General features: G+C 54.8%; 19 protein-coding genes across 19 annotated transcripts; 11 read left to right on the forward strand and 8 right to left on the reverse strand.

Annotated features, from left to right (window-relative positions):
- Positions 1-591: 591 nt before the first annotated feature.
- E0L32_011259 (uncharacterized protein) lies at positions 592-2,356 on the reverse strand (the record flags this gene model as incomplete). The annotated part of the gene is made up of 4 exons (XM_031133968.1): positions 592-1,013; positions 1,098-1,900; positions 1,958-2,067; positions 2,138-2,356. 4 exons carry the CDS (start codon positions 2,354-2,356, stop codon positions 592-594), a joined length of 1,554 nt encoding a protein of 517 aa, XP_031000726.1.
- A 286-nt stretch (positions 2,357-2,642) lies between these two features.
- On the forward strand, positions 2,643-3,329 carry E0L32_011260 (uncharacterized protein; the record flags this gene model as incomplete). Its single annotated transcript, XM_031133969.1, has 1 exon — positions 2,643-3,329. One exon carries the CDS (start codon positions 2,643-2,645, stop codon positions 3,327-3,329), a length of 687 nt encoding a protein of 228 aa, XP_031000727.1.
- Positions 3,330-5,765: 2,436 nt separating this feature from the next.
- On the forward strand, positions 5,766-10,590 carry E0L32_011261 (uncharacterized protein; the record flags this gene model as incomplete). Its single annotated transcript, XM_031133970.1, has 2 exons — positions 5,766-8,219; positions 8,272-10,590. The coding sequence occupies 2 exons, from the start codon at positions 5,766-5,768 to the stop codon at positions 10,588-10,590; spliced, it is 4,773 nt and encodes a 1,590-aa protein (XP_031000728.1).
- A 960-nt stretch (positions 10,591-11,550) lies between these two features.
- On the forward strand, positions 11,551-12,877 carry E0L32_011262 (uncharacterized protein; the record flags this gene model as incomplete). Its single annotated transcript, XM_031133971.1, has 5 exons — positions 11,551-11,736; positions 11,891-12,005; positions 12,087-12,673; positions 12,747-12,755; positions 12,812-12,877. The coding sequence occupies 5 exons, from the start codon at positions 11,551-11,553 to the stop codon at positions 12,875-12,877; spliced, it is 963 nt and encodes a 320-aa protein (XP_031000729.1).
- A 1,263-nt stretch (positions 12,878-14,140) lies between these two features.
- Positions 14,141-15,588, forward strand: E0L32_011263 (uncharacterized protein; the record flags this gene model as incomplete). The annotated part of the gene is made up of 2 exons (XM_031133973.1): positions 14,141-14,399; positions 14,471-15,588. The coding sequence occupies 2 exons, from the start codon at positions 14,141-14,143 to the stop codon at positions 15,586-15,588; spliced, it is 1,377 nt and encodes a 458-aa protein (XP_031000730.1).
- A 375-nt stretch (positions 15,589-15,963) lies between these two features.
- E0L32_011264 (uncharacterized protein) lies at positions 15,964-16,771 on the forward strand (the record flags this gene model as incomplete). Its single annotated transcript, XM_031133974.1, has 2 exons — positions 15,964-16,277; positions 16,510-16,771. 2 exons carry the CDS (start codon positions 15,964-15,966, stop codon positions 16,769-16,771), a joined length of 576 nt encoding a protein of 191 aa, XP_031000731.1.
- A 4,975-nt stretch (positions 16,772-21,746) lies between these two features.
- Positions 21,747-23,373, forward strand: E0L32_011265 (uncharacterized protein; the record flags this gene model as incomplete). Its single annotated transcript, XM_031133975.1, has 2 exons — positions 21,747-21,886; positions 21,972-23,373. 2 exons carry the CDS (start codon positions 21,747-21,749, stop codon positions 23,371-23,373), a joined length of 1,542 nt encoding a protein of 513 aa, XP_031000732.1.
- Positions 23,374-24,254: 881 nt separating this feature from the next.
- Positions 24,255-26,740, reverse strand: E0L32_011266 (uncharacterized protein; the record flags this gene model as incomplete). Its single annotated transcript, XM_031133976.1, has 4 exons — positions 24,255-25,772; positions 25,849-26,069; positions 26,125-26,285; positions 26,559-26,740. The coding sequence occupies 4 exons, from the start codon at positions 26,738-26,740 to the stop codon at positions 24,255-24,257; spliced, it is 2,082 nt and encodes a 693-aa protein (XP_031000733.1).
- Positions 26,741-27,242: 502 nt separating this feature from the next.
- On the reverse strand, positions 27,243-27,785 carry E0L32_011267 (uncharacterized protein; the record flags this gene model as incomplete). Its single annotated transcript, XM_031133977.1, has 3 exons — positions 27,243-27,308; positions 27,370-27,649; positions 27,718-27,785. The coding sequence occupies 3 exons, from the start codon at positions 27,783-27,785 to the stop codon at positions 27,243-27,245; spliced, it is 414 nt and encodes a 137-aa protein (XP_031000734.1).
- A 1,660-nt stretch (positions 27,786-29,445) lies between these two features.
- E0L32_011268 (uncharacterized protein) lies at positions 29,446-30,568 on the forward strand (the record flags this gene model as incomplete). Its single annotated transcript, XM_031133978.1, has 3 exons — positions 29,446-29,654; positions 29,721-30,385; positions 30,459-30,568. 3 exons carry the CDS (start codon positions 29,446-29,448, stop codon positions 30,566-30,568), a joined length of 984 nt encoding a protein of 327 aa, XP_031000735.1.
- Positions 30,569-32,722: 2,154 nt separating this feature from the next.
- On the reverse strand, positions 32,723-33,269 carry E0L32_011269 (uncharacterized protein; the record flags this gene model as incomplete). The annotated part of the gene is made up of 2 exons (XM_031133979.1): positions 32,723-32,784; positions 32,843-33,269. 2 exons carry the CDS (start codon positions 33,267-33,269, stop codon positions 32,723-32,725), a joined length of 489 nt encoding a protein of 162 aa, XP_031000736.1.
- A 2,999-nt stretch (positions 33,270-36,268) lies between these two features.
- Positions 36,269-38,091, reverse strand: E0L32_011270 (uncharacterized protein; the record flags this gene model as incomplete). The annotated part of the gene is made up of 3 exons (XM_031133980.1): positions 36,269-36,754; positions 36,817-36,897; positions 36,949-38,091. 3 exons carry the CDS (start codon positions 38,089-38,091, stop codon positions 36,269-36,271), a joined length of 1,710 nt encoding a protein of 569 aa, XP_031000737.1.
- A 755-nt stretch (positions 38,092-38,846) lies between these two features.
- Positions 38,847-40,808, reverse strand: E0L32_011271 (uncharacterized protein; the record flags this gene model as incomplete). The annotated part of the gene is made up of 8 exons (XM_031133981.1): positions 38,847-39,138; positions 39,191-39,433; positions 39,492-39,643; positions 39,706-39,927; positions 39,996-40,130; positions 40,192-40,298; positions 40,353-40,496; positions 40,565-40,808. 8 exons carry the CDS (start codon positions 40,806-40,808, stop codon positions 38,847-38,849), a joined length of 1,539 nt encoding a protein of 512 aa, XP_031000738.1.
- A 484-nt stretch (positions 40,809-41,292) lies between these two features.
- Positions 41,293-42,798, forward strand: E0L32_011272 (uncharacterized protein; the record flags this gene model as incomplete). Its single annotated transcript, XM_031133984.1, has 1 exon — positions 41,293-42,798. One exon carries the CDS (start codon positions 41,293-41,295, stop codon positions 42,796-42,798), a length of 1,506 nt encoding a protein of 501 aa, XP_031000739.1.
- Positions 42,799-43,602: 804 nt separating this feature from the next.
- Positions 43,603-44,281, forward strand: E0L32_011273 (uncharacterized protein; the record flags this gene model as incomplete). Its single annotated transcript, XM_031133985.1, has 2 exons — positions 43,603-43,918; positions 44,004-44,281. The coding sequence occupies 2 exons, from the start codon at positions 43,603-43,605 to the stop codon at positions 44,279-44,281; spliced, it is 594 nt and encodes a 197-aa protein (XP_031000740.1).
- A 1,844-nt stretch (positions 44,282-46,125) lies between these two features.
- E0L32_011274 (uncharacterized protein) lies at positions 46,126-48,715 on the forward strand (the record flags this gene model as incomplete). The annotated part of the gene is made up of 2 exons (XM_031133986.1): positions 46,126-46,689; positions 46,745-48,715. The coding sequence occupies 2 exons, from the start codon at positions 46,126-46,128 to the stop codon at positions 48,713-48,715; spliced, it is 2,535 nt and encodes an 844-aa protein (XP_031000741.1).
- A 2,882-nt stretch (positions 48,716-51,597) lies between these two features.
- E0L32_011275 (uncharacterized protein) lies at positions 51,598-53,101 on the forward strand (the record flags this gene model as incomplete). The annotated part of the gene is made up of 4 exons (XM_031133987.1): positions 51,598-51,664; positions 51,803-51,850; positions 52,139-52,847; positions 52,945-53,101. 4 exons carry the CDS (start codon positions 51,598-51,600, stop codon positions 53,099-53,101), a joined length of 981 nt encoding a protein of 326 aa, XP_031000742.1.
- A 479-nt stretch (positions 53,102-53,580) lies between these two features.
- E0L32_011276 (uncharacterized protein) lies at positions 53,581-57,656 on the reverse strand (the record flags this gene model as incomplete). Its single annotated transcript, XM_031133988.1, has 4 exons — positions 53,581-53,979; positions 54,074-54,880; positions 55,260-55,416; positions 55,738-57,656. 4 exons carry the CDS (start codon positions 57,654-57,656, stop codon positions 53,581-53,583), a joined length of 3,282 nt encoding a protein of 1,093 aa, XP_031000743.1.
- Positions 57,657-58,184: 528 nt separating this feature from the next.
- Positions 58,185-65,200, reverse strand: E0L32_011277 (uncharacterized protein; the record flags this gene model as incomplete). The annotated part of the gene is made up of 3 exons (XM_031133989.1): positions 58,185-64,587; positions 64,660-64,925; positions 65,012-65,200. The coding sequence occupies 3 exons, from the start codon at positions 65,198-65,200 to the stop codon at positions 58,185-58,187; spliced, it is 6,858 nt and encodes a 2,285-aa protein (XP_031000744.1).
- Positions 65,201-67,049: the final 1,849 nt, after the last annotated feature.

The following is a 67,049-nucleotide window of genomic DNA, read 5'->3' on the forward strand; positions in this document are numbered from 1 at the left end:
TATCTACTATAGATTAGAATAGATAATATATAGCTATAAAGTAGCTATATAATAACTAGCTATATATAGGATAGATTATTAATAGCCTAAGGCTGAAGGCCTCTGGTGCTGATGCTAGGGGGCAACCTTAAATAGGAGGAGTCGTATACTATAGAGATAGAGAGAATAAGAATAAGAATGAGATTATAACAACTAGTCTAACGACACCCAGATACGTACGTACCCACCAAATACGGCCGAACCGACAGCTACTCTTATATCTTAATATCAAGTGCTGTGGGGTCAAAAAGCATGGATCATCAACCAATATTTGGCGATGAGGACGGGGCACATGTGACCAAGATAAACCAACTGAGTGATGACACACTTTGATTTGACTCGTTCCGCCCTAGCCAGACAGCTTGGTGAGGCCCGTTACTTGAGGGTCAAGATACGGATATAAGTGACAACGTCCGCGTCTGAACAGCCTGACTTCGTGAAGGAAGGTGTATTCCAGCTAAAACGGCCAAATCAGGATTTTTCAGATTGCTATCCACTATCCAAGGCTTAGCTATGGGTCTCTGCGGAGCGACCCAACCTTGTCGCGCGCGACTACTGGGTTCTGATTTTGAAGAGTACTTCGGCCTCGCTATCTGGAAGGATTGCCAGTCCATAATGCTTCTGCCAGCTTCTTTTCGCGTCTGGCTTATGTTTGATATCGTAGCGCATTAGCAGGTGTGCCAAGATTACCTTGATCTCCGCGCTGGCAAAGAAACGTCCAGGGCAGGCCCACAGGCCGTGTCCGAAGTTGATATTATCCAGCCCGGTCGAGGCGTGTTGAAACTTGAGTTCGTTCCCCGGAAGTTCTCGGAGTCTAGAAAACCGAAATGGGTCAAATTTCCCAGGCTCCCGGTAGATGTTCGGGTCGTTGTTAATTGCATGGCTGTTGATGGTCATACGGGTCCCTGTGGGGATGAGATGCCCTGTAGAGGTCCTCAGTCCCTTTGGGTCTGTGACGATTCGTGGAATGTTCACTGCAGGGCAGCCGTCATCAGTATTTCAAGGCCGCAAGAAGAGCCAACCAGAGTGTCAACGTATAGCTGACAACACGCACTTACCTAATGACGGAGGACTGAGCCTCTGGGATTCCTTGGCGAAGCTATCAAGCTTGCGGAGTTTGACAAGGGAGTTTTTGTCAATCACCCCGTCTGAACCACCTAGGACATCGATTACCTCCTGTCTCATGGCTTCAATGTCCTCAGGACTTGTGGCAGCCAAGTCGAAAACGATATAACTCAGGGCATTGCTGAGGTTGTAGATTGATGCGAAAGTGGCCAGAAGCTGGTCTCGTCCTAGCTCTTTGATGGATGGAGGATGGGAGTATTGGGACATGAACCAATCCAGCATGTCGCCTCCTGGCTCCTTACCGCCTTTGACTTTGCCGGCCGCGTTGTCTTGGTGCCATTGACTGTGTGTATCCCTCTCAATGAGAAGCGGGGTGAGCTTTTGCTCATTAATAGTCCGCTGCCTCTTTAGTTTCCTAACGGGAGGTAGAATAGGAGCAACAAGATAGCGGAGAGGTTGGGGTAGAATATGTAAGATCATCCAGGCCCAGGACACTGTCTGCGTGTAGTTGACAGTAGCTTCAACCCATTCTTCGTCGCGACTCAATGGCAAACCCACAAAAGCTCTCCCAGACATCAGAGATGCTATACGTGACATGGCATACCGCGGTTTGATAGAGGTCCAGTCTTCGCAAGGTCCGATATTCTGGGTTACAGCGTAATCCACCTCGGCGGCAAAAGATGCCAGTACTGTTGGTGTATTTCGAGTAAGTACGTTACGCATAGCACTGTCGAACTCGTCTGCTTTGGTGCCCATGTATGTATACTCGCCCAGGAAAACATCGTAGTGATGCTTCCTGAGTTGCATATTAGGTTCAGATCTGTAACCTGGAGATTGTCCGATGTGTACTCACTTGATGGAAACCTGTGTCTCTGGGAGGCTTCGAATCGTCTCCGTTTCTGACGCGGGGAGTACAGCCATATCCATTCCAGGGAGCGAGAGCATGAAAGGTTCATTAGGGCACTGGAAATGGTCAACACATGGGTGCATGCGGCTTTCCGAAACCCCAGCTGGGTGTTAGGCTTTTGCGTACCTGCCGATGAGCTTCCTCCAGAACTTCGACCACATTGTTAGCCTTGACCTTGAACACTCGTAGACTCCTATTTTTCGGAGGTCTATAGATTGCTCGAACCACCCAGACAAATAGTACAGATAACAGTATACCGATAAGTGGCTTCATTAACGAGTCGCCGAAATGAAGAATCGGAGGAAGGTCTGCCATCAGGCGCGACACTTGAGATTTGAGCGCCATCTTCATAGTATTGGCCGCGATGCATCCAGCTTGCTTTCCCTTGTTCAGATGTGAAAAAAAGTTGGATTACAGTGTCCTCATCACGTTTGGGGTGGGAGACCTACAATCATCTACAGTCCAAGTTTTAGGTCTCGGGGCACAGTGGCCGCCTGGTCCGGAGTCCGAGGATTCATAGAGCCCGAAAACGATTAAAACAGACTCGGCAGGCATTCCTCAAATTTTTGAGAACATCACACTGCTCTAGCTATTCATGTCGACGCTGCTAGCTCAAACAGTAGATACTGCAATGGATGGCATCTCAATCTGGTACTTTGCCTACGGGTCCAACATGTCCGCGGCCGTGATGAGCAAACGCGGATTGAAGCCGCAGGGTGCCGAGAACGTCATAGTGCACTCTCACATTCTTGTTTTCGACGTTTTCGGGGTGCCGTACACTGATCCCGCCATGGCTGGGATCCGCCGGAAGCCTGCCGAGTGCAGCGAGCCCTCAGTGCATGGGGTCGCTTACTTGCTCTCGGCTGCCGACTACAGTCGTCTCAAAATTTCCGAGGGAGCCGGAACTGGCTACCAGGAAGTCACCCTGGAGGCCGAAATCATGCACCATTCGGAAGGTCCAGGGTACCAACATACGACGGCCGGCTCTCTACGGCCGACCTTCGCCGGAACGACTTCCCGGTCTCAGCCCAGCCTGATGGTGACGACTCTACTGGCCAGGAACCCCTTTGAACCAGTACGAATGCCCAGCGTACGCTATATGGTGAGAACAGCCAGTCTCCTCCAGATTTCATTGGCAAGTTCTAGTGTTTTGACAGGTGTTAGAATCTACTCATTGATGGGGCTACGGAGCGAGGGTTGCCGCAGTCCTACGTGGACTATCTGCAGTCGTTGCCTAGCTACACTCCGCCTCCATTACATTGGCTGCATCACTTTTTTGCCATTCGAATGTTTCTGTGCTTTTGGCATCCGATCCTAAGTTTTACTATGAAGCGGGTTAAAGCCAAGGCCGATGCCAGTCCCGAATGGGCCGCGGTGGCCGTCAACTTGCTGTTCAGAACGATGTGGCTCCACCATGATGCCATTCATCGGAAGCTATGGCTGTGTGATGGAGGAACAACATCTGGCTACTGATACCTACCTTCAGTCTATGCCCATCATCACGATCCATGGAATTTTTGGGCTCTAGAAACTTTTATCTTCCAGTTGCGCGCTCCATTCTATTAGTCTAGTAATTTACGTCCAAAGTTTCGTAACAAGACGTGATCTCCATTTTTCAAGCCTTTCCAGAGAGGATGACCGAATCGACGGCACCTCCGATGGGTGGTGAGATCAATATCAGTAAAATTCTACGTGAAGTCCCATTAACAGGTCTGTATTGCTGCAAATGGTGTCCCCTGCGCCAATGAGTTCTCATGACGGTCTTGCTGACGCTTTGTTGACAGACGGTCACAATGACTTTGCGTGGATGATTCGTGGCTGGCTGCGTAATCGCCTTGACCACTCGAACACGGTGGACCTGGTCGATCTTCCTATCGGCCAAACTGATTTACAACGCCTGGAGAAGAGTCGAGTAGGCTGCCAATGGTGGAGTGCATTTGTCCCTTGGTGAGTCCCTTCTCTTGGCAGCTGCAACCACTGTTGGGATTGCAAGCGCTATCTGTGCCAGGTCGTTGGCTGATGGTGTCTTGTGGGGGAAAAGCCCTTCTAAAACAGATGATTTCTCGACCGCGCCTCTTCTAGACACTCTAAGAACGACCTTGCAACAGATCGACCTCCTCCATAATATGTTCAATCTTTACCCGGACACATTCGGTTTTGTGACCGAGTCCAAAGATATAATGACCACTTTTCGGAGTGGTCGAATCGCTAGCTTGATTGGTGTGGAAGGGCTTCATCAGATTGCCAATAGTGCTAGTGTCCTCCGCATGTTTCATCGACTGGGCGTACGATATGTGACACTGGCTCACGACTCAAACAATCTCTACGTAGATTCAGCTGTAGGTTAAACATCCATCACACTGCCTTACTCGACATTGACATGATTTGCGATCGGCTTCTGAAACTGGCAACATTTAGACATCACGAACTCCATTTCATCATGGTGTATCATCAGAGGGTCATGAGATCATCGCTGAGATGAATCGCATAGGAATGTCAGTAACTGTATAGCCCTACTCTATGAATTAAGTCTTACCTACTAAATGCACGGTACAGGATCCTTGACCTTTCTCATACGAGCCATGAAGCTCAGCGTCAGGTTCTAGCCCTATCTACTGCTCCTGTGATATTCTCTCACTCGTCCTGGTAAGTCAACCTTAAGGCTCACCGTTCGCGCAAAACTAAGCATTTCCCATTCTTGATGGCCCAATAGCTTTGCACTGTGCGCACATCCAAGAAATGTTACAGACGAAATTTTGAATCTTTTGAAAGCCAATGGCGGCTTGATCATGATTTGTTTTCTTCCCCCCCTTCTCAACTCTGATGGGGAAAAGGACGCAACCTTGGACCAGGTTGTAGATCACATTGTCTATGCAGGAAAGAAGATCGGATTTTCACATGTTGGGATCGGTTCTGATTTCGACGGGATGCTGAATGGGCCAAGTGGACTGGATGACATTGCAGCCTATCCCAATCTTGTGTCCCGCCTAGCCCAAAAAGGTCTCAGTGAGGATGAGCTACGGCAAGTCTTAGGACTAAATCTGATACGGGTGATGAGGGAAGTGGAAGAGACCGCGCAACGGTACAGAGCTAGGGGCGCTATGATCCTGTCTGACGATGTTTCTCCTGTATGGACTGAGGAGCAGATGTCGATTTTGATGGAAGCAGAGTCAATGAGGAAGGGTGTTCACTGAAAGACGAGAGAGATGCAGAAGAAGAGATAGGTATTCATCTAGCACAAGAGATTAATCTCCTTGGGAAAGGCCTTCACTGTCCATTCGGCCCACTTACTCTAGCGAAGGGGGCAGAGGTAAAGGTAGAGCTAGAGGTGGCGAGTGCTTGAACGGCGACTCGGCTGGCCTCACGCTGCCGAACGTCCAACGGACCGTTGCAGTCCCTGTCGCCATCAGGCCCTGATAATCTGTCCTTTCGTGGCGGGCCCTGGGCACTCGCAGTACAACCTGCTGGGACTTACTTCGGCATTATCCACGTTGCCATGTGACGCATTAGACGCAGGTCCACACTCGACTCGGGTGCCGTTAAGAGCTATGGCCTATCGTGAATCATCCTATGAAATACGGGTGAGATTCCGCCAGACACAGATCACTAAGAAAAGGCCAGTTCTTTGAAGTAGGTGAGAGATCCAAAGGTGATTGCATTGGGGCTTGTTATTTGGACCTATCCTACAACCAATCACCCGCATGAGCCGTTGCGCTCACGCTTCTTCGCACCCGAACCGAGAACGTCTTTCAACATGAGGCCCAGCACCTTGGCAGACTATGTGTTGGACTCTCAAGTCCTTGAGGAAGTGACTATAGCCCTGGGAAGGTGTGTTGAAGAGGTTAACTTTGACAAAAGCTTTGTCTCGAACGGAGGGGACTCCCTCAGAGCCACCATCTTGAAATCGGCACTCGCGTCACAAGGATACCACATCACGAGAGAGTCTATACTCAAATGTCGTTGCTTGGGCGATTTGCTCAACAATTTACAATTCAAATCGCTAGTATCATCTGGTGTCTCTCCTACCACCGACCGGCCTTCACGCGGGCAGAGAACAGACAGTCCAGCGACATCCCTGACCTCAATGAGCTCGCCTCAATCGGAGACAACCTTTTCAGATTGCCCATCCGGAAGATCTCTACCAGACGCTTTGCATCTACCGGTCGAAAAGGATCTGGCACTCTCGCCACTTGTGCAGACTTGCTCTATAGCTCAGAGTGAGGCAGATGTTCTCACAGAGATGCAGCTTTCACTCATACACGAATCACTCACTCATTGCGGGTCCAACTTAATCACGTACACTGAGCGTCATCCATCTGAGAGCATTCCTGTACTTCTAACGGCGTGGCGTAAGGCAATCGAGCTCGAGGATATCTTTCGTGGCTCTTGGTTCAGCGAATTAGTCTCTATGCGGACAGCCTCATCGACAGTACCAGCACAATGGAGTGGCTTTTCCCTCGATGCAACTGTATGCGAGTCTGGAAGCAAAGACAGTTCCACATCAACCATCACTTGGGTCGTACATCATGCTTTCATTGACGCATACTCCTTCAATCGTTTGCTATCGAAAGTCCAAGCCTTGGCAGTCGGGCAAACCCCAACCCCTGGACCCTCTTTCTGGGATTGGGCACGGGATCTGCGCAGGTATCAATCAATAAACAAGGCCACCGGAGACGCGTTCTGGAGAAAGTCCATTGCCAAACATAAGGAAGCTCGATCGGAGCTTCTGCTTCCTCGCCCAAGCCGTGCTGTTTCTGCACACGAGACGGAAGATGCTTCAGTGGATACGCTGCATGTCAAAACGGAAGCCACATTATTGGAGGCAACAGCATTAAGCGCCAACATCACCCCTGCAGCTCTCTATTATGCGGCATGGGTCTTGTTGCTCGCTGTCTTCACGGATTCAGATAGTATATGCTTCGGAGCAGTCATGAGCGGCCGTGGCATTGACGTTCCCGGGTCCTTAGAAGCCATTGGGCCACTGATCAATGTCATTCCGTTTTATTTCACCCTGAGGAGGACCGACAACGTCAGATACTTGCTGGAACAAGTTTTCCACAGTCTGGTTGAGCTGGAAGCATTCAGCTGGACCACTACCGACAACGGCTTTGTTCGGCAATATGACTCGGCGCTGTCCGTACAAATACAAGAGCCTGGGGAGATGTCATGCCATCGATTCAAGCCCCTCGAGACGAGTATCGCACAGCACTCTCTCATACCTATCAGCGTCACAGTGAATCAACAAAATGTGGCAACCATCGACTTTCACTCGGATCGATTCAGTCGACGGGACTCTGCTTTGATTGTGGAATGTTACGAACAGGCGTTGTCGTCGCTGACAAATCTGGAAACAACTGTCGGCAATATTATGCAGGCTCTCCTCTCATGCCCTTCTCATAGCCAGCTTATGAGATGGGGTAACTGTATCTCCGGTCTGACAACCAGAGCTTCCGTTACACAGGATCTGGTGACCCTGTTTGAGTCAACTGCAGACGCTTATCCCGATGCAACTGCTGTTGAACAGGGCGATGTAAGCCTGTCCTATGAGGCGCTTTATACAATGTCCGGTCAAGTAGCTCAGGAACTGCTTCAAATCACATCTCCTGGAGACGTTGTCTGCGTGCATGCCGATCGGTCAACTAAATGGATCGGTGCGATCTTTGGAGTCCTCCGAGCTGGCTGCACCTACTGCCCGCTCGACCCAGCACTGCCGATGAAACTCCGAGAGTCAATGGTGTCTGCCGTTCATGCAAAGGTGTTCATCGCAGGCACCAACGACCAGTTACAGACGGATGTTCCCAGAACTAGCAAGGTCGCCGTGTCCGTCGAGACCATGTCGCTGGTTGAGATAGAACCGCTTGAGCGCCGAGCTTCCCCTCGACCCTGGACGGCAGCCTACATTTGCTTTACGTCTGGTTCTACTGGAACTCCCAAGCCTGTGGTGTGCTCACATGCTGGTCTAGTCGCATTCCAAAGCGACTTCGAGGTTCGATTGAATGCTAAACCGGGTGTGCGTATTTCGCAGATCATGTCCGTCGCATTTGATGGGAGTATGCACGAGATTTTCTCCGCCATAACTCATGGGGCCACCCTCGTACTCGCGGCAGGGGCCGACTCGCTCGAACCGCTCAGCAAAGCTGACTCGGCTATCCTGACACCATCGCTAGCCCGCGCGTTAGATCCAACCGAGTTTCCCAATCTCCGATGGGTAGGCGTTTCTATTATCCTTAAATCGGCCTTGCTAATCAGTTCCCGCTCAGGTCTATCTAGTTGGAGAGCCCGTACCGCAAAGTGTGTCTGACAGGTGGTCCGTGTCAACGACTCTCTACAACATGTATGGCCCATCGGAATCGACCTGCGGTGCGACAATCAAACGGCTGCTTCCTGGCCATCCCGTAACCATTGGCAAGCCGAATCCTACGACGCGCGTGTACATCTTGAATTCGCGACGGCAACTGGCACAGCCAGGAATGATTGGCCGCATCGTTCTCGCTGGCGTCCAAGTATCCCAAGGTTATTTCGGCATGGCAAAGGAGACGGCAGAGAGATTTTGGGATGACAGTATTGCCGGTAATGGAGAGAAAATGTATGACTCTGGCGATCTCGGCTACTGGAATGAAGATGGTGAGGTCGTGTGTATTGGCCGAACCGACCGACAGATAAAACTGCGAGGGTACCGCTTGGACCTCGACGACCTGGAGATAAGAATTGCCAGAAACATCGGAGAGGTGCGGGCTGTGGCAGTCACTTTGCCCCGCGGCACCAAGGACGAACTTGTGGCCGTGATGCAGCCAGCTACGCTGGACCTCGTCGACTTGCGCGAAAGGCTGCAAGCAACACTTCCACCTTATGCAGTCCCTCGCCATATTGTTCTGGTGGAACATATTCCAACTACTGGCGCAGGCAAGACCGACTACAATGCCATCGCGTCTATTCATACATCAAAAGGCATTCTGCCCACGGAAACGCTGGTCACCGAGACGGAGAAGACGATTGCAGCAGCCTTTCTCGAGGTTCTCGGCAAACCAGCAGCATCGTTATCGATTACCCGCCACACAAGATTCACCGAAGTTGGAGGCCATTCCATTGAACAGATCAAACTAGCGAGGCATCTTACTCGGCAGTTCGCTATCGCTGTCTCGCTGACCATGGTCATTTCAAACCCTACCATCAAGGATTTGGCCCAGAAAATCGATCAAAACAAATTTGACAGCAAGATCATCCAGTCTGTCGATGTGACTCCTAGACATTCCAAAGACGTCGCGCCTATCGAACAGGACTGGCTCAGCAAGTATCGAATCGGAAGTGGCATCGCGTGCTTCAATGTTTCGTTTCTCGGCCGTATGAGGCCTGACGATGTCGACACATGGCGTCTCGAGCATGCGTTCAACACAGTACTGGGTCGACACGAGATACTCCGCAGTCTTTACCGTCATGTTGGCTCACCTCTCGCATCCAAATACCATCGAATAACCACTGAATATTCCCCAAAGGTTGAGCGGCTGACAAAGTTTGACGTCTGGTCAGAGCTAAATCGACCCTTCCACTTGGATCGGGAACACCCCATTCGCGTGTTGTTAACTGCTGGAGAGATCCTCGTCGTGATCAGCCACGTTGCCGCAGATTATACCACACTGTCAACCATCCTCCGCGAGGCATCTTCTGTATACCATGGCCTTGAAGCACCCCCAACTATAACGATATATCCTGACTCGAGCTTGTGGGGATCAAACCTCTCTGAAGACCATACTGGCTTCTGGTGTCAACTGGTCGACTTGCCACCTCAATTACCACGACTGCTGAGGAATTCGCCCCAGCGAAACAACTACCAAGGCCGGTCCATGGTTTTCAGGTTCGACACTGATAGCAGCCGGTCGATTCTACGCTGTCCTTCGTCTGCGAACACCAGCCTACAACAATTAGCCCTCGCTAGTGTGGCCCTCGCACTTCACACTTCAGACTCCGATACGCTCGAAACAATTCTGGATGTGGTACTTGGCGTTCCTTACATGAATCGTGAGCGCACAGAGCATGCTGAAGCGGTCGGTCTCTTCTTGCAGCCTCTTCCAGTACGCATAAAGCATAATTGGCCCTCGAAAAGCGTGTCGGACTTTCTCAGTACGGTGCAGCAAGCAACCCAATCTGCGCTCTCTCACGGGATTCTATGGCATCAACTATTGGAAGTGGTTTCTTTCACACCAGAGTATCCTGATCATCCGATTTTTGATGTCATGGTGGCATTTCACGAGCCTCGATTAGCCCAACAGCTTCGCATAGACATACCAAGTCTCGAGCCTTGTCTTGTCTGGTCCGAAGGTGCCAAATTCAAGCTCATGTGCGAATTCACGGTAGCTGCGGATAGGACTGTTATCTTGAGGATGGAGTATGATCATACCTGCCTCTCGCATGGAGATATTAGTAATCTCTTGCAGCGTATTGTATCTTGCATGGCCACTCTCGTGACGGAGCAGACCCTCCAGACCTCGGACATCACTGCTTTTGGTACCACTACGCCATCGTACGGCCACGTACTCGACCCAGATAGAGTTTTGGGTAAACCTTTGGTGGAGCTAGCATGATTTAGATTGCCCCCTGGCTATTTTACTCTTGGAGTATGAATTCACTTGACGATTCGCAGCCTACACTACGTGGAGGAGACACCTCCTCCGAGCGACTGGCGCCAGTAAGATGTCAACGGTCTTCTTGGCAATATTTCCATGCTGACAAGACTAGAAATACTCCGTAATGTCCGGGACGATATGTCAGGAGACTTTCGGGTGATATAAAGGCCCGCTGGGTCTGAAAGATGCATTATAGCAACTCTGAATCATCTAATTCTTGTGGCATCTTAGCGATCCTCGTGTGCATTTGTATCTAGGGTCTGAGAGCCACAAGTGGCGCACGGCACCAATGGTGATCACTGGTCACTACTGTGGCATGATAAATTTTTCATTGCTTTGATATTGTTCTCCACGAGACGCACAGTCTACAGCCCTACCTACTTGCTCTGCATCTGAGATTGTTACGAGCTTTGAACTTCAATAACTGTGGCGAAAGGACAGGGCAGGTGGATGTATGACCCTGGATACTGCAATTACGTTGGTTAGCCGGTATCAGTGGCGGTTCTCCATTCGTGGTTTGCAGTGACGGAGCGTGTTGCCAGCTTGAGAAACGCGATTCAATGATTACAATGTCGGGGTCGGCTGGCAACAATGTCATCGGGCCGCGTGAGCATTAACGCCTCGGATTTCCGCTATCGTCGGGCTTACAGGGCCCCGAGCAACGAGGCCCCCCATCTCACGGCAGGATAATAACCAGATGGTTGCTGAGAAATGGAGCATGCATACAACGCCATCTTGATTGGCTGTTCCTACATTTGTTCTACTACTCGCGGCATGAAAGCTCAGGCGACGTGTGTATTCCGAATTTACCAACAAGGGGCAATACCTTGATTCTCGTCCTCGGCTGAATATAGTGATAGCTAGGCTCTCAACAGTCTGCTCGACCTTTGCATTGCTCTGCACCCACTACTTCTCACGATGGAAGGCCTAGACCAGCTTTCGGAGCGTATGAAGGACACTGTTGCCTCCATAGTTCCCGGCATTACTAGTGCTCTCGAGAACCGTACAAACAAGATAGACCTTGCAACAGCGGAGAACTGGCTGGTCAGAAGGGAACTACAAGATATCTACAAAACGGCAATTCACGAGGGAATCACGTCAAAGGTGCTTATCATGCTTCTTCCAAACCGTGATCTACCTTGAGTAAGACTGAAACAGCGCGATTTAGACACTTTCCTATTCACAAGCTCTGGGCGGTGACATAGAGCTGCGAGAGTCACTCTGCCAACTTTTCAATAACTATTTTCACCCATACCAGTTGGTTCAAGCTGAGCAGATAGTAGCAACACCTGGTGCAACACATTGTCTGGATGCTTTGCTCACAACAATCTGTGACGAAGGGGACAGTGTACTTGTACCTGCTCCTTATTGGAGTCAGTGGCAAACCCCCCTCCCCACCCGCCGCCCCCTCCTCAGTGAAGGGTTGCTCTAAGATTGACTTTGCTGCTAAATAGATGGATTTGGCCTCCACTTCCGGCTCCGACCTCGTGTCAACGTGGTACCAGTCGAAGTTGACTGGGAACGTATTTCACTCAACAAGAGTTCTCGCCCTTTGGACCAGAGCCTACTTCCTGCTCTCAATAGGGCCATGTCTACTGCACCAGACAAAAGCAGAATCCGAGCATTGGTCATGACAAATCCTCACAATCCATTCGGGCAATGCTACCCAATACATGTTCTCGAGGAAGTAGCGAATTTCTGCAAGGAGAGGAACATTCACTACATATCCGACGAGCTGTACGCTCTTAGTCAATTTGCCGACAACAGATTCGTTTCCGCGCTCGCTTTTAGCATAATGAAGCAGCCCCTGTCCACCACAACATCGATAGATAATCATATTGCCCCACCGACGTCACTTTCAAGAAAGAGGCTGCTTCCCGAAGACGAAATAGGCAACACGGGTGTCAAGAGGGTGAAGATCCAGGATTGGTCTCACCGCTCCACCACTGGAGAAGAAACACCAGACACAACCGTGAACACTGCAATGGTTCACGTTCTATGGAGCACTAGTAAGGATCTGTGCTCAAGCGGCATTCGCATGGTAGGTTCAGAAGAGCAACCAAGTTAAGTTCGTTAGACTAGCGAGTGGTTCAGTTCTAACAGATCGTTCGCAGGCTGCGCTGGTGAGTCAGTCATCACGGTCTAGATTGATTCTAAAGTCGGTTGCACTACTGTCTAGCATGCATCTTTCTTCGCTGAGCTCCTTGGCAACGAAGCATCTCTTATGCTCGGAGCAGTTCCCTGATGTAGTTGCGACTTTGTCGATGCGGCTCTCCGGAGCCCACAGCATTGCAGCAGCACGATTCCGACGCTGGAACACTCCCTTTATCACCCCAGATGCGGGTCCATTTGTGTTCGTTCGCTTGGGGGAGAAAGAACACGAGAGCAGTATCATCAAGAGGCTTGAGGAGGCTGATGTCATGGTAGCTCTGGGACGCAGCTTCGGTAGCCCTGGATGGTGTGAAGGTGATGGTGGGTTTTGGGTTAGAATCACTGTAGCTGTACTCCCCGAGACATTGTGGGATGGATTGCAGAAAATAGAGGTAGCCTTGGGATACTAGCGTGGTGCAAGCTTCCTATGTTCGAATTATAAGCACTTAGAGACCAACATGTGAAAAGACTGGAGGTGTCATTCAATCATTTAACTTAGGCCGTTCGATTCAGCCGTTTGTGAAGAGGAATCAATGAGAGCCTTATTTACATCATGTTGAAACCTGTGTGCACTGCAAGTACCTGTACATGAGGCTACAAATCATTATATTATGTGCTTCCGAAAAGCAGTCGCCTGAAAGTGCCCGGCCTCTATTTTACTTACGGAAATGATGTTGGCAGTCTCAAATCGGATTGTTTTGTAGCGGGCAAGCAAGTCTTCCTTGGCCTTGGCACGAAAGGCACTGGGACATTGGTGTGTCCCGCGTAAGGAAATTATACATGTGAGAAGCTCGCACATTGCGGAAAACCTCGTCGGAGAAGACCACGGCATTGTAGAGCTGTCGTGCGAGACTAGTCGCAGTTGCGAGGCCTACGGCACCTCCACCAACAATGATAACATTGAGCAACATCAAGGTTGACATTATCTTTACTAGATAGACAGTCTAGTTGTTTTCTCGGACCAGTCTCGTATTCTCGGAACATGGGGGAATGCTGAGTGCTGACGAGGAAATAACCGAGAGAGGGGACTGCTTGGACTCAAGAGGCCTGCATATCGATGAGGAAGACCTTTGCGGGGAGGAGTTACTAGTGACCGGCTCATGCAAAACTTTGTCGACGTATCGCAGATCATATGGGAAGGACCCGAGTGAGTGGGCCGGAACACACCCGTATCGCTGCAGAAGGCCACCGAACAGAGGTACCGTATACAACCTTCGGGCTCCTTGAAGCTCCGCTGAAGTACTGAAAGATAAACGTACAAAACTCTGAGAAGATCCTGAATGCTCATGGACGCAGCAAACGGGAGGATGATCCAAGACAAAGAATTATAAGAGACCTCGGATCTCAGTCCTCGGCTATGTCTGACACACCACCTCCAGCAGGCCCCAGGCGCCCCATCGCCCACATTCTCGATGCGCTTCAATGTTCACTGGATGCATTCAACCGTCTTCTGTCAGAGCCACTGACAAAAGCAGAGCTGTTTAAATGCCTTCACGATGGCTCAGGGCTTCCGGACAAGGAAATCTCGGCAAGCGCCGACAGAATTGTGGACCTCCTTGGCTCGATTGAACATCTACTCGAACCTGGTGCTCTGAAACTCGCAGATCATTTTCTAGGTCAGTCTGACGTACCAGGACCCGAGAGCGGCCTGGATTTTTTTTCTCTGCTAAATAAAACTCCTCCTCAGGATATTCGACCACAAAATGCCTTGTTGCGGCGGTTGAACTCGGCATTGCTGATCACCTAAGCCACGGCCGTTTGAAGTTGACTGAGCTAGCCTCGGTGGCTCAGGCCAAGCCGAATAGACTTGGTCAAATTCTCAGGCCGCTGTATACCAACAATATATTCGCATATGACGAGTTGACTGGAGAATATGCGAACAATCATGTCTCGGAGCTCCTGAGAAGCGACCACTGGACACAATGGCATAACTGGGTGGACTTGTACGGTAACGAATTTTACGAGATCGCCACCGGGATCCCGAAAGCTGTGAAGGAGGATGGGCAGGCTCGCTGTGCTGCACAGGTTGTCTTTGACACCGATGACAACATGTTCACATACTTTGACCGGCGTGGCTGGGTGCCACGACTCCATCGGACCCTCGGTGGCGGTGCCAATGCGATGGCCCCGGGGATACTGGAGGATTATCCCTGGCACGAGGTGGCGAACACCACTATCATGGACATTGGAGGCGGTGGCGGAGCCTTGATTGCTTCGCTTCTACGTGGTTTTCCGACCATGAAAGGTGCTATCTTTGACCTCCCCACAGTCATTGACCACATCGGTCCGTTCTTCGGGACTGGGGGCCAGTTCAACGACATCGGAGCCCGTGTAACGGACCTGATCGCCGGCGACTTCCTCAAAGAAGTGCCGCCTTTCGATGCCTACACGATGAAATGGGTTTTACACGACTGGGACGACAGCCTATCACTCCAAATCCTGCGAAACATAAGGACAGCCATCAGGGTGGGGGTGGGAAGCCGGCTTGTCATTCTCGAGTCTGTTCTGTCGGACCGAAGAAGCTCTAGGCTTTCGGTCTACGGCGACATCAACATGATGATGACAGCGAATGGACAGGAACGCACAGAGTGGCAGTGGCGCACTCTCGCTGAAGCAAGCGGGTGGGTCATGCACGGTATCTTTCCGATTCGTAACGCATGGGTTCAAGCTATTGACCTCCGACCATGTGAACCTTTCCAATCCAAGGAGCACAATACCATCGATGGCCCACGACAGGATTTGAAAGCTTGCGATAATGGCGAAAGAGCTCAAGAGCCTACCGAAGGAGATCATGCAAAGGAATAGGACCCGGATCAATCATTTTAAGTCGTCGGGGGTCCACTGCGCTCCGTACAAGTCAGAAGGTTCCGAAGTGATGGTTTCGGGCCGATGCGGCTTTAGTCAGCCCACTGACGAACCATATGCAAGCAGATCTATTTGGCGATTAAAGCGAATGTTGTGTTCCTAGATGTGTTCTTTATGTACCCATTGACGTGTCCAGTCTCTCTTTGATCTGCCAGTGACGAGTGAAAAAGCAACCAATATGGCCGGGACGATAGGACCAATCCATCACGGGGATGTGGACTTGGACGGTGAAAACATGGTGTTGTACATCATCAAAGGTTTGTCTTGGCCACCAGCAGCATTGACCATGTCCACCAAGTTCCAGAATCTTACGAAATGGCAGCCGATCAAACCTCGTACATCAACTACATTAAACCCTTGATCCTGGCCCTCGAGTTAGATGCGCCCCATGTACTGTCTATCATCGACACCAAGGATGACTGGTACTTCAAAATTCATCCGCAGAGAATGGTTCCAGCCCTTAAAGACAGTGATCCGGAGACTGGGGACACCGTCATTGTTTTTGAATCTACGGCATGTCTCCAGTATCTTGGTGAGCGCTTCGACAAGGACGGTAAGTGGGTAGGAAGGAATGCATCAGAAAAGGGCAGGATCTTGGCCTGGACATCGTACCAGACAGCAGCCTTGGGGTAAGTTCTTGGACAGCTCTCGTCAAGATGGAAGTCTCCGAAAACAACTGTTTTAGATCACCCGAGAAATGTCTAATTCTTCTCGAAGACCTACTGCGAAATACTGGTTATACTTCCTCCGCGGCTATCCGAACAGGCAGAACCCTGTGCAACTTCCAGAGACCATCGAACAGCGAGTGCAGCATCCCTTTGAAAGATGCTTTGAGTAGTATCAGCTGACGCTCTTCGCTAGACTAAAGAAGGACACTCTACGGCAGTGGGACATTTTGGAGAAACGGCTAGCGGAGTCAGGACAAGCGTATATTGCACTGAAAGACCGTCCAACTATCGCTGATATTTCCTACCTGCCCTTCTCGATGCCATACATGTTCAATCTGTTCGGAGTCAGCATTCACGACTGGCCACATATCGACAAATGGTCTGAGAAGATGCTGGGCCGCCAGGCTGTTAGGACTGTTCTGGAGCAGGCGCCTAGATTCGGCCACGATGTGTGAACGGTTGACAGAGTTCACCAGCACTCAGTTTAGATGGACATACTGGATGCCATCCCACAATAGAGCCTCCATGAACCATGTTGATAAATTACAAATCAGGCATCCACTACGCATGCGAATGACGGAAAAGATAAACGAGGGTTGTATGAGGCATTTAGTTCCCTTTTTGATTATGGTGATAAGGGCATGCGAGAAAATGGGAAGCAGCTAATAAATGTGGCTATTGTCTTGGCCATTGCTGGTAGATTGTTCCATAAGAAGGTCACGTTTTCTGTGATTGCTTATGTGCACTTCACGGTCAATGACTTCTCGTTGGTTGACGGCGTCATCTTGATATAATGCAAGTGACGACTTGGTCTTATGAGAAGATGTACTCGCTCGGCATGGGATGAGTTTAGGTCCGAACTGTTGATTCCATCCCTGGCTGACGAGCATTCTATGCGGTAAGCTCCGCCGAGTGGCGGCTATGTGACGCGGAGCAGACCAGTTAGGCCTAGTTTCCAGAGGTGTTGAGGCCTCGAGCAAGTTTGTGTTTTCGGCCTCCGTGGTTTGGAGGCGGACCGGTCGGAGATGAAACAAAACGAACCGCAACAGTGGACATGTATCTAGGTGTCATTGAAGGCTACCAAGTTCCATTCTTGTCATCTTCCTCCCACTGTGTGAGCTTGCCCTCCAGTTTCCAAGCCCTCACTTTGCTCACAGAGTCACTGCACATATTCTTGGCGAGCGACCTATAATTTGTCACGATGGCCTCCGCCTCCTTGCTCCCTGGTGCTGGCGATTTGTTCCCCATCTTGAGTTCATAGAACAGAGTAAGGTAGGGGTCGTCTTCTTCCTTTGCCTCTTCCGTCTTGCTCCCGTAGGCCACGATGAGAGTGCTCTTTGCCCCAGTATCACGGGTCGTTGCGGCAACCTATTTCACCACCCCTGGTTAATAACGGATTACGTCCCTGTGTGTGAAACATGGCTCATAGACATACATATAACCCCTCCTGTACGAGAACATCCTGCAGGATCGTTGTCCCGTCCTTAGTGTGAACGGCGCCGTCGCCGATGACCATCTCCCTCACAAACTCATAGCGACCCCCTGATACGACCTTGCAGCTGTTGACAAAAGAACCAAAATCACCCGGGTGACGGGCACCTCTTTTGATACCTTGCCATAGCTCCGCGTGCGTGAGAAACTCCTCTGGCTTCGCCCCCTCGTTGGCGCGCACAGTATAGGCAATGTTGTAGGTGAATTCTTGCGATGCCATGATGTGAGATACTACCTCCAACCTTTCATCCAAGGAGTGGTGGAGATGACGAGGAAATATAAGTCAGATCAATCACCCCATGCAGATACGGCCCCCGAGCCGCTCCGTTGAGCCTACCTTCATCAGAGCCCAACTACTCCATTGTAGGCAAACGCGTCACACGGCCCTGTTCAGGCATCGGGCACCCCGCAACACTCATCCATTGGAGTCGGGACAAGGAATGTACCAAGGTTCCCCGCACTGTCGCGGCCCGCTCACGGCCTACCTTTAACGGCGGCCCGGTGTGTTTATTTGGAGTTTCTGCCACGAGATTGGCAACAGGACCTGCTGTGTGGCGGAATAACAGCTCTACTTCGTGGACATGGATGCACACAAGTCGGTATGCGGCAATACCCTCAATAGGACACCTGTGTTCGGCATAGCAAGATTCATCTCAACAGTTCTTATTCTACCCCTGTGCAATGTTTATCTTGCCTTTTTTCCCGTTGACGTTACATTAGCCGCTATTTACACATCATGTACAGGATTCAGTCCTTGTTCCGCCAGATAGTCATTCACAGCTGCCAAGGTGTTTTCCCATAACCCACATAATTGCACTTCATCCTCTGTAACTGGGTGTGCTGGGCAAAACTCTCCGGGTGAGAGTAGATACCTCCCCTTGTACCGAGCCTCGTTGCTTCTCACAACAGGTGCCGTAGCCGCGAACAGTGACATTACAGCGCCTTTGTCAACGGGAACTGCGGACAGCCAGATCAGGGGCTTGACCAGGGGAGTGAAGATGGCCATCGCGCCGTCGGTAGCAACCCCCCCAGGGTGGATGGACGTCGAGATGATGGGTATACCCTTCGCGTCGCATCGGCGTTGGAGTTCTTTGGCAAAGAGCACATTGGCAGATTTTGCCATAACGTAGCGTGGTAGATCTACACGAAACGCAAGAAGTCCGAATATCCACGACTGCCACGTGCTGAAGGTCTTGTGGTCTCGAAGAAAAGTGCGGGAGTCGAATCCAAAGTCGAGATCGTGTGGAGGCATAAGAGCTGAAACAATAGATGACAGCTACGCACCAGATGAGGCTTTAGTAATCACCATTCAAGCTTCTGAAGAAAAGGGCGCTGATGAAAACTGTATTTACAGTAACAACTCGGACATCGGCGTCCTTTTGTTGAGTTGCTCTCTCCAAGAGGGGGAAGAGCCCGAGGGTTAAAAGAAAATGACCGACATGACTGAAAAGTCAGAACAATAGGCCAGCGTGACAAGCTCCTAGAATGTTTCACATACCAGACAGCCATGGTCATTTCCCATCCCGCATCATTGGTCTCAAATTTAGCTAGGCCAACACCGGCGTTATTAACTAGGAAAGTCCGTGAGTATCTCGATACACAAGTGCATGCGTGATCGAGTGACGGCTTACTCAATATATCAAGCTTGTCTTCTCTCTGATGCATCTCAGTAACGCATGCCACAACAGCCTTTGGGTCTCCCAGATCCAACGGTAGCCATTCCAGCTGGCGAGGCTGGATATCGGGGTTCTCGTTGAGCAGTCGTGCGATAGCAGTCATTACTTTAGACTCGTTTCGTGCTGCAAGATATACCTTAGCACCGCGTAGGGCAAGGAATTTGACTGTCGAAAGACCAATCCCAGCGCTACGAGGCTCGCATTAGTCACGGTATCCAGAGTGGTTGCGAAAGGGAAGGTCAAGGTTAAGCCTACTTTGCGCCAGTGACAATGGCAACTTTGCCCCTGAGATCTGGCATCTCCGTCTTGGGGTCCCAGGTTGGGGCCATGCTTCTTCTGTTCACCCAGATATCCTACAATATTCCTGACCAAGGGAAAAATGCATGTGAACCGTCTGACACGCTTGTTGAAGGATGGGTGCCAAGATGAACAGACCCGGAAGACGAAGACGAAAAAAGTAAAAGATAACAAGATAACGAGATTTACTTTTCAAATACATAGAGCGACAGTGAAGGATATGTGTGTTTACTCCTGGTTTGGTTGCCAGTTCTGCGCGAAATTAGGCTTAGACGGACCGAGCAGGTCTTGACGCATCCACGTACTCCATACAGAGAGACAACGGCCCGCTGCATAAGCCACTAACGTGACCCTTCGGGAGGTTCCGCCGATCTTGCACCATCACACTCCGCATTGCGCAACAACATCATGATCAAGCCCGAGCTGAAGGCCTGAGATGAATTTGGGTAGGTGCCCCCCATAAGCATACTAGAAGGACTCTTTAGCATGTCCGATGACAAATATTCGCTGTTGGGCGGCTGGGTTCTCGATCGAGTGTGCCAAGAGGCAGCAACCCAAGCAGCTGGGTATCGGGGTCAAGTCTTCGACTCTGTGCTGATGAGGCACCACGCCTCTTGATACAACCATTTCTGGATCTGTCATGACGCCCCGCACGCACGGTTTCGGATATCCAATGCATCTTGGCACGAGCAACTGTGAAGTGCTGCACCGTCTCTCGAGATTTGATGCAGTTCTCTCGTTGGGAGAGATAAGCGAGGTCACCAGCCTCGTTACACGGCAAAAGGACAGGATGAAGGGTATGAAAACTTGATACAATGCTGTCCTGTGGATGAGTGTATTGTTCATAAGTCCAGAATATACCCACTGTGTGTCAATGAACTGACCTCTGCCCAGCCCCTGAGAGTGTAGGGGACAGACATGCAGCTTTTCAAAGAGAGGGAGGAGATGAGCTCCATCTTGTCGCCCTTAGCCGCGATCCAAGAGCCATCTCTTGTCTTTGAACATCCATACCAGCACGTCGACACCAGATTTTGTGAGAAAGTGTGGTTTGTATCCCCCTTTCCCCGTCTTAATTTCAGCCATAACCATCACCCTGACTAATGGCCACTGCACCGGAGCAGCCCGACTATGAAGCATCGAAAACATGCAACCTGAACGGCTTTGAGCCATCGAAGTATTAGTAAGATTTCTCAAACATGGCAGTAATGACTATGAACTGAGAGGTGGCGATTGGTGAACAATTTACTCCAGCTAAAGAGGTCCAGGGAGTAATTTACACAGTCAGGCATATGAAAGGGAAGCTAAGATAAGCCAGTACCCAATTTCATCTCCCACGTGGCCACTTGCTGTATTTTGTCTTTTGTTTTGCGTAATCGTCTTTCCGCAGGGTGAAGAGATCAATTGAACTGCGTCCACCGGAAGTTCGGAACTACATTGGCTCTGACAGAACGAACCCGCAGGGTTGATCTGCCAGCCGTGAAAGCAGGGCCTTGGGAAGGTAACTAAGAGGCTTCACGGTGAGGCTCCAGAAGCATGTAATATGGAAACCCGCACTTTCGAATTAAGTACTCGCTAAGTTTGAAAGGTTGACTTACACTGCGAGCCTTGTTCCAGCCGACTTCAAAGTTGCTGGCTTTGATTCGACTCTCGTTCCGAAATTTCCGTTCTAGGCACTGCACTACGACAGTAGCGGCTGTAACTCCTGTCAAGCAAATAAGGCGCCGGAGAGGGGCACCACGAATTCGATTCGATTGATCCACCCTTCAGATAAAGTGCGATAGAGGGGCACCGACCAGAATTAGTCACTCCCGTCTGCTCTGCGAGTCACCCTTCGCATCGACGACGCACGCGCACACCTCGACACTGGAGCATTTCTCTTGTCCACTACCCAGCTTGGCCGCCTCGAACTCAAGTCTATACCTCCTCCTGATCGAAGCGACACCATCGCCTCCATTCGCGCACAGCAATGGCGGCCGATCCGAGCACGGTAGAGGGTGCCCCGCCAGCGACCCTGGTCCAGGACCAAGACATCAATCCCTGGTCCGTTGAGGGTGCCCAGGGTGCCGACGGCGAGGTCGCTGCCATTAACTACGAGGCTCTCTCCCAGTATGTTCTCTCCTCCTCTGCCTTCCTTCCTTCCGCTCCTTGAAGACGTTCCCTCCTTGCTGACTACCACCCTCCTCTCATGCAGGAAATGGAACACCCAGCTCATCGACCAGGCCCTCCTGGAGCGCTTCGAGCGCGTCACCGGCCGCAAGCCCCACCGCTGGATGCGACGGGGGCTCTTCTTCTCCCACCGCGACTTTGAAAAGATCCTCGACCGGTACGAGCGCGGCGAGCCCTTCTTCCTCTACACCGGCCGCGGCCCCAGCACCGGCAGCCTGCACCTCGGCCACACCATCCCCATGCAGTTCGCCCAGTGGCTGCAGGAGGTCTTTGACGTGCCCCTCGTCTTCATGTTGACCGACGACGAGAAGGCCGTCTTCAAGGACAACCTCACCTTCGAGGAGGTCATGGGCTACGCGATGGACAACGCCAAGGACATCATCGCCCTCGGCTTCGACGTCAAGAAGACCTTCATCTACAGCGACCTCAAGTACCTGTCGCACCACTTCCTCATGAACGCCTGGGAGTTCTCCAAGCTCGTCACCTTCAACCAGGTCCGCGGCGCCTTCGGCTTCAACGAGAGCACAAACATCGGCCGCATCTTCTTCCCCTCGGTCCAGTGCGTCGCCGCCTTCGCCACCTCGTACCCCCAGATCTGGTCCGACACGCCCTCGGAGGTCCGGACCAAGGAGATCGCCTCCATCCCCTGCCTGATCCCCATGGGCATCGACCAGGACCCCTACTTCCGCCTCGTGCGCGACATCGCGCCCCGCATGGGCAACCCGTCGCCCAAGCCCGCCCTGATCCACTCCAAGTTCCTGACCGCGCTCCAGGGCGCCGGCGGCAAGATGTCGTCCTCGAACCCCACCTCGGCCATCTTTATGACCGACACCGCCAAGCAGATCAAGGTACGCACGCAACACATGTTTTTTTTTTCCTTTCCTTCGCACCTCCTCAATACCTTGCTAACCCCCTTTCTCCTCCCTCCCGTGGCACCACAGACCAAAATCAACAAATACGCCTTCTCGGGCGGGCAGGTCTCGGTCGAGGAGCACCGCCGCCTCGGCGGCAACCCGGACGTCGACGTCTCGTACATCTACCTGACCTACTTCGAGGACGACGACGCCAAGCTCGCCAAGGTCTACGACGACTACAAGCGCGGCGACCTGCTCACGGGCGAGCTCAAGAAGCTCGCCATCGACCTGCTGCAGGACTACGTCCGCGACTTCCAGGAGCGCCGCGCCACCGTCACCGACGAGGTGCTCGAGTCCTTCATGACGCCGCGCCGCCTGCGCTGGGGCGGCAACCCCAACCCGAAACCCCTCACGCCCGAGGAGAAGAAGGCGCTCGAGGAGCAGGCCAGGAAGGAGGAGGCCGAGAGCAAAGGGAAGGGCAAGGGCAAGGGCAAGAAGGGCGGAGACGGCAAGAAGAAGGAGGAGGGCGAGCAGGCGCCAGCTGCTGCTGAGCAGGAAATTCCCATCAGGTAGAGCATAGATCCAAAAGGGGTGTCTGGTCGAGAGTGTCAAGATTTAGATCGTAGCGTTGCCAGCATGTGCGTTTGTTGCGTAGACAAAAGAAAAAGAAAAAGACTTGTTGTCATGGTTTCGCTCGATACGTGAGTGGCGGGCAATCGAGAGCATCAGCGAGCAGTCACAAAAGCACGGTCAAGCACGGCAATGGCAGCATGTATTCATCCACAACGTCATTCTCATGTGCGTATTTACCTCGACGCGTCTCGGACATTCGCCCAGGCTATCTCATTTCCTCCTCATGAACTACCTCCCCCTCCTCCTCCATCAGTCTCGCCCTCCATTCTAACATCATCAACAAACGACAAAAGAAAAGCCACATTTCATGCAAGAAAAAACCCGTTACATCTCGTGACACGCGCGGCCCGGGCCCATCCCAAGCCCGCAACACGCACAGGGGAATAAAAAAGGTTTCAGAGTAAGAGTGAAGAGATATGATCCTCCGACAGAGAGAGAGACAATAAACAAGAATGATGATAAGGGTGTTGGAGAGAGAAGAGTAGTAATGTCCAGGTAACGAGGTGTTTGTGCATCGAGCCCTTTTCGGTCTTTCCCCCCGAGCCTCCGATCTCCCAGAGAAGTTGTAGGATTACCCAAGAAAGTAGTTGTAGTAGTAGTGTTGCCCAAAAGGAGATGATCGCGTACGAGAGGGGATGGAAAGCGCAAGAACTCCAGGCAATGTAATGGTACTGGTGGTAATAGCAGCGGGTGGTATTCGTGTTGACAAAAGGAAATAATCAAATGATTTGTTGTAGTCTTGAAACATGTCGTCTAGCCAGGACGGCTTGTCGTCAGGTCCATCCGTCTCGTTCGGTCACGGACCCTTTTTATCCGTCTCATCAACGCTCGGTGCTGCGCAGCCCACCGGTCGATCTCCTCCCAGTCACGCCAGGCCCGCCACTCTGCCTCCGGCTGCTGGGCATCGGGATCCCGCTAGGACCTGGTATGCCCGAGCCGCTGCCCTCGGTGTCAAACTTGGAATACGTGCCCCTCCGGCTCGGCGTCCTGAACTCTCCCTCAAACGACTCGTCCTCAGGCAGCCCGCTGATGCTGGCCGAATGACCGTGCATGCTCCCGCCCAGGGAACTGCGAGGTCTGCCCATAGGTGTGCGAGCGCCGCCGAGCGAGGTCCGCGACATGGGCCGAGGTGGGGGCATGTCTCTGCTGTCCGTTCTGCTAGCCGGTCTAGCGTACGACGAGATACTAGCTCGCGAGCTGGGCCGAGAGGCAGACGCATCCGAGTCGACAGGGTGTCGGTTGGGCAGCGGCCCAAAGGATAGACGGCTGACACCGGAGGTGGAGAGACGAGGCACGTGGCTCTTGCCCGACTGGCTCTGGTTAAAGGCATGGCTGGTTGGTGTGGTGTCGTCGTTGGCGATGCTCGATGCCGTGGAGCCAACAGTCCGTTTCCTAGAGCGGATTGTAACAGTAGACGGCACATTGCCTCCACCAAGGACGGAAGACCTGGGCGAGGCGCGCGGCGGGGTGTTGACTGGTCCCGGGAGCTTGGAGCGCGCCGAGTGCACTCTGGCCTCGAGGCGCTGCATTTGTGCAGTGAGCGAGCGAATATGTGAGAGAGAGTTGGAAGCGGGTATCTTGTGGGAGGTCGAGCGGACAGTCTTGGCTGCCGAGGTGCGCGATGCCGGAGTACGGAGAGTCGTGCTGGAGGTGGTGAGGTTGCGGGTGCTGGGTGTCGGTCTCGTGCTCGTAGAAGTGTTGAAACCCCGAGGCTTGGGCGTGATGCTGTGATCCGCCGATGGTAGTCGCGATTTCTTCTGGACTGGAGCCGGTGTCTTTGCTGTCGAGATCTTGGGCAGGGTCGCCGACACGTCCGACATGGGCGGTGAGGGAGGATCCTGCAGCTCCGAGAGCGTCTCTGCCGTAGACAGCGACTTGGTATCCGGAGGGGTTGTAATGAGCGGCGAGCTCGCCGTCGAGTTCGGAGAGTGGTCGAAGGTTGGCGATTCGGGGATAGAGATGTCGGTCGAGATGGTCGACAAGTGGCGAGCCTCTTGTTTCTTGATCTTGTCCTGCATAATCTCTGCCTCGATCTTGAGCTCGGAGAGTTCTTCACGTAGGCGCTGTGCCTCGACACGCAGGGTCTCTCTTTCGCGCTCGCCGATCTTGATCTCTTCCTCCATCATAACAGCCCGCTCGATGGCAACATTATACTTGGATTCCAGGTCCTCCAGCGACGAGGTGGTGTTGCGCGCTTGTCGCTCAAAGTCATCGTTGGCCACTTCTATGTCGCGCAGCTTCAGCTGAAGTGTCCTATTTGCGTCGCGAAGCGTCGTGATCTCCTTCTCGAGCGTGTTTTGGGCGGCGTTCGCCTCGGCTTTAGACTCTTTGTATTTGCGCTGCAGACACATGGCGGTCAGCTCGATCTCGCCGGCAAACACTACACGGGGCAGTAACTAGGTTGCATGTGCTCACCTTCCACTCCTCGACCTCGTAGTCAAGCCCTTCCGCCTTTTCGCGCAGCCCTCTTTCTCGCTTGTCCGCCGCATCCAAGTCCTTCTCGAGCTCCGCTTCCAGTTCCTTGCTCGACTCTCTGAACTCTGACAGCTCGTGCTCTAGTTGCTCATACTGTGACTTGTACCAGGCGAGGGCGTCCTCGGCGCTGGCGTCTCCCGACGGGGGAGACGAAGGTGGCTCTGCCATGGTCTAGCTGCTGATCCCGGTGGTTTGCACAACGGGTCGCAAACCAACCAGAATGCGCTTTGCGGGAGGAAGGGCCAAGGGCAGGAGGAGAAAAGGGCGGTCGGGAGTCGTGCGCAAATGACGCAGGCCGGATCCAGAGAGGGCAGACTCCGTCCACAGAGGAGTCGACAGTGGCTCTGGTGAAGATGTCGCGCGACTTGCGGCTTCGCCTGCGGTCGGTCAGGTCAACACAGATGCCCAAGTAGGTCCTTTAGAGCATTGCGCATGCGCGAGGCATCGGCATACTTTTGAGATATCCGCCCAAGGAGTAAGGGAGGAGTGGTGCCGACCAACACAGTCAAGTGCTGCTCCTCCGCGTGCGAAAGGGGATGACGAGTCGGCCGGAACGTTTGTGGTTTCGGGGCAGTCGATGACCCCGTTTGTCGTCGTTGTTCGTGGTCGTGGCCGCCTGAGTTGTCGAAATTACTTACTTACCTGCCTACCTAGCGATGTCGAAGAGGCCCAGAGTGTCGAAGGGGGCGCTATCGCAGGCTCGTGTGTTGCGGCGGTGGGCGATGGCGATGGCGGAGAGGAGGGGAGGCGGATGGAGAAAACGGCGGCCCTCCTTGTCTCGACACATACACACACGCACTATCGGCGCTTGTTTTCGTTGATGATAGGACATTATGCTATTATGGGGGGGAGCGACGCTGGCCCCTTGTTTTGGCATGGCGCTAAGCCTGTTTGGGGTCGTCCTGGCTACCACGGGCAACCGTGCGAGGTTCATCGCTCCTTCCAACTTCCCACCTGCCCCACCACGAAACAAACATCAGACGAATCCCGCCCAGAACCCTAACCCTGCCCAACGAAGATTGCATCATCATCATCGATTAGACACAGACGTGCCGGGCCTCGTTGCGGCATCTTCCGAGAAGCTATTCGTTTTACTCTCCATTTCTCAATATTCCGGTACAAACCCCTTGCGCTAACAGTGTTCACTTTGCATCTCATTCAAAGGTCCAGGAACATCACAAGTACGAAGAACAGTGAAAAACATGCAGATTCCCTCGGATACCTATCTTTGTCCATCGTACAATCCTCCTCCCGCAAGAACTATCAGACTGAAATATGCAAACTGGTCAAATACCGCCCTGCAAACACTGCTTGGTCGTCCCTGGCCCGTAGCCTCAAGCACTGAACTCCTCAGCGCGCTTCTTCTTCTTGTCCCGGACCGAGAAGTACTCAGGGTTCCACTGTGAATGGCTTGTCAGCATCAAAGTCCGACTGTTCGACGTCAGATTGGTAAGAACTCACGCCGTCAGGAATCGCGATGCACCCATCCTCCGAAAAGACTCGGATCTCGTTGTTCTTTTCGCATAGCCCGGTGCTGGGCTTGGTGTACAGCACCATCTCTTTCCCCAACTTCTCGAATCCCTTCATAAAGACCGAGACAGAGTCGCCCTTGTGTTTAGCCCAGAACGGCTGGCAGTTGTTGCTCATGTCTTTCTCGCCAAGGGTCAGAAGTTCCCAAGTCTTGTCGCTGCTGTTGATCTTCCCGCTCTTTGGGCAAGGTCCTCGGAAAGAGTAGATCTCCCTACATGATCAATCAGTCATGGTCACATGAAATAATTAAGGAACTTCGTTTTGTTGTGTACAACATACCAAGAATCAACGGCAAGCGTGGACCCAAAGAGGGACAGGGAAGCGAGAGCCACAGCGGTGAACTTCATTTTGGCAGTGTTTAGAATGGTGGGTGTGCGAGATTTGAATGTAGAATCAAAGTCTGTGATAAGATTGATGTGTTGAGGGTTGTGAGCGGTCTTGAGTTGGTTGTTGTTGTTGTGATGATGTGATTGATGGTCTTCTGTTCGTCTCATATCGGGGCAACCATGGTGCTCTTTATATTTCTCTCTTTCCTCCGTCAGCCCCCATCCCGCAACCCATCTCGCTCATCGTGAGCGCTCCAGTCATACACACAAAGTCTCTGTTGCCGAGAATAGAAACTAATATTCCAAGGGGAGATGGAGATCCGATCTTCAATAAGAGCTGCGCAGTACGTCACGATCAAAGCAGTGATCCTGGTGAGTATGGCTCGCCTTCCTGAGCTCACTCGGTGCAACGGTTGCATGTCTTTTGCGGCGTGTAGGGACTGGTTGTATTGACGTCAAGCGCGCGATTCAGAAGCCGACGTACGTTGTACGTTGTGCAATGAGCCACTGCGGCGGCAATGCAAGAGAAGCGCTGTGCCAGTGATGATGCAATCGGTATTTGATGCATCGCGGTTGCTACCCCAAACCTCATCCCACTCACCGTCATAATATGAGAGACTGTGACCGTGCCGTACAATGGGCTGGTGATCTGCCCAACGCATCAAATGTTTCTATTCTCGTCGAGCGAGTGGAGTTGGCCTCGGTGCGGCTCGGTCCTTTCTGAGTTGAGCCTGGTTCGCCTCAGAGACCCGCATAATTATGCTTCTTTTCTCTGCCTCTCACCAGTCCAACGATCGGCATTGGTCATTAAACTCACAGACGTGGGCCCAGGCTGATGTAATTTGCCCACTTCAGCCATCGTTGTGTCTATTTTGCTCGTCCGAAATCGTCACAGCGGAACAGTCTGCTGGGATGAGCTATTGAAACGTGCAGTCGATGTTCAACGTAGCCGGCGCTTGTGTTTGCGTTATTCCCGCGCGGCGCGTCTACGTCCTAACGCAACCCTACTCCAGCCCCTCAGGGGGAAATGGATAACTGTGCCGCAAACGGTGACGATATATGTCAACCATCGAGATTCAGCCGCTACTAAGGCGTTGTGACAATCACTCGCTACTACAAAAAGCTTACTTCAACAAACCTTGTCTTGTATGGATCTACGCGGCGTAGTCGCCGTAAGGAGCCGCATTACTTCCGCCAGCACGCGACATCTTTGCTTGATATGTTGATCGTCTATCTAGGCTTATTAAACCGAAACTATGATTCCGTCAGTGCACGAGACTTTTGACCTCAGAGCTCTATTTTCAGTTATGACTTCAGAGTAACATCATAGGATATGAACGTTTCCAACTCAAAGCTGAGGTCAAAGCAGTCCATCGACCCTTGCAATCATTGTCCAAGAATAGCTATGTCTTGGATACTGATGCAGATCAGAACGACCAAAGATGCTAATGGATCTTCTGGGTGATGTCAAACATCAAAGTTTCTCAAGCCTCGCCATTCTACGACAGACATTGACTGTTTCGAGTATAAGTAGAGGGCGGGAGTCGAGTCTGGGGGCGACTTGGAAACAAACCACACCACACCATCAACAACTTTATCTTCACACTCCAAACTCTTTTCCAAAACATTCACCAACTACATCAAACTGAAATAGCACAGCTTCTCAGCTTCATCCGCAAAAATGCCTTCCTTCACATCTACCGCGGCCATGGCTGCATTGGTCCTGCAAACAGTGTCCGCAGCAACTGATACCTTCAACTTCTGCACCGAGAGCAAGTGCTCAAAGTGTCCTGTTCAACTCGGTAGCAGAGGCACGGGTTTCCCCAAGTGCGTCGTGTATCAGTCAAAGAACATCTTCCCTGGCCAAGGGTTCAGTGGCTCCAAGGGCGGGTAAGTCAACCTTCCGCATGCCCAGCCTGCTTCCTCCCTCAAGGCACGTTGCCTGACCCTTCTCAGCGGCCACAAGGTCTACCTCGACGTGGCGCAGCCCGACAAGGACTGCCAGATCATCGTCCGCTCGCCAGCAGACACCACCAAGCTAGCCTGCGGCACGTTCAAGGCCAGCTTCTCGCACGCTGCGTGCGCCATGATGGACCTGGACAAGACCTTCATGGTCCAGTACTGCTGCGGCAAGAAGTGCGTGGATGCCGGAATCGGCGACGACGACGGCGACAACTCCAAGCTTCGCTACGTCCGCGCCCTCGATGCCCGCGGCGCCGGCGGCCTCTACCTCCACGACGCGAACGGCACCGTCATCGAGCCCGACGAGGTCGCAGACATCCCCACGGCGGTGCCGCGCGCCATCGAGGAGCGCAAGAAGAAGGGCAAGTGCGACGGTGACTGGAAGCAGACCGATCACTACACCAGGCCCGCCAACAACGTCCAGATCGTGCTTGATGAGGCGACGGGACCCGGCCAAGTTAAGATTGAGACGACGAGGTCGCAGTCGTGGACGCAAAGCTCCGGCATGAACCTAGGTGTTGCCGACATCCTGTCGCTCGGCGCAAGCATCACGCAGGAGGAGACAGAGGAGAAGAGCGACAACACGGGCTACACCTTTAACCTCGAAGAGGGTCAGAGCGGATCGATCGGCTTTACCTCGACTCTCAAGTGCACCGTCGGTGAGTTGCCATCCTGTCTTTCTCGTTTCACAATCCAGGCCTTTCCGCGTGCTGATGTACACTATTTCTACAGGCTCCGGTACTTGCAGTGGGAAGACGGTCAAGGGCGAGATTTGCTGGCCGATCTACAACAAGAAGACCAAGCATCTCAAGGGTACCACATCGGTGATCACCCACGATTGAAGCATACGGGCCCCTACATCACCAGCATCACTCCCTTCCGAGGATGGAAGTTGAGTAGTTTTCTTGTCGGATTCTCCTATCATTCACTGTATCACTAAGGTCTCTCTCTTTTGCTTTTATCTGCTATTCACCTGTTGTTTCCTTAGTCTTGTCCTGCATAGTGTTCTGGAATTAGCTTCACATTGTCCAAAAAAAAAAACGTACATGACACTGACAATGAGCGTCTTGTTCCACGTGATAAAGATGAAATATGATGACTGGTCACCGTTGAAGGAAATCACGAAGAAAGTGCCAGGGTGCATAGATGGAGGTATGCATCATTCATGCTCCGTGTTCCTGACCTGGCTATGCACCTGATCTCCGTACCCCTGTAACTACACAGGCACTCCTTAGTCCTGGAAGATGTTGAGAGCTAACCCTCCAGCGGCTGGCCCACAAGAACGGAGCTCATTTTTGCTGTCGAGGTGAAATCCAATGCATCTTCCAGTTCTAAAACTGTCAGAACCCTTTCCCTTTCCCTTTGTCGAGTTGAATTCTACGATGTTGCCAGTTCTCAAAACCTCCTTGAGATTAAGAAGCCCTCTTAACAAAGAACACCTATTCACAAAGAGACAGGTGTGAGTACGTGTCTATTCCAAGACGCGTGCGCCACCCCTGTTGTCGGGTAAGTGGAGTGTGGAATCGGGGCCAATCCAGTCCCCGTCCGCCTTGTCATGTATTTCGCTGTATCGAAATGACTGGATGAAATAGACCGGAGACGCTTCCGAAGAAAGTGGCAAATGGCTGCCAACAGAGAACAATGGATTGTGTGTCGTTTCGTGCCATTTCGGCACGATCACTAATCAAAATATCGCGAATGGCGTATTTGGAGACTGGCAGCCCCATCAGGCTCTGGTGATCAGCAGTCCATTAGTTTCAAGTCATGGGGAACTGGCCCGGTGATTGTAACAGAGGAGATGTTATTGGTAAGGAGGCGCCCAATCGGCAAGAGCCTCTTGTCAACAAGGATCATCAGGACCCTGGTTGCATCGCCCTATCTCGGATAGCTCAATGTCCGGTAGGCAGAGTGAACCAAAGAAGATGGAAGATACACTTCTCCTAGGTCGGTGAACGCCCCAAAAGAATCGGATGAACACCGTGTGTGCCTCGCAAGTATCTCCGCTTTGGACACTGCACCCTTGCACACGGCACTGGGCGCCCTGTCATCGCAGACTCTTCAAGACCTATCGGATGAGCATTCCTCATATTGCCAAGACACAAATGGTGGTCCAAGTGACCGGAACTTGATGAAGCCGAGAAGTTCTGCCCCGCCTCGGCGAATGACGAAGAAGCCGTTGCGCCAGAGGGGCAGTTTTACACGATAGGCATGACACTGCTCGCTCGTCAGTGGCTGGCTGTGGGCTTTCAAGTGCGCTCCTCCAGCGTCATCGGCCATTCTTACCAGGTTCTTGGTAGCTACCAGGGTCCAAATTCCACAGCCTTGGGCTGACGTTTTCTGGCCAAGATCGGCGGAGTGTGATGTGTGGGTGGTGGCTTGACATGACGTGGGGCCGTGTGCTTGTGGTTGGCGGTCCGTGGGACAGGACCGAAAAGAAGCAAAGAGGGAATGCCGATGATTCTCGGGAATTTCGACGCGGAGCTGCTCATCGTGTGTGACGACGGCTGAGCCGCCTGACGCATGGCACAAATGTGATCCGTGCATTAGCAAACGACATCGTCGGATGCGACTGGGTCACTTGGCAGTTTGCAAGTTTGCGAGAAAACATAGTAGGGGTTTCCAAAACGGCTAAGGGAGTCTCATGTTTAGGGTACCCTTCTATTCATTGTGCAAGATCTTCTTGTAGAAAGCTCCAAGTGTTAAGGGCTATTAAACAGTGATATCACCTGTGAATGAAGCCTTTCAGTGTAAAGTGTTACGAGTGGTCAAAGACATGAATGCATGTAATTATGATTATAAAACTATTTAGGACCAAAAGTAACGCTGATTTCCCGCAAGAGTCAAAGCGCTGAAAGCCATCGCTGAGCAGACGCCAGCTTCTTTCAGTGACCAAAAGCATTCAAAACGCTGCAACAAACAAAGTAACCCCTCCAGCAGTTGCCTGCGTGCCTCTATGGCAAGACCGGGGAATCGAGACATTGAAATTGGGTAGTTTATCAGCTGGGAATGGGAACGCCAGCACCTTGAAGGCGACGGATAATGTCGCGTTCGGATTGAGCTAGAGAACCTATTAGCCTTTCTGATCTGGAAAGGAGAGAATGATGCCGGATACTCACAAGGTCGACCAACCGCAACGGACTCGTCGAGCGCCGTGATAGTCTGGGTCTCGGCCGAAGCCAGATATCGCGAACCCTGTGCATCGTTGTAGTCGAGCATGTGGATGTCGATGCGTATGCTGTACACTCCGGGCCAGGCGATGCTAAGGTCGAGAAAGGCGAAGTAAAGCGACGTGGGGCTGTTGTTGCGGCTGCTGCTTCCGCCACGACGGCTACTGCTATCAGCTAAAACAGTCGGAGTGACAACAACGGTGCCGCCCAGCTGGTTAGCCAGGACGTTGCCGGCGCCGTCGAGAAGAATTGCCTGGCCATAGACGTATGCTCCGCCATCCTGGATGCCCGAAATACGAATGCGGGCTACTACTGGTGGGTACATTTGCGTTCCCGTCGTAACGGTCGAAGGGGGTTCAACCACAATGGAAGCCATGGTGGTGATCGTGGTGGTATGGGAGGGTAAGTCTGAGAGTGTAAAGCCGTTGAAGTTGATACTTGCTTGTATCCGATTTGTCGCAGGCTGTCTGAGAGGAGATAACAAATCCCCTTCTGTTAGGTTCATGAAAGAGTTTATATACTGGTCTTGAGCCTCAGTTCTGCACTAATCGAGGTGTAACACCAGTGAATTTATGAGGTAACAGCTGAATCATCGCAAAGAGTTCTTTCGGTAGTCGCGGCCGGGCCAGAAGCGCCACTTTGTCTCGACCTAGAACGGATGGAATCATCACTTCCCGGGTCTGTTCAGCTTTGGTGCCAAGAGGAAGGAATCCCAAGCCTCGTTATTAGCCCTGACGCAGTTAAGACGCAGTATGGATTCAAAGAGTAGAGTGTGATCAAGGATCTCGCTCCGGTCTCAGTCTGATGAATAGGAAGGCCAGGGCTTGTCATCAACTTTCAAGGGCAAGCAACTGAACGCTAGGATCGAGATAGCACGTCACGCAACCATGACCCTAAGCTTGGACACCTAGCGATCAATCACTACACCAAATTAGGAAGTGTACATAAAAACAAGCTAGTCGACGGCGATCGTACCTCTGGCTGCTTCCGCATAGACTAGTACGGATCCGAGTGAATGTGGTACTTCCCCGGCAGCTGCCCCTGGTGTACCCGCAGATCGTAGTCTAGTCGATCGGTGCTGGCCAAATATGAGATATTGCCCCGAGGAATTCCAAATTCCAAGTGGCAAGATACGGGTAGAGAGAAGGTTGTGCAGAGGCCGGTGAATCCCGCTACCCTCGCGGGTGCCGACTTTCCGGGATGCTTCGAAAACAGTTTACCAGGACCCGGTGGAGACTCTCATTGGCAGAATTAGAGGGCCAGGTCTTCACAGCTCCCTCTCAAGTTCCTTGAGCGCTTGCGAACAACAGTATCATATATGCTTTATCCTGTGGAGCCACAGCGAGGGTATCCCCCACCTGTGGCCGCCAAGGGGGAGTGGGACGCCAGGGCCAGTTCAGAGTAAAGTTTACTTGCACTTGGATCACGGTAAATGAGGAGCTTCACAAACTAGGAGGCGGCGTCACGTCAGAACCAGCATGCCGGGTCCACGATATGATCAGGTTCTGTATTTTCAATAGAGAGAGAATGACGTTGGTACCAGGTTCTGCATATGTTTACTAAACAGGACAGGGGGCCATGGTTGGCGCTCCCTCTTGAAACCATCATCAGAGCTTTGTTTCTCCGAACACCAGCCCGACTAGAAAAACGATACATCCATTCATATGCCCTGTTCTATATCGTGGTGATGGCAAAAGCAAAATCAATATCTTCTGGCCAAAGACGCTCGGATCTTGCATTATCCGGCCCACACCCATTTATCAACTGGCCTTTGAGACAGGGACTTTTAAAGACCAGGGACCAGTACCAGGGGCTCGTCACAACGCAGGGAGGCAGTTGAGATGTGGGGCTTTTCAGCTTCATTCAGATCCCTGCATGATTAGTTCCGATCTTCATGGACCCTGCTGCAACTCTCGATCTGCCACAGCTGAGTGGGTTCAGAAAGGTCAACTTTTTGTGTTTAGATCCGAGCTCTCAAAAACAACCGTTTTCTGTGGCTGACGCCGCTGGAGCTCGAGCCGGTAAAAAGGACCAGTCAGCTTTCCTGTCCCGCATCCTGCAATGACCTCACAAATTGAGAGGTACATGCATGCGTTGCATGCCGCGGAAACGCGAGAACCGGTTTTGCGGCACCAATCTTGCAAGCAGTGATGATTCGTTGTTGAGAAGTGGACATGGGCGTCGTGATGGGTTGCGACCGCAGGTTCTCACACACTGGCAATGGGGTGGGTATGTGGTCATTTGCAGTCGATCTCGCGAACCGCACGGGTTTTGACAAGATATAATCAACATGTGTCCGAATGCGACAACAGACTGAGACAACAAGGATCTACATAGATTAGCGAATATTCGCTACCGTTGCACTGGGACCCTGTGGTGTTGCATTGTTGGCTACGAGAGGCTCGAAGTATCACGAGAGCGGCACATTCCAATGTCCGCTGGGGGCCCGACGCCGATGGCAAGTAGCCCTCGGTGGTACAACTTCTAGAATATTACGCACTGATGTCTCAAAGTGCGAGCATAATAGGCTCTCTGCAACGGATATGCGGCTGAAGGACCCCCGGTCTGTGCATGACCGCGCAAGTTCAATTAATCGGAATTATCCTACAGGATGCGGATTCCAGCTCTTTCGCCTGATCTGCAAGATGAAAAACGGCTTCGCCATCGAAGGAATTCCTCGCCCTGTTTCTCTTTACCGGGTAGCTGGTACCGCCTCCGTCCCACTTGGCACCGCGCTGAACATCCGACGAGCTGCAGTGACACCCTGAGCGTGCCCTGTTGCTATGTCCTGTCGTGTGACGGGCTTGAGCAGAACTTCAGACTGTGGACGAATAGGATGCTGCCCTTTCATGTTCCGGCTACCCTGGTCGAGGCTTGCAGGTGCAGAACCTGCCCAACCACAAGGAGAGTGGTCGGTGATCATCGGGGTAGGGGACAGGGGTGCTGCCGCGAGAAGATCAGCCTTGATCAATCATATCCTTGTCCATTCTTGGTCAATCTCCCCCACTGAAGACAATCATGGCTTATTCAAGAACAAAAAGGCATTGTATTCTGCATGCAGCGAGGCAGCTCCCGCTCATTCTCATGTGGCTTACTGGTAAGCGAGGTCAAGCCTCCAGTTCCCTGGAAACAAGCCACATCCCAGATCAGCATAAGCAGGCAGCCAACGAAATTAATCAGCAGTCGGAAGTCGCCGCAAGTTGATCGTTGCTTTTTGTTGTTTTCCCACTGGTGAAACGGCTAAGCTGGAGGAGACACATCCTTTGCTGGGATCATTAAATGGCCCAGCTCTAAATCTGGTCTCCTGTCGGGCACGCCCCAATGCTGGTACATCACAGCGTGCCTGATCTTTTCCCGACGCGATACCCGATCTGTTCACTGTAATAGTGATCCGTCGTGAGTATCAAATAGAGAGTTGGGCAGCCAGATCGAGGAGTCTCCCTCGAATTGAAGCAACCCAAGATCGGGTAAGCTTGGGAACAGACTGCTGTTCATTGCGTCCTCGTCACCATATCCACTTGTTGTGATCCCAGTGCTATTTTGAGGAATTGGTGTAGGGATGGAAGATATTTGATCGTGCGCGCGCAAAGGCTCCCGAGCACCGCCGGAAGCCCCGCCCCTGGTCTGAGTCCCAGTACGGGAGCTGAGAGCGGTTCTGGTAGATAGGCGAGTCTGGATGCGATTCTTGGATGCAGCATGCATCTGTCCTATGAAGCTGTGCCTTGATAAGATATGAGGCGCCTTGTCTGCAGGAGAAATCAGGACCTGGTCCTGCGTCCCCGTGCCCATGCCCAGGTTATCAGGGTCTGGAGTGATTGGGCGTGAGCCACCCCGGTTGATGAGTTCAGCGAGGTCCCGACGCTTTGACAGAGTCCAGTCAATAAAGGTCGTTAACACCCGGACGGATGGGGCTAATTGCTTACTATGAATCTGACGGCCTCGCATTCAAAGAACATTGTGCTGAGAAAGCCCTGACTCACCCATACGCCGTCCAGCATTTCACTCTGCGAAACCGTGTCCGGCAAGTTATGATGCAGATAAAGTAGCATCCTGACGCTCTGATACACAGTCACAGCCATGTCAGCATCGAGGATGGTTGGTTGGCTTGTGAGTGTCGGGAGGATTCGGAAAATCTCTATCATTCGCCTGACGCCCTGGAGACAGTGTTGATGACAGCTTCGAATAAAGTCGGGATCGAGTTGACCAAGAACAGCATCCGGAAGTGCTTCTTTGAGCCCTTTGATGAACAGTCGGTACAGAATGTAGTGCGTTCCTAACAAGGTCATGTGTACTGTAACAAAAGCCGGTAAACTCGTGGCGCATGCATGTAGCCGAGCGTTCTTGTCCGTAAAGTGAAACGCGGCTGGCAGTTGTAAGACGTATCCATCGAGCTCCTTCTGTAAGGAATGGATGCTGATCTCGAGCCCCGGTGGTGATGACACTGCTGCCCGCTTGGTGAACTGCAAGACTTTTTGACGGAGGCTCATCATACGGATGACCAAAGCAAGCGAGCCCAGGTCAGGCTCTGCCGCTCTGGCAGTCATCCTGTGAAGGTCTTGGGTGGTCTGAGGAATGTCCAGCTTGTAGTTCCGGTCGTGACTAGGCAGTTGTATATGCAGGATCTCTTCGGGGCAGAGAGTGAAATCCTGGTATCCACCGGCCAGAACTGTGTCGATCATGTACACTGACCACATCGCCCTTCGGCACTCTTCTCGGGCAAGGAATGGCATCTTCTGATCCTCATAGTTCAGCCTCAGGGCGGTTGCGAACCTGACAGCTATAGCTATCAACATGAACACAGCCGTGAATTGGCGGGAAGCAGCTCGATACTTGATGATCAGGATGAGGGCTTGAACCTTCCAAACACTGGGGCTTTCACGATCCTTGACGATGAGGTCTTCGGCCACATCGATATACCGAGGAGACAACTGTTCCAGGTCGTCGCTCATACCTAGCATCAAGGCTGTCAAGCCGACGATTGCGAGAGCAAGAGGCGCCTCCAGGTCACCGGCACGATGCCTCTCGACGATTGATGCTTGGTGAAGAAATGAGAAGACCGGAATATAATGTACGTGACGAAAGAAGTTATCAATCGCTTCGCTAATGGCCGTTCCCGAAGGGTACTGGTCGTCTTCAAAAGCGGCAGTTGGCATTGGCATGGATGTCATGCCGGCAACGCGTGTGGTGTCTGGCGACATCTCGATGACTGATGATGGTTGGTCCAAGTCTGCATAGACGCAGTCTGAACCCTTCAGCCTACACCTCTGGCATATCGGCTTGTCACCGCTGCAGCGAGCCTTCCTCGCCCGGCAGCGCAAGCACGCGTGCCTCACGCGATGGCGCAAAAGCGAGATTGGTGTTGGGCTTCCGGATTCGGCGAACGAGCAGTGGAGCTTGAGCCGCGAGCACTGTCCGCAGCAGGGCCCTTTCGCATCACATCGGACTTTGCGATTTCGACATTGCCCGCAAATGTATGGGGACCGCCTGCTGCTATGCTTGGAGGAGTCCATGCTGAGATTCAAGGGGCTGCGATTGCACCCGATGATTGTTGCGTCAAGAAGCTAGGCAGTGTGGGGAGACCGAGTTCTCTTAAAATCAAGTAGTCACCTGGGTAAGACTTAAGTTTTGACACCTAGCCAGGTACAGTTTCGAAGAGGTGGGGCAATTCACTCTCTGACTCGAGCAGAGAGGTTCTTCGCCACGGTACGTGGTTTTTCTCACAGACGAACAGACTAACCCACACAGATTCTTGGCCTCAAGCCCACGATTGGAGCAAGCGTTGGCACGAAGAAGCTCGGTACTATCAAATGCCATTCATGCCTCCTGGAACGGTCCCCTAAGATTCTTCTTCACTTGATTGGCAGGCTACAATAAAAAGACCACATGAGAGATCACTGGACTGCATAGTGACATAAACTAGTTGACAATCTCTTGACCCTCCTCTTCAAAGTATTCATTTCTGCTCTAGGTCGACGTGGACAGAGTCGGGTGCATCTTCCTCTTCGACTTTGTTTGCGGTAGCTGGAGTTGTGCCCAACTTGAGACCCCGAAACTTGCGCAGTGGCTTTCGAGACTCGAAGAGCCAGTCGATTTCTTCCAACGAACGCCCGGACACATCCGGCACGCAAAAGTAGATAAAGATGATAGAGACAAAAGCGATGGAGCCAAATATGAAGCCAACTTTGGAACCGAGCGCCGCATAAGGAGCGTTGAGTAGATACGGTATGGAGAAGGACACAGCAAACCTAATCAAGAGTCAATGTTGTCGATCAGGCAAGATGGAGGAGTTGTACTAACTGGACGGCAATGTTAATGACGGATGCTGTCCGGTATGTCATGTCTCTTGATTTAGTGCTTGGGATCTCAGCGCTCAGGATGTGTGCGCTGGGTGCCCAACCGAGAGAGTACCCAAAGGTCGACACTACCATCATGGCGATAATGCCCGCTTTGATCCCGTTAGATGGCGAGGCTGGAGTACCCAAACCACCCATAGTAATCAGGGACGCAACTTGAATACTAGCCCCCACGAGAAGTTGAAACCTGTCGAGATAATGATCAGCGCCCGCACATATCAATTCGGTCAGCGATGAAATAGTACCTTCGTCCTAACTTATCAGTGAGAACCATTGCCAGAACGGATGTGCAGAGGTTGACCACAGCAATTATGATGGTAACATTGAACGGGTTGATCGTGCCGAGGGACTTGACAAACAGCGCTCCGTAGATAGAAGTGAAGAGTTGCCCGGTGGACTGTAGTAATCGTGATTAGTGCTGGAGCTGGAACTCAAATCGACCCAGCTACAATCACGTACCTGAAGGAAAATATTCGCTCCAATGACGATGCCCGTTCTCTTGAGTTGTGCTCCCCGGAAGATGCTCCTGAAATTACCCTTCTCTTGCTCGTGTTCTATTCCGCCAACAATATGTGCGAATTCCGCCATTATCTCTTCGTCGGTGAATTTGCCATCTCGGAGGAGGTGCAGAGATTTGAGGGCGTCCTCTCGTCTATCTTTCATCACTAGCCATCTGGGAGACTGAGTAATATGTTAGCCTTTTGTAGTTGTTACGATATAAGCGTTAGAAAGTGGCATTCTCTGCTTACCTCTGGGATGAACCAGACACATGCAGCGACAAAAGTTGGGACGACGTAAAACAGTCCATAGGGGATGAGAAAGGCCTTATCATCCTTGAGGGAACCAGTTGCGCGAGCGATGATGTTGATGATTAGCCCTCCAAGCTGAAGTCGTGCATTAGCACAACCGTACAGATATCGATTGCGGCTCTCCCAGTTCACTTACGTATAGACTGACTTGATACGTGCCAACAATGAAGCCTCGAGCCTTGGGCGGAGTGACCTCAGACTGATAGACTGGCACAACAGAAAGCTCCATGCCGATGTAGATGTCTATTGCCAGTTAGCCCTTTCCATAGTATGACGGAGACTGTATTGATCCGGTACAGTTGAGCACACGCGCCGCCAGTATTTGGTCTCGGTTCTTCGAAGTGATAACGATCGTAGCCGCAACGATGGCCCAGATGCTCATACAGAAGACACACATTCGTCTCCCAAAACGCTTGCTGACGTAGCTGCCGATGACGACCCCTAAATGAGAAAAAATGTAAAACTTTCTTTAGTATTCTCCTACTTCAAAGGCAGAAACTTCGACTCACCTGTGGCCTGTCCGATGTAATTGAACCCGTTGAACATCGCGACCCAGGAGGGTTCAAGGAACCAGACCTTCTTCTGGGGGTTCCAGTCGCCAAACTTGCGGGCAAAGGCATCCATCGCCTGGGTTGAGGCGAAGCCCTGTTGGTCGAATCCAAAGTTGAATTGCGAGATCGCTATCAGCAGCACGGCGAGCGTCAGCCGCGTGTTGAAGCTTTGGCGAAGCGCCAAATGACTGAGTCCGAACATGGCTGCGACTTTACGACAGTGGAGGACTGGTTTGAGAAACCAACTGTCAAGAGAAAAAGAAGAATAGGACGGTGCAACCCCTATATATGAGTTGTAACGGTCATCAAGTTATGATCTGCGTATTGGCAAATGGTTTATGTACCCCACAAACAACGGGTTGCGAGGCGGGAGCCGAGGGCGGAGCCCCGAGATGGCGGCGGAAGCCCCGAGCATATGGGGTGCATGGCCGAACACTTCATTGGATGGAACGATCCAGTTTTAGACAAGAGAGCCAATATATCGTTGCAGTTCTCGGGGCCCTTGCTCACTTTGTGCACCTGCGCCCCGCGCTCGGCTTCCGCAACCATGCCGCCGTCACATAAAAGTGCTCCTCGGCAACCCTTAACCTTCTCTCCAGGCACGTTACCTCGCGTGCTACCCCTTGCCCCTTGTCCGCTAGTCTCTCCTTCTTTCTGTACATTCCAAGACGCCAGAAGAGACTACCATGGCGCCATCCAAGAACATCCTGCTGCTCATTGCGGACGATCTCGGGCGCGAGCAGATGAGCTGCTACGGCGCCGAGGTCGACATCACCCCCAACCTAGATCGCCTCGCTGCTGCCGGCACGCAGTTTGACTACGCTTTCACTAGCACAGCCTCGTGCAGCGGCAGCCGGACTGTGGTCTACACGGGAACGCACACCCATGAGAATGGCAACTACGGCCTGTGCCATGGGAAGAACGGCTTTCAGACCTTTTCCAACGTCGAGACGGCGCCGCTCCTGTTCAATAATCTGGGTTACAAGACGGGGATACTGGGCAAGATCCATGTCGGCCCCGACAGCATATACCCCTGGCAGGTGCGAGAGGAGAGCGAGTCACGGAACGTCGCGGCCATTGCGGACCGGGCTGAAGCGTTCTTCCGCTCGACCAAGGAGGAGGAGAAACCCTTCTTCCTGACGGTAGGATTTGTCGACCCCCACAGACAGCTACAGACCCGTGGAGGGTTTGGCAATGTCGATGGGAACTACGACCCGAGATTGAAAGATCGTATCTTCAGCCCGGAGGAGATCAATGTTCCATCCTTTCTCAGCGACATCCGGCAAGTCCGACAGGAGTTTGCGGAATACTACCGTTCGATCTATCGTATGGACCAGGGCATAGGGCTCATTCTTGATGCCCTTGAGCGCGAGAACCTGGCCGACGACACTCTTGTGTTATTCATCAGCGATAACGGCCCGCCGTTCCTCAACTCCAAAACGACGCTCTTCGAGCCTGGCATCCGCCTGCCATTTCTCCTCCGCGCGCCAGGCACCTCAACACCAGGGGGCAGAAACCCACAGCTAGTATCCTACATAGACATCCTCCCCACCTTCCTCGACTGGGCCGGCGCCAGCGACAAGCCCTCGGACCCGCCGCCGGCCGGAGCGCCGAAGCGCCTCGGGAGATCGGTGCTGCCGGTGCTCAACTGCGCGGCGCCGGCGCCGGGCTGGGACCGCGTCTTCGGCTCGCACACGTTCCACGAGATCACAAACTACTGGCCGACGCGGTTCATGCGCGACCGGCGGTACAAGTACCACCGCAACGTGTGCTGGAAGCTCGACTTCCCCTTCGCCATGGACCTCTACGCCTCGCTGTCGTGGGAGGGGATGCGCAACTCGGGCAGCGCCGCCGCCGACGGGGGCAGGCCCGCCATGGTCGGCCCCCGGCCGCTGCGGAACTACATCTGCCGCCCGCCGGAGGAGCTGTTCGACCTCGAGGCCGACCCGCTGGAGCTGGACAACCTGGCCGGCAAGGAAGAGCACGCGGGCCCGCTGGCGGAGATGAGGGCCGCGCTGGAGGCGTGGCAGCGGCAGACGGGCGACCTGTGGCTGTGGCGGGACGGGGCGCCGCTGATGCGGTACCTGAGCTCCAACTATGCGCGCGAGGGGCTGCGCATCCCGGACAGGTTTGATTTCGACGCGGACAGGCCTGCGACGGATGCTGCGCCCAGCGTGCCGTTGCTGGGTTGATGTGTTGTAGACTCCTTTCCAGAATAGACTGAGGGCGGAGACAAAATTTGGACGCAATCACGATTCTGCATTGTATTCTCAGTGTGTATGTATGTGCCCGCAGATATTATGCTTCGTTCCCGTGCCCAACGAAGCGGGAGAACAAGCTTTTTACGGAGCACACCCCGGGAGGGATCGGCAGGGCTGTGGCCGGCAGTGCAGGCTCTGGCGAGCCGTTTTGTCGATATCTCACAAGCCACCTCGCTTTCTAGCATCTAGAACGAGTGCAGCACGTCTATGGACAACGAGACCAGAGCTGGCCGAGAACGCCTTGGTGGGAAATGGGCGGCCGTTCGGTTAGCCAGGCCGCACTCCCCCACAAGTCTGGGCGCTGACGGCCGGGCCTGGTTCGCTGGATCGGCGCTTCTCAGCCTCCGCCAAGCCAACCAGACATCCACTCTCCGGACCCTGATGTCTGATGTCGTCACCTCAAGTGTGGCAGGGACAGCACCGGGCTACCTCTTGTTTCCCAAATGGGACAACCTGTCAGCAGAGCAGCATGCAGGAGCTTCGCAATACGTCTATATATGGCATGGGATGACGTCTCGTTGTGTTGGACGTCTTACTGCACTTCACATTCACCTTTAAGAGCATCGAGGCAGAACTGTCTTTAAGAGCAAGAGGACCTACCTGCAAATCCAGTTCTTCCTCCTCGGATAGACGATACACATCACACACACTCATACATACACACACATCATCATCATCATCGAACGCAAAACAAACTACAGGACGGAAAACAACAAACACAAAACCACAAACACAATGGCAGCAGAGCTCGGCATCTTCCCGCAGTACATCGCGCGCAAGCCCGAGACGATAGTCCTGCAGGACAAGATCATGTCGCTCTCGGGGGGCAGCGCCGACATCACGCTCCTCGGCGCCGGCCCCAGCGGCGGGGCGCCGCTCTTCCGGGTGGACGGCAAGACCATGTCGCTCAAGGGCCGGCGGTCGGTCACGGACGCGGCGACCAACGCGCCGCTGTTTGACATTGTCAAGGAGCACATGCACCTGCACGCGACGTACGCGGCCGTCGACCCGAGCGGGACCAAGCTTCTCGAGGTCAAGAGCCACTTCTCACGTACGTTGACCCACGACAGTTAGGATATACAAAAAAAAAAAAAAGAAAAAAGAAAAAAAAACTGACAGTTTGAACGTTACTCTAGTCATCGGCAGCAAAGCGGACGTGTCGTTCACGGACCGGTCGGGCCGGGCGCGCACGCTCCTGATGAAGGGCGACTGGGCGTCGCGGTCGGCGGACATCGAGGACGAGAAGGGCGTGGCGGTGGCGCGCATCAGCAGGAAGTTCGGGGGCAACGTCGGGCGGGAGCTGATGGGCGGGCAGACGTACGCCGTGGAGATCATGCCGGGCGTCGACATGGCGCTCGTCGTGGCCATGTGCATCTGCCTCGACGCCAAGAAGGACGCCGACAGGGGGAGTTGATAAAGTGCCTGTTTGTGTCTCTTTTTCTTGCTGTTTCTATGGGCGGGCGCAAGGGGTCTGTCTGGTCTTGTGCACGCGCGAAAGGATACCCAGCTATCATGTAAGTCGAGAATATGTACATTAGTTATGCTACCTGCTCGAGAGATGGATTGTTTCGATGAATCGCAGTTCAATGTGTGCTGTGCCATCTCGGCGCTACTGTGCTCATATCCAGGTCTCTTATCAGTGGCGTCATTCTCGTCAGCCCTTTTGGTGTACAGAAGCGGCTGGCTGTCCTTCCAATTGCAATCCAAGGTCAATATCCTGCCGGGTCAATGTAAGCAGGGCGGATGCAATGCGACCTTTGGTGCTGATTTTCTTATCAGGCGGCATACTAAGCAACCTTGAAGGCAGCTCGCAGGTTGGAGAAGCGGGCGCGGGTTGTTGCTCTTCTTCCCACTGCAGATGCATCCGACCCGTCCAGCTGGTTCTGAGGCTTCTCAAGCTTGTCACCCTTCCTTTGCGATCTGGGTCCAGGTCCATACCTAAAATGCAACACCAGCCAAGCAGCAAAAGATGGGGGAAAACGCCCTGGTGGACCTGTGGACATGCCGGGAGTCGGTAGCCGGATCTTAGGCTGTCGCGTAGGGTGTCGGGGAGGCTGTCGGTGATCCCTGGATGGAGCATTTTGCAGTGGCTAGAGGCGAGAGAGCCCGCTGAAAAGGCGGGGAGGGGAGGGCCTAGCGACGCCGCCTTACGGAGTAGCTCCAGGGATTCCAGGGACTTCAGGTGCCACCTGGGACCAGCTAATCCCCCGTGACATGATATGACGGGTGGGGGTGGCGAGCATGGCTGAATTGTTAGTGCGAATGGCGCCATCCCACCCAAGTTGCCACGTCGGGCACTTCCCGATCCTAACAGATGGGGCGTCCAGAAGACTGGGTTTTCGCTTAGTCTCGAGGCCTAAAAAAAGTGAGCGATAACGCAATTAACTACCACTAAATTGCCCATCGGCGACCATGCGACAACGACTCGACTGTGGGAGAGCGGTCTCGAACAATCCCTCCGTCAAAAGGAGGATTATCAAACAATACCTACGCTTGCTAAGGTACTGGCGCGAGGCTGTCCTTGGGCCGTCCTGGTTTGAGTTCCACCAAGACGGATTTCGCCATCTCAGGCTCCTCTTGTGACACTCTTTTGGTGGCCTTTGGTGGTCTTTGGTGGTCCTTCGGGGTCTCATGAATGAATGCTGTGCCCCATCCTGGACCGTCGCCGACCCGACTGCCTCTCTCGGACTCGTCTCTCGCACATACACGCACATACACGCACTCTCACACCTCCGCTCCCACTCACACTCCCACTCACGCCTCTCAACGACGACCCTGCTTCCCAACTGCGGGCACATATCCCCTTCCCTTCACATACAACGTCGTGGGGAAACACAGGTGCTGCACAGAGGCATCCTCAGCTTTCAGCTTTACGAGGCAATTAGCCCGGGAAAAGAGCCCTTCTGGAACTACGCCGCCCAGTCTATCTCGGCGACTTTTCTGAATTCCCCATCCTGTCCTAGACACCACTTTGAGACCGGGTTTGCCAATCCCATTGCGAACCGCTGGCCCTTGGCAGCACGCCATACCTCCGGATCTGACCTCACCTCTTGTCCCGTCCTTGCCTCTGCACTGCCGCGCCAGCGAGCGAAGCTGGTGGTTTCCCATGGCCCTGACCGCCCCCTGCCGCTGTTGTCATTGAACTCTATACCAACGCGATACCTGACAGGGTTCTGGCCTGGCCTTGCCCAGCGTCTTTCCCTCCCTCTCCTCTAAAGGGCCCGCCGCCCCCTTCTTGCACCACTCCTTAATCAAATCATGGATCGCCGGCATTCCGGGACTGCTGTTGCTCATACCAGCGCCCGACTGCCGCCAGCCTCCTCGAGACAGGATGGCTCCGTCCTTATGACGAATGACAGCTCTACCAAGCACGACATAGACCAGCGCCTCCTCGCCGCCCTTCATAACCAGCCTCAACACCAACACCACCTCCAACAACAACAACAACAAGAAAGACCGCAGCAGGCAAAGAACAGCAGCAACAACGCTCCCGACACACCGCCTGCCGACGACCACGATGCCGGCGAGCTAGGCGCGCAGAGGATCGACAAGGAGACCAACTGCGACAGGAGACGGCCCGAAGAAGGAAACCACTCGAGGCTGCCCAACATGTCCACCACCCTCGTCAGCCACACCGTCACCCCTTTCCTCAAGGACCACATCCCCAGGGTCTATGCGCCTCTGGCCAAGTCCAACCCCGAAACCTCCGGCATCAAAACCCAGAACAAAGATGCGGTCAACAGCAGGTTCTGCTACCGCCACCGGCCGGACTCCAAGTGCCGGAGGGCCGCCGATGAGTCCAAGATGGTGTCTATTCAGAATGTTTGTCTCCTCTTTTTTTTGTTCACATTTCCCCTAGCTTGCTACGTTCTTATAGAGAACCTCGTTACTGACAGAGAGGCTCTTTGCGATCAAGGAACTCGAGAGACTCCCCACCGCCGACCAACAAGCCATCACCCACGTCTGGTCCCTCTTCTCGGCCGCCCCGTCCAGGCACAGAGACCTGATGCTCAAGGGCATCATCACGCAGTGCTGCTTCCCGCAGCTCTCGACCGTGTCCCGCGAGGTCCACGACCAGCTCAAGATCGACTTCATCACCGCCCTGCCGGCCGAGATCTCGTACAAGATCCTCTGCTACCTCGACACCGTCTCCCTCTGCAAGGCCGCGCAGGTCAGCCGCCAGTGGCGCCAGCTCGCCGACGACGACCACGTGTGGCACCGCATGTGCGAGCAGCACATCGACCGCAAGTGCACAAAGTGCGGCTGGGGCCTGCCGCTGCTCGAGCGCAAGAAGCTGCGCGACTGGAAGCGCCAGCAGCAGCTGCACAAGAACCGCACCCGGGAGGAGGACAAGAACCGCCGGCCGACGGCCGCCCCCACCGTGCCGGCGCCCTTCTCGCCGCGGTCGCCGAGCCCGCCCGTCGTCAAGCGGGACGCGAGCGAGCTGGCGGACGACGACGCCTCGAGCAAGCGGCGGTGCACCAACAAGGTCGGCGACGGCGAGCCTACCTCTTCTGCCGACGCCTCGACCCAGCAACAGCAACATCAACAACGACAACAGCAGGAACTGTCGACGAGGACGTCGGCGGAGCGCGAGCGCAAGTTCTGGAAGGACGTCTACAGGGACAGGTTCAAGATCGGGTCCAACTGGAAGTACGGGCGGTGCACGCAAAAGACGTTCCGCGGGCACGAGAACGGCGTGACGTGCCTGCAGCTCGACGAGACGATGCTGGCGACGGGCTCGTACGACGCGACCATCAAGCTGTGGAACATCGAGACGGGCGAGGAGATCCGCACGCTGCGGGGCCACACGCGCGGCATCCGGGCGCTGCAGTTCGACGACAAGATCCTGGTCAGCGGCAGCCTCGACAGCACGGTCAAGATCTGGAACTGGCACACGGGCGACCTGCTCAGCACGCTGCAGTGCCACACCGAGGGCGTCATCAGCGTGCACTTTGAGGGCGAGTGGCTCGTCACGGGCTCGATCGACAAGACGGTCAAAGTGTTCAACCTCAAGACGCGCGAGTCGTTCTGCCTCCGGGGCCACACGGACTGGGTCAACCACGTGCGCGTCTGCACGGCGTCCAACACCATCTTCTCGGCCTCGGACGACTGCCGCGTCAAGATCTGGGACCTCGAGACGCGCACCTGCATCCGCACTTTCGTCGGCCACGTCGGCCACGTCCAGCAGGTCCTGCCGCTGCCGCCGGACTTTGAGCCCGACGACGAGCTGCTGCCGGGCGCGCCGGTCGACAACACGGACGCCGCGTCGACGGCCAGCGGGCGCAGCGGCACGCCCGCCGCGACCGCCACGGCGCTCATCAACGGCGGCCGCACCGCCGCCTCGTCCTGTCTGCCCGTGCGCCCCGCGCCGGAGTCGTCGGCGAGCGGCTGCTCCTCCTCCTCCTCCTCCCAGCAGCAGCAGCAGCAGCCGCCGCCGGCGTGCGAGGGCGAGCTGCGCGCGTGCTACGGCGCGGCCTTCCAGGCGGACCCGGAGCGGCAGCTGCCCTCGCGGTACATCCTGAGCAGCGGGCTCGACAGCACGATCCGGCTGTGGGACAGCGCGACGGGCCGGTGCATCAAGACCTTCTTCGGGCACCTCGAGGGGATCTGGGGCCTCGTGGGCGACACGCTGCGCGTCGTGTCGGGCGCCAACGACGCCATGGTGAAAGTGTGGGAGCCGCGCAGCGGCAAGTGCGAGAGGACGTTTACGGGCCACCGGGGCCCCGTGACGTGCGTCGGGCTCAGCGACTCGCGGATGGCGAGCGGGAGCGAGGACGGCGAGGTGAGGCTGTACAGCTTTCAGGATATGCAGGGGCGGATGGAGGAGCTGGGGACGCCGAGCTGAAGATGGACGAGAGGGGGGAGTGAGATTGTCGCTTGTTCTACCACCGACCACCGAGCTATGATGTCTTTTTTTCTGCGCCATCTCTTTGCTTTTGTCTGCTTCATTGTTGTCTCTTTTTGCTCTTTCACTCTGTTGTTGCGCTAGGCATAGATACCATTTTGCTGCTCGGGCATTTTCACACTTGCTCTTTTATATTCACGACGCTCGATGGGTTTGCTTCTCGTTTGTCGTTTCTTCGGGTCGGTCGGTCTCAGGGAGGGCCGGCATTTGGGAATATTGGGATTCTTTCGAATTCGGGCGCAAAACAATTGGATGGATCGGTCGGAGCTGGCCAGCAAAGTTGCTTTCACACTGCGGGCAATTGGGATGCTGGCACTTGAAAAAAAACGGATGGGCGTTTTTGGAAATGTACCCTTTATTATTGACCAGCTATTATCTATCGTCGGATGTGTACCGTACCGTACCGTATTCCGCGAGGAATGATATTGAGGAGGAGGGACGGGAGAGAGCAGCTCTACCTCTACGTGGCTGAAGTAGACACTGAACACTTGACTGAATCGAGACTGAACGTTGAATCTACAATGGCGTGCATGCATGTGATGAGCTTGATATGGCCAACAGTGACCGACTGGCACTCACCGCCCTGCAGAAAGCTTAAAACACACCGCCCCGCGTCGCACCATAAAAGGTACGGACGGTACAGGGAAGCTTGAAGCTGAGTCATGAGACTGGACAATGTCGTCGTGACTTGGGCCCAGCACCAGCGCATACCTATCTAGCTCTTTTTGCACATCTAGCATGTGAAAATGCCACCCTCCCCATCTCAATCAGAGTTGATCACGCTATCTAATCTACTTACTTGCCCCTCGATTCTTCAGATCTTGGGGGTGACCGGGCGCGCAGGTGACCCAAAAGAAGCCGCACCGCCCAAATGTTTCCGAGCGGGAATGGGGAATGGGGGCAAGCACAGCCGTGCCTCGGCACTCTGCGGCCACCAGCAAATCCACAACTGTCGGAAGAGCATGAAGCAGCAAGAGCGGGTGCAGGAACCCCGGAAGCAGCCGGGAGACCAACATCAGGCCCATGGGCAAGTGCCCGTAGTTACGTGAGGCCCGCGCCGGACATACGAGCTCGGCGACCGTTCGGTGATGGTAGCAAAAGCAACTGCGAACCAAGTGACGGAATGGCCCTTGGGCGAGAGGGAGCAAGGATTGGGAAGTCTCCACACAGGACGAAGAATGATACATTACTCCGTACGGGCTTGAGAAAGAGCTCGAGAATTCCCACAAGCGGACAGGCTGGAATTGGACACAAGGCCACCCCGCAAAATCACAAGCTCGGCTTCGAGTCGGCTAAGAGACGGCTCCTGATTGGCCTCTCCAGCTGCCATTTCCTTGCATCATCTGCGGCATTCCGGTACCTGAACTTGTTCCTCACTGGCTGGACTGGACTGGACTGGGCTTGGACTTGGGCTGTGTGCTGATGTCACATTCACAAGCTCGAGAAGGACACAAATGAAGCTGCTGTCTATCACAAGCTTCTTTGGAGCATTGGATGATGAGAGACAAGAGTTGGCACTGGCACTCTGTGACATCAACCCGCCATCCGGGCCAGCGCTGCGGTGGGCGCAGGTGGCGTCTCGGCTCAGCGCAACACCCAAGTCAAGCCAGTCACCCAGCAGTACAGAGGCGGAATGTCATGTGTCAGTGGGGGGGGTACTTCATCTCCATACCTACTTGTACGTACGTTGACGATTTGCCCCATATCCGCTGCGCCGAGGAACGTTTACCTGACGAACTCGCACCCACCACGACACAGACGCTGGCGATCTAGGCCGCCGGATTGGACCACCCAACTGCCTTAAACTGCCTTTCCTCTCCTCCAGTTCACTAGTCGTTACCCCAAAACCTGGGCCAAAATTGGAGAAACGAGAGAGCTAGGGACAAGTCTAGTCTACTTGTACCTCTTGCCCCCATCCATCCATCATCGTCTCCTGCCGCCGCCTGCCTTCTCCATCCCAGAGCCGCGGGCCAAAGGTTCACACAGACCTAGCACGCGCGCCTTTTCCTTCATGTAGGTACCTTTCCCCGGAAGCACGAGCTCAGCCAAGGTGGAGACCCTTCGCCAGTCAGTCCCGGCACGATGCCGTCTGGGAGAGTTGATCCCTACTGAGTCACCCAGGCGAAGAGCAAAGGTCACCAAGAAACCCTAACAGCTCTTGCTTCCGATCCTAGCTCGTGGCCCATCCGGCGTGCCTATGTGCCTTTTCTTGCTTGCCAGTACTCCGTAGTTTAGTAGGTTGTTAGCTAGCTCTTCCTTGTAACCGCGGACCCAAGAACAATGCCCGCCCTCCGGTTTGTACCTTAAACTTCGGCATCTCTCCTACCTCGTGCCTCGCTCTCTTTCTTTTTTTTCCCTTTCCTCCCTTCTTCTTGTTCCGACTTGTTTACTTTACTTTCCCTCTTTCCTCTTGTCCCAATTGGAAAGCATCGTGCTGCCTCTTCTTCACTCAAGGAGTGTTGTCTCGTGATACCCCGTTGTCCTCGTCCCATCGTCGGCTACACCAGCCCGGCGCATTATCCACCCGCCGCCAAAACTACGCGACGATAGCTTCGTCTCCCGCAGTCCCAGCCGAGCAGGAGCCGACGCAGAGTCATAACCAGGCCGAGCAACAAGCCACTGTCTTCCCTCAGGAACTTCGATTTGTATGGATAGGGCCTCGTCAAAACCGCACAGGATAAGGAAGGACGAGTTTCGCGACTGCTGAGCTGAGCCCCGGAAGAAAAAGTCCCATTGACCGCTTTACAACTATCGTCCTCTACCTCTCTTTTACACACACCATACAACAGTAATATCACAACCAGACTGAAAATCTCGCGGCCATGGCTACAAAAGTTGCGACCAAGGACGGCAAGAAGCAGCCGCCTTCGGCCGCTGTTAACCTCATCGGTACGTTTTCTTTTTCCTCTGCTGGGCTTCCGAAGAACGAGAGGTCGCCAATTGGTGCTTTCATATCACATGCAGAGCAAAGCAAAAGTAAAATCATAAGAGAGCATGAAGAGCTAACAAGTGCATGTTTCTGGACAGCCGGTGGTGGTGCAGGCATGATGGAGGCTCTCGTCTGCCACCCTCTCGGTAAGCTTTAACCCATTTCCCTGCCCTTGCATGCATGTGTGCGCCTCTGTGCGCCCTTCCCCCGTTCACCCGCAACCCCGGTCCGCGGCTGGGGGTCCCGAGAAGAAAGATCCCGAGAGAGCTCCGAGGATGCATCCCATCACCAGTCGCGTCAATTGGGGGGGGGCATTGCCAACTGCTTTTGCATTGCGGAAATCCCTCCGAGTATCCGATCCGGGTGCAAACAGAAAGAATTGGAAGATCATCTCCAAGAAAGAAAAGAGACTAACAAGAATGCGCCGACGACAGACACAATCAAGGTCCGCATGCAGCTGTCCCGCCGCGGCCGGCAGCCGGGCCAGGCCAAGCGCGGCTTCATCAAGACGGGCGTCGAGATCGTGCGCAAGGAGACGCCCCTGGGCCTGTACAAGGGCCTCGGCGCCGTGCTGACGGGCATCGTGCCCAAGATGGCCATCCGCTTCACCTCGTTCGAGTGGTACAAGCAGCTGCTGGCCGACCAGCACAGCGGCGCCATCTCGGGCCAGGCCATCTTCCTCGCCGGGCTGGCGGCCGGCGTGACCGAGGCCGTGGCCGTCGTGACGCCCATGGAGGTCATCAAGATCCGCCTGCAGGCGCAGCACCACAGCATGGCCGACCCGCTCGACGTGCCCAAGTACCGCAACGCCGCGCACGCGCTCTACACCGTCGTCAAGGAGGAGGGCTTCGGCGCGCTGTACCGCGGCGTCTCCCTCACGGCGCTGCGCCAGGGCAGCAACCAGGCCGTCAACTTCACGGCCTACACGTACTTCAAGGAGGCGCTGTACCGCTGGCAGCCCGAGTTCGAGGGCGCCACGCTGCCCGGCTACCAGACGACGCTGATCGGGCTCGTGAGCGGCGCCATGGGCCCGCTGAGCAACGCGCCCATCGACACCATCAAGACGAGGCTGCAGAAGGCGCCCGCCATGCCCGGCACGAGCGCGTGGAAGAGGATAACGGTCATCGCGGGCGACATGTTCAAGTAAGTTTCTTTTTTTTTTTTTTTTCTGTTCTTTTTCCACCGAGATCAGAAAAGGTTCAGTCTTGTGGCTAACCTGATGAAAACCCAAAAACAACAGGCAAGAAGGATTCCACGCGTTCTACAAGGGCATCACGCCCCGCATCATGCGTGTCGCCCCCGGCCAGGCCGTCACCTTCACCGTGTACGAGTTCCTCAAGAGCAAGCTCGAGAAGCGCGGCCCCTTTTCGCTGTCCGGCGGCGACTTTGAGGAGTGAAAAGACGGAACAAGCTGAGAGAAGAGAGAGGGTACTGTAATCCGCGGGAGACTGGCGAGAGAGTGTGGCAGAGAATGGGGAGATATTCCTTTTATGTAAAAAAGGGGGGGGGGGCAAATAGACGGACCAACGCATCCAGCATTCACACATACACCGACTTCATGGACCCGGAGGGATGGGAAGAGGGAGGCCAAAAATGACACTTTCTGTTCTGTATTTACGCTCACACATTGCGCAACAATGTTCTTTCTCCAAAAATCATCCGGCTGCGGAGTTTTTTGCATATCTAGGACATATACATCATTTCCCTTTTGGTTTTAGATGTCAAAAATCGATTTTCAAGTCTCTTCAGTCTCTTCGATGGCACGGTAACCTCGATATCATTTCCCATTTTTCATCATAAACTTGTCTCTGTCTACGCTCCAGGATTGTCTACTTCCTCTATCTCCAACCCAACCCAGCCCAGCCCCCCCTTTCTCTCACCGACCAGGCCTCTTGGGCCGGCTGAACCCCTTGCGCACCTCGACCTTGGGGTGCAGCTCGCCCAGGACCCCCTCCTCGGTGATCTCGGCCGGCTCCTCGACCTCGAACCGCTTGTCGACGTCGAGCCCGCACTCGCGGCCCGCGATCTCGAGCACGGCGCGCTTCATGAGCGGGTACATCATGCGGAACTTGATGGCCTTGTTGCCCTGCGTCATGGGGCACGTGTAGATGAAGAGCAAGGGCGCGAAGGAGGCGCCGGCGTGCTCGTGCGCGTAGCGGTAGAAGGTGAAGCGCGGCTCGGTGGGCGAGATGACGCCCGAGGTCAGCTCGGCGATGGACGACGGCGACGAGGCGTCGGGCACGAGCTCGATCTTTTCGGTCTCGGGGTTGATTTTCTTTTGAAAGGGGCAATAAAAGTCCGACGGTCAGCCATCCCATCCCAACTCAATCCATCCGACTTTCAAGGTGGGCTCGCGCCATCAAACTCACCAGCATGACCAAATTCCTCTTCCCGCCGCCCTCCTGCCCCAGCTCCCGCAGCGCCGCCAGCGCGTCCTCGCCGACGGGCATGTTGAGGTTCTTGCTAAGGTGGATCTCGCGCGCGCCCGTCCCGGATCCGGCCTCCTGCTCGGCGCGCTTGACGTCGCCGAGCGTGCGCTCCTCCTCCGTCAGCGGCGCGGCCAGCGCGCCGTGGGCGTCGTGCTTCTCGAATCCCGAGGGGGTCAGGTCGGCCGGGCTGGTGGCGAAGATGGTCTCGCGGAAGTGCTCGGTGCCCAGCTCGCGCACGAGGGCCAGCCGCGTCGACGCGAAGAGCATCTTCTGCCGGACCTTGGCGGCGTCGGGCACGTACGTGACCGCCACGAACCGAGGGGGCGCGTCGTGGCGCCGCAGCAGGGCGTACAGCGGTTCGTCGGGCTTGAGGCGCGGGGCCAGCAGGGCGTCGAGGTTGTCGGCGAAGGAGGCGCCGGCCGAGGGAGGGGTCAGCAGTCCCGCGGGGACGAGGGACTCGGCCGAGATGGTGGCCAGCAGGCCGAAGTGGGAGCCGTCGGAGAGGAGGGTGTTGAACTGCTCTATGAGCTCCTGGGAGGCTGGTTTGGAGTGCCAAAGTGTCAGCTCTGGGTCAGGAGATGTGCGGCGGCGTGGAGTTCGGCCTACCTGAGATTCCCGACTGCATCTTGGGCGGTCTGGCGGAACGGTTGATGATTCTGTGCGGGCGTCTTCTTTCTGTCTCTGGTCAATTGACGCAGCGAGAGGGTGGGTTGCGAAACGGTGCCAGCCGTTCTCGAGGTTGCGGGACTTGGGGAGTTTATGAGGTTGAGTGTTGCAGTGTCAGAAGTAGCTCCCGGCTATGTACTTGTAGGTGTCTCGAATGCCCCGCCAACGCCCAAAGCTGACGACGTCAGGGCCGCAGCTCCGCTCCTCGTAATCGCGCCCGCCCGGCGGACATCCGCCAGCCAGCTGGCCCCACCAGAGGTAAACCTCGTCCCTGGTCTCCGCCAGCTTAGACGACCAAAAGGCTAATTAACTAATATATCCTGGGAGATTTTTGTGTTGACAGTGAAGCCTGCTCATATGAAAGAAGACGATGCTGCCTGGCTTCCTGTGGATTTCCTTTCCTGACTTGCATCCTGCGTACCGTCGTGTCTCATCTCACATTTTGTGCTGTACACCATACACACTCTGTCGTGTAAGATGCGATATTTCCGCTGTGCCGGGCGGAGATTCCCTCAGGAGGCATCTCTATCACGAACAGCTGGGGCCCAACATAGGAGATGTAGGTGGTGTCGTGCTTGGGAGAGTCATTGGCAAGATATCTCAAGAGAATACCTCCCCTCAACAGCAAGCTTAAGAGCACATCAACTCGCTACCCGGATACCCAAAAGATCTGTAACTCATAACTCGTGTCTTGGATACACTATTGTACACAACTCCCGAGAGAGCGAGAAACCCCCTCGTATATGTCATCCAGTAACCATCCCATCCCCTTATCCCTGTCAAACATCTCCTCCCTCTCACCCGGCTACCGCCGGACCCAATACCCCCCACGCCCAAGCCCCTTATCCCGGAGCTCCGCCCCGGACGTCCTCACCCCGGCCCAGTGCACCGGCACGCTGTCCACCCGCCGGTGCAGGCCCCTCCGCGCGTCGACGTACCTCTCCTCCAGCGACCGCCCGCTCCGCTCCGTCCGCATCCGGCCCAGCGTCTCCTGCGGGCCCCACGCCCCGCGGCTCAGGCTCGCTACTGCCACCTCCGCGTCCCGCGCCGCCGCCTCCAGCACCTCTGCAAGCTGACTCTCCTCTGATGCCGTGGTAGCCGTAGCCGTAGCCGTAGACCCCGTAGACGTCATCTTCTTCATCCCCCGCAGCCTCCCCATGACCACAATCTTCAGCTTGGCCCCGACAAACGTAGCCCCCCCGAAATCATGCAGCAGGCGTGCCGTGACGACGTCTCGCGAGACCACCCTCGCCTTGCTGGCAGCAGCAGCAGCCGGGTAATACACCGGCGACGGGCCCACAGCCACGACCGCCTCGATCCAGTCGCGCGACACCCGCTCGTCCAGCTCCTTGTGCGGCAGCACCTCGGCCCACCCAAAGTACACCCCGCCCGACAGTCGCAGGACAATATCGTCCGGCACGCCCTCGACGTTCGCCGTCGGTATCCCCATCTCCCTCCCGCCCCGGCCCGTCCCGGCCACGACCTTCCCCTGAAACTTGATCGGGAACGGCTTCTCGGGCCCCGCATCCGGCCCTATTACCACCACCTCCTCCTCCGGCGGCGTCGCTCCCGCCTCGTCCGCGGCTGCTGCTGCAAGCCGCCCGTACTGCTCCTCCCTCGCCCGGCCGTACCCCTCCTGCGCGCTCTCCACCTTGTCCTCCAGCCCGTACCGGCTGTACATCATCGTCCCGGCCTCCTGCGCCACGAAGCCAGGCTGGTACTGCTGCAGCCGGTCCGTCAGGGGCGACACGAGGTTCCCCGCCGCGCTGTTGGCCACCGCCGACGCGACCTTGATGCCCACCTCGAGCGGTATGCTCCGCAGGCTCGCGCCGCGCACGACGCCCGGCTCGGTCGACGTGCTCGCGACCCGGAACACGGGGCTGCCGCACAGCGCCTTGCGCCTCCTCTTCTCCTTCTCGTCCTGCCGGCCGTCTTCCCCTCCTCCTCCTCCTCCGCCGGTACAAAGCACGAGCCGGAAATACCCATCCGCCGCCGCAGCCGGTATCCGCACGACACACGTCTCCCGGAGGACGTGCCGCGCCGCCGCGCCGCCCTCCCTGCCCGCCCTCCTGCGGAACCGCGCGATATCCCGCTGCCACCCCCGCTCGTCCGCCGGCGGCACCTGCTCCGGCCCGGCCCGCGCCTCGGGCGTCACGTCGATCCAGCTGCCCAGCGCGCCGCCCGCCGCCAGCGCCGCCCCGAGCCGCAGGCCCGCGTCGCCCGAGAACCCGCGCCGCTGGAGCCAGACCGTCCTGTCCGCCGGCAGCGGGCCGCGGTCCGGCGACGAGAAGACGGACACGGCGACGCTCGTCGCGGGCCCGCGGTACAGCACGACGCCCGGCGAGTGCCGCAGGATGGTGTAGTGCTTGGTCGACTCGTGCGGGTGCGAGAGCAGCCCGCCGGCAAAGTGGCGCGTCTCGTCGAGCGCCGTCTTCCAAAACGACGGCTGTTGCTGCTGCTGATCCTCGGTAGATCCCGTAGCCGGGACCAAAACAGGAGGGGAACCAGGCGCGAGTTCTCCGCTCTGTGTCGTCGGCGGCGTGTAGTCTGAAGGGGGGAAAGTAGTCGCTCTGGATGAGGCCGCCGAGAGCTCTTTCGGGCTCGCAACAATGCCGGCGTTGGAAGTCACGTATTCCGCGAGTCCAGGCGGCTGCTCCTGGCCGTCGTCTTGTCCGTCTCCATCGCCAAGATTGAGCGAGCCGATGTCTCGCACGACTTCAGAGTACCTCGGTGGAGGTGACCCGTCGATCTGTGCTGATCCCGGAGGATCCGGAGACGGTCCCGTGGCTCCGAGACGCGCCGCTCCTCCGGTGGGAAGGGGCTTGCGCTTGATCTTGTTGATCGAGTGGGTGTCCATGCGTCAATGTCAAATGCGAGCGGCCAGTCACCTGCAACGCCGACGGGTCGAACTTGTCATCCTATTAAAACGGCTACCTTGTGATCTGATATCGGCATTGGGTTCCAACGGAGAGGTGTGTTGTACAAGATCATGGAGTGTGTTGCCGTTGCCGCCGGCGTCGTCACCACCACAGGCGATCACGTGTGGGGCTCACCACCATCACCATCCTCACTTAGACCCAGCAGACATCACAAATCAAGCCCGCAAATCGAGCCCGCTGCTTCCATGCCCAAGCACCCGATCACGGACAGACAATCACTCCATTGCGTACCCAAGAACTCCGGGCGCTCTAGACACCAGACATAGTGCAAAACATTGATACAATTTGTAGAACTCATAACAGATGCCTCCCTAAACTCCAGTAAAAAAGTAGGACATCTCATATCTAATAACATACAGTCGAGAAAGCCCCTTCTCTACTCTAACACACCCGCAGACACCCATATCCTCCTCCCCAGGCCCTAGGTACACTAACGTGTCCTACTCTCATTGCTCAGCCAAGAACTTCATCACCTTCTCCCTCTCGGCAACAGGCATCACCCGCAGGATATCCCGCACGCCCTTCCACGCCGCCGAGTCGCCGCCGCTCCCCTGCTGCACCAGCTCCCGCATCTCGGCCGTGACCGCCTCGGCCCGCATCGCCTCGAGCTTCTGCGAGATGGTCGCCTTGTTCTCCTCGTACCAGACCGCCACGTCCCGGTCCGCCTTCTTGAAGCCCGTGATGCCCGACCACGCCTCCAGGAGCTGCAGGTGCCGCTCGCGCAGCTTGGCAGAATCGGCAGCCTGAGCCGAGCCAGACTGGTTGGCGGCCGTAGCCATGCGGCGCAGCATGTACTCCTCGTTGAGACGTCTGCGCACACGCCAGTAGAAGAAGCGGCGCGCGTTCTGCCACTCGAGCACTTCCCGAATCACGCCCTTGGCCTTCATGCGCCCGGCGCGGTCGTGCAGGTCGGCAAACTGGACGGCGATCTGGGCGTAGATGGGGAGGAGCTGCTGCTCGCGCACAGCCATCTTCTTCTTGATCTCCTCCTGAGCCTCGGCGCTGCCACCCTTGCTCTGAACCGCGACCATCTGCTTCCGGAGGGCAGCATACGTAGGGTCGAGGCGAGCCATGGTATCCAGCTGCTTGTCCTTGCGGTACTTGATACCGATGATACCCTCAGGCTCGAGCACACCACCGCGTGCCTCGACGTCGGCGTACATCTCCATAGCGGTGGGGTTGATGGTGGGGTCGACGACGACCCATGAACCACCACGGAGCTCGCCGAAGGGCGGCACGTAGACAAAGATCGGCTGCTCAAACTTGACGAGAGCGTCGACAATGTAGCTGCCGTACTTGAGAACCTCATTGTACATGTCGCGCTGGCCACCAGAGAAACCACGCCAGTTGGCGAGGATCATCAGCGGCAGCTGCTCACCGTGGTTGAAGTCGTTGATGGCCTGAGCAGTCTTGAAGGCCGAGTTCGGGTACCACACACCACCAGCCTCGGTGATGACCTGCTCGATCGAGTCGGGGTTGGCGGGATCGGCGGGGGTGATGTTCTCAACCGCGCGTGTCTCAACACCAATGACACCCATGGGAATGCCACCCAGGCGAGCGCGACCCACGACGACAGTCTTGGCCCAGCCACCCAGAGTCTCGACAAACGAGTCCTTGTCGAAGAGACCAGGCAGGAACTCGCCACCTTCCTCCTTACCGGCGATCATCCACCTGACGTCATAAGGCTGCTTCTGCGGCGGGCAGTAGAGGACGTCGCGATCCCACGTGTCGGTAGACACGCTGATAGGCAGAGGGCTGTTGCGTCGGTCGGGGACAAACGACATCCACTCAACAATCTTGGACACACCAGCCATGTCGTCGTTGGCAACCATGTGCGAGACACCGTTGCGGTACATGATCTGGGTGCCACCGAGCTGGAGGTTGGAAGCATAAACCTCACGGCCCAGAAGGTTGTTGAGAGCCTGAGCACCAGTGAGGATGATGGGCTGGCCCTCAATCTGGACAGCTCGCTGGCCAAGACGGACAAGGTAGGCGCCAATGCCAACAGAGCGGCAAGTGACAAGGGTAACAGTGAAGATGTCGTTGTAAGCACGGCTAGTAGCACCAGCAATGAGACCGGAGCCGCGAAGGCACTCAACGCCCAGGCCATCCTCAGTTCCGACAATGGTGAGAATCTTGTTCCGCTTCTCGCCATCCTCCGTGACCTCCTCCGTGATGACTGCTCCGTTAAAGCGCTCCTTGGCGGTATCGTCAAGCCACAGGTACTTGAAGCCCTGCTGCTGGTTGCCGGGGTCGTTCCAGGCAACCTTGAAGTGAGGCATGAGCTCGTTGGCAAGACCCAGGCGAGCACCAGAGTTGGCGGAAAGGTAGATGCGAGGAATGCCAAGCTTGCGCGCGAGCTCGGTGCACTTGTGGAAGAAGTTATCTTCTTTGGGGCCGAACGAACCAATGTTGTACGTGATATCGTTTGCCACAATGATGAACTTCCGGCCGCGGGGATACTCGGGCGTGTGTGCGTTGATGAGCCAACCGACCATACCGCAAGTGTTGGTTCCAGGGTCACGCGAAACCTCGGCAAGGTTGTCATGGTCGTCAAGGACGAGCTCGTTGTACTCGATGCACTCGCCGACAGCAGGTTGGCGCTCAGCCAACGCCGGGCGGCTCTTGACAGCCTTGACCCAGCTGTTCTGGATGGCTTGGCGGAACAGCTCAGGGAAGTCGTAAACGTACTGCGTACCCATAAGATGGGCCTTGTAGCGCTTAGGCTGCAGCCAGTTCTTGGTCGGGTAAGGCGCAGAGACCGGAAGCAGGTGCATCGAGCCAATCTTGGTCGTGCCACCAATCGACTGGAACACCCACTCGCCCTTCTCAGACTTGCGCTCGGCGTAGATCTCAACCTGAATCACGTATCCAGAGGTGTTGGTGATCAGAATACGCAGCGGGGTAGGCATGCCAGTATCAGGGTCCGTGCAAATAATACGGATTTCACCCTGAGCAACACGCAGCCGCCAGGCACGGGGTCCAAACCGGTCCAGGAAGCCTTGCAGAGACTGCTCGACTTCTTCGGGGCGGAGCTGGAAGACGGGAGTGAAGTTGATGAAGAGGTGGTTCAGATCACTGTTGTTGTTACCAATGATCTCCAGGGCATCAAAAATGTCGGTAACGACACGGTCAGCCTCGGAGATGAGGTACTCCGCCGTGGGGATTTCGTCACGGAGGCGGCCGGGTCGAACCGCGACACGAGCAAAGTACCGCTTGTCAGTGTCAACTCCCTTGCCAACACCCTCGTAGACGTGGATGTTCTTGTTCTCCGTGAAGACAGGCTTGATCTTGAACTTGGAGAGGCGGCCAAGTTCAAGCTGGAAGGCGAGAGCAGGCTCGACGTGACGAATGCTGTCATCCTCCTGATATTCAGGGCCACGGAAGGTGTAGTAACCGGGGTAAGAGCCGTCCTTGCGGCCGAAGACGAAAGTCAAACGGCGCACGCGGTGGGCCAGCAGGTCGTCCTTGTATTGTTCGACAAGCGGCTTCAGCTGGCTGAGGATCTCGACATCGGTCTGGTTCTCGGCATCACGGATAGCGACGTTGACAACAGCAGAGAGTTCGTCCCCACCCATATCCAAGCGAGGAGGAGCAGGGCGGCGCCTACCCTCCAGGCTCGGGATCAAGCCATTGCGGGGCTTGCGTGCTTGTCCAGGCAAGGGCAGTGTCTCCAGGGCCTTGGCGAGGAGCTCTTCGGCGTCATCAATGTATCTGCAAGGGATGATAACACCCTTGCGCGTGGGCTCGTCCTCGGTCTTCCTGGCCAAGTAGGACATGTCGCTGATCGAGCTGATGCGCGACATACCGAACTCGTTGGGAGTGGCAGGAGTGGATGGCGCTGCAGACTGCAGCGGCAGACCGAACTCGGACTGACCAATCTTCCTCAGGGAGAAGTCCCAAGAGATAAATCCAGGCGAGCCAGCATCATCGAGGTGGTAATCAATCTGCTTGAGGATGTAAGCGCGGTAAGCACGACGGACGTACACCTCAAGGGCTGCCAGCGACACCCAAGGATCCTCATGAGCGAAGAAGCGGGGCAGAACGTCAAAGACAGTGTACTTGGAATCGACAACATCCTTGAGAACCTCTAGGCTAGGCTCACGGTGCTCCCAGCCAGACTCGCCATAGCGGGACTCGACGACAGATGATCGCAGAATCAGCTCAAGCTGGGACTGACGCTCCTCGAGAGAAGGAAGGGCGCATTGGATCAGGATCTCACGAGCCTTGAGCGAGACCTTGGCAGTCTGGCGAGACTCCAGCTCGGTAAGCTTGCGAAGAACCGGCTTGAAGTGTTTCGCAACGTTGCCAACATTGGGCTTGTTAGGGCGGTACTCCTCGAGAATGGCCAGGATCAAGCCATTCTTGGCTGCAACACGGCTGTGTGACAGGACGGTCTGCACGACGCTGGTGATGTTGTCCTTGTTCTCGTCACGGAGCTTCAGAATAACTTCCTCGTCCTGCGAGCGACGACCAGAGAAGAGCTTCTCAGAGTCGGCATAGTGACTGAGCAGAGAAGCGATGACGTTGAGCTCACGAGCCTTCTGACCATCGGCGTAAAGGGCCAGGATGTCCGTGAGAGGAGCAAGGGTGGACTTCAAGAGCTCAGCATCGCCAGGAGCAACGTGGTCATCGAGGAACTTCTGGAATGCCCTAGCGAGGTTGCGAGCGGGGAACTCTGACGGCCGCGACTTGGCACGCTCGACGATCTGCGTGAGCTGAGCATCAAGCTTCTGAGGCATGCGGGAATGGAAGGCAGCAAACTGGGCATTCCACTCGCTGAATGGCAGCTCAGGGTCGCGCAGGACCTGAATAAAGTCGCCGAGGGTCTGAGCCATGATGGTCTGGTTGTCGTAACCCAGCAGAATGTTGTTCAGAATGCTGTGGAGCTCAGCGAGACGCTGTGCCGGCTTGTTACCGGACACGACGGGGCGTCCGAGATCCGGGATCTTATCCAGGAACGGCTGAGCCTGCTTGACACGGCTGGGGTCGTCAAGCGCAAGGATACCCAAGATGTCACCAGCCTCAAGAGTGGAACCGGGCTGCTTGATGAGCTGGACAATGCCGGCCTCCTGAGCCAGTAGAGGCATGTACATCTTCATGACTTCAACCTCGGCAAATGCTTGGCCGGCCTCGACATGCTCACCATTCTCAACAGAGTACTTGACGAGTTTTCCGGGAGAAGGAGTGCGCAGCTGGGTAGGGTCGTTCTCCTGCTCGAGCAGGCAAGTCTTGCTGTCAACAGACAAACGGGTAGCTCCAACCTCCTCCTTCCAGTACACGTTGTGACTCCTGCCGTTGAGCAGGATTAGGAGACCACCGTCACTGAGGGCGCGAACACCGACGGAGCATCGCGAGCCATTGATAAATAGCGTATAGCTGTCAGCACTCGAGCGGGTAACGGTGAACTTGTAGCGGAAGCCCTCGTAGATGAAGTCGACAGGGAACACCGTCTTGAGGATGTCCTTGGATGGGACTTGACCCTTCTCGAGACCAGCGCGGTACTCGGCCATGCACGCCTCGCTAGCGATATGAGCCTTGGTGGTAGCTCCGCAGATGACAGCCAATACAGGGTTGGGCCGCTCTGCGGTGAGCTTATTGGAAATGAGCTCATCCAACCAACCGGTCGAGATGGTGTTGTCCTCGAAAGCCTCGGTCTCAAGAAGCTTGATGAGATATTCCACAGTGGTCCTGAAGTCACCGCGGATGCTCAGCTCCTTGAGCGCAACGACCATGTGCTTCCGCGAGGCCGAACGGTTCTCGCCATAGGCGAAGATATGGCCGAACTGACTGTCAGAGAAACTGTGAATACCACCGGCGGTACCGACAGAGAAATAACCCCAAACATTGGAGCTACTCCTGAAGTTCAGATCGTGCAGCACACCATTGGACGGCTTGAAGCCCTCGCCAGGATCTTCAGAGGTAATTCTGCAGGCGGTGGTGTGGCCCTTCGGGGTCGGGCGGCGCTGGGAAGAACCACTGCTCTCGTTCTTGAATTCGAAGTCGATCTCGGTGCCGGTCTTGGGGTCGACGCCATACAGCAGTCGGATATCCCGAATCCTGTGCAGAGGCAGACCCATGGCAATCTGGAGTTGAGCAGCTGGCAGGTTCACACCGCTGACCATCTCAGTGGTGGGATGCTCGACCTGCAGACGGGGGTTGAGCTCGAGGAAGTAAAACTTGTCGTCGGCGTGCGAGTACAAGTACTCGACCGTGCCAGCGGAGACATAGCCGACTAGCCGACCCAGACGGACAGCGGCCTCCTCCATGGCCCTGAAAGTGTCAGGCTTAGCGATGGTGACAGGAGCCTCCTCGATAATCTTTTGGTGTCGTCGCTGAACGGAACAATCTCTGCCGAAGAGGGAGATGTTGTTTCCATACTGATCGGCCAAAAGCTGGACCTCCAAATGCCTGGCGTTTCCGGCGAGCTTCATAATGAAGATGGGAGAGCCGGGGATTTCACTCGCCGCCGCCTTATACAACTGCTCGAAACCTTGCTCGCCCATGGCCTTTCGAATACCTTTACCACCACCGCCTTCGGAGGCCTTGATCATGACGGGGAAGCCAATCTCCTTGGCTCGCTCCAGACCTTCTTGCCACGAAGAGACGCAGCCCTTCTGGTATATCTCATCGGCGACGGTGACGATTCCTTGGGAATCAACCTCGACATCTGAGACTCCGGTCCCTGACCAGGGAATGCAGGGGACTTCGGCGTGCTGTGCAACGATAGTAGACGAAATCTTGTCACCGAGTGATCGCATAGCGGACCCCGGAGGGCCGATGAAAACGATCTTCTTGGGGGAGGCAGCAAGGGATTCGGGAAGCTTAGGGTTTTCGGAAGCGTGGCCCCTGTTTCGTTCCAGAGTTAGCAAATCTCGTCTCCCAGCTCCAACTGTCTTTCAAGGGAGGTTGCCGGCTTACCATCCAGCCCAGACGGCGTGGACGTTCATGCGCTCCGCCACATCCACAATCAGCTCGACGTTGGCATAGTTGTGGTTGTTGGTGCCGCCAGGAACCTCGACGTAGTGGTCGGCCATGCGAATGTACTCTGCGTTGGCCTGCAGATCTTCGGGCGTCGCCATGACAGTGAAGCGAATAGCGCGTTCGTCGCCAAACATCTCGTAGGCCCATTTCCTAACCGATCGGATCTCTTTGACAGCAGCAATACCATTGTTGGCGATCAGAACCTGAAGCATACCACAGTCAGCTGAGATGCGGGATTTCGCCGGCGGGCGACCTAGGGAGGGTCAATCGGGCGGGGAGGAACACTCACGTTGGTGATGACGGTGTGTCCATCGTGGCTGGCTACAAAGTCCTTGACCTTGGACTCGGGAGCATTCTCGAGTCGGTTGCCACCAATGAAGTGGTCTGCAATGCTGTGCTTTTCAGCATAGGAGGCCTTGCCGTTAACCTTGGGCACCGTGACGCCGTTCTTGGTCTGAGCACCGTTGATCTCCGCCATGGTCAATGGCTATGACCGACTTCCAGTCGTCAGGGTGGGAGCTCGTTGAGGATGTGATTTCGGAAGACCCAGTACCGGATGCGGAACGGGCAAGCAATCGTCGCTTACGGTAAGCAACGAAAGCCGGTTTCTAGGGGAGACAGAAACCGCGCAGGGTCTTTGCTGGATGTTGGAAGATCCAGAGGAGAGGAAGCGTATTCGTTTTGGAGGTGAAGCTGCCGTTGGAAGGGTACGAGTGGCAGAATGGCTACGCGACGCCACAGGGGTATCAAAGGACGAGAGGAGGCAGGCGTCGAGAGCAGTTACGGGTACAACATAGGGAGGTAGAATTAGGTAAGGCAGCCCGAACAACTCCTCTCTCGTGGTGATGCAACAGAAGTGAATATGAAAAATCAACTTCACGAGAATGCAGGTCTATGGGAGGAAGAGGAGGAGGGGAGACGGACGGAAGACGGGAGTGGCAGCTCTGGGATGAAAAAGGAACAGCAGCTGCTAGGTACAGTAGGTCTTTTGGGGACAGACTGCAGGGGGGGATGTGTGGGCGTGGGCGTATGGGCGGGAAAAGATTCAATTGGGATGATCCAAGGCTCATAGGTCACTTTTCCAGGTCAGCCAGGTACCACCACACCAAAAAGAACACACCCCCAGACACACGCAGTTTCCCATCCATGCCTCAAGTTGCTGAGCTTACGCCTCAGAAAAATGCCGATGTCCAAAGGAGTCTTCTTCTCCTTCCTGCTAAAAAACCGCAACGGTTCGGGGAGACGTGGGTACCTGTGCTTCCTCCGTTAGCGCATCACCACTGCTGAGATCGATGCAAAATTACAGGTCAGCCCGCCCAAGCCCGGCCAATTGGCCTGCGGGCTGATGGAAGGCGGGACCCGTCAACGGCCATTTCACCCAGCCGAACTCAGCAGGACCAGCCAATCACAAATATTCACCGAAATTTTTACTGGTATGTTGGGGAAGCTCCCCAAACGGGCAAGTACAGGTGTGAGTGGGCTCCACAAGTACTTCTAGGGTACATCTGGCACCTTCATATCGCTCAAGATCGTGGGGGCTGTCTTTCGAGGTAGGAATCAGACTCTGGGATTCATTCAGCTGGGCCAAGTGATATCTCATCGTTGATATCAATCATGTATGTCCTCTCCGACTGGTCAAGTATCGTGCACGTACCAGCGAGTGGCACACCAGACTCAGATCCGTCTCGGGATTGATACAGGCCGTCAAGATCGCGGAGTACCTGCAAAATACGTCCCAGATTGGGACCTGACTGATTACGGGGTAAATTGGGCGCTGCAACAGCCTCAACTTGGTCAATTTGCAAAACACATTCGAACCTGAAAAAAAGAGAGGAAACGAGTATACGTCGTATTCTACTTGCTCAAGTCGAGAGAGAAGCAGACAGCCAGTGCGCACCAATATCATCATCGTGGCCGCAACCCAGTTCAGGTATGTCCCGAAGACGCAACCTCAATCGGTCAGCCTGCATAAGCCATGCGTGTCAGCAACATTGAACTGGACGACCACCGGACTCCGAGCATGTCCGATCCGACTCCAGCGATCTCATCTCAATATTTGATTCTCACGATAATGAGACCTCACCCATCCAACAACCGCAACAAACGTATAATTAACCTTTGCATCACTGTTGGTAGACAACGGCCCGAAGATGAGAACAGGACGTCTGGAATACCGGGAGTAGGTCGGGGAGTGGAATGCAACCCGCGCTAGAGAAGGTACGCCTGAAAGTTCGAAACCTCAACAACTGGGTCATTCAACCTTTTTGGGCTTATCGCAGCGCCGATAAGAGCTGCTGAACTGTGAACTGCAAGTTCGTGCAGGGGTC

Source organism: Thyridium curvatum, assembly GCF_004353045.1.
Source record: "Thyridium curvatum strain D216 chromosome Unknown NODE_102_length_128654_cov_80.091529, whole genome shotgun sequence".
NCBI classification, from domain to species: domain Eukaryota; kingdom Fungi; phylum Ascomycota; class Sordariomycetes; order Thyridiales; family Thyridiaceae; genus Thyridium; species Thyridium curvatum.